The 72,089-nt window shown below is 40.5% G+C and overlaps 2 protein-coding genes across 2 annotated transcripts; both read left to right on the top strand.

Moving 5' to 3' along the window:
* Positions 1-4,513: 4,513 nt before the first annotated feature.
* On the top strand, positions 4,514-17,484 carry tfap2d (transcription factor AP-2 delta (activating enhancer binding protein 2 delta)). The gene is made up of 8 exons (XM_031728232.2): positions 4,514-4,552; positions 5,232-5,750; positions 8,685-8,745; positions 12,968-13,133; positions 14,635-14,753; positions 14,880-15,021; positions 15,862-15,975; positions 17,216-17,484. The coding sequence occupies exons 1-8, from the start codon at positions 4,514-4,516 to the stop codon at positions 17,430-17,432; spliced, it is 1,377 nt and encodes a 458-aa protein (XP_031584092.1). The 3' UTR covers positions 17,433-17,484.
* Positions 17,485-27,275: 9,791 nt separating this feature from the next.
* Positions 27,276-39,214, top strand: tfap2b (transcription factor AP-2 beta). Its single transcript, XM_031728251.2, has 7 exons — positions 27,276-27,333; positions 29,503-29,964; positions 31,420-31,474; positions 32,469-32,688; positions 33,008-33,126; positions 34,018-34,159; positions 38,205-39,214. The coding sequence occupies exons 1-7, from the start codon at positions 27,286-27,288 to the stop codon at positions 38,491-38,493; spliced, it is 1,335 nt and encodes a 444-aa protein (XP_031584111.1). The 5' UTR covers positions 27,276-27,285; the 3' UTR covers positions 38,494-39,214.
* Positions 39,215-72,089: the final 32,875 nt, after the last annotated feature.

Genomic DNA, 72,089 nt, shown 5'->3' on the forward strand with positions numbered 1-72,089 from the left:
ATTTGCTGCAGATCTCAAAAGCTTAAACAAGGCAGTGACGCCCCGGCCCCTCCCCTCCGCAAACCGACAAGTAAATCCCCACAATTAGCAGATCCATATTAGCATATTAACCTGTGCTTCCTTCCGAGACGCATCCTTTATGTAGGTCAGACACCATTTTCTTAATTGCTTTTGCTGCTGACAGAGGACAAACATCTTCTGGGCCGTTTGTTATTGTTGCGTTCATTATATTAGTGGTTATTTTAAGCTGGAAAGGTGCAAGCAGGCGCGCACACACACATATGTACACAGCTAAAGGGACCGAGTTAACGGACGCTCACAGCCAGATGAAGCCGGTGTCTGACCGGTGCTGATTAAAAACCAAACAGACTCACAAACAAGGCCAGCACATGTGCGCATAGACTGCAAGCAGACAGCATTGTGAATTTTGAAAGTCGGTCTTTTAATCAAGAGCAGACTGTTTACACGAGTTTGCAAGTGTCCTGTCATTACATGTTTAAATACTACTTCTTTTTTGTCACGCGTGGCTTGTAAAAAGTGGTACAAACATTAGCTTGTGTGGTCTGCAGGTTCTTTAAAACTCAGCATGGATCCCCATGAAATGCATCATCGCTTGCTGCAAGTGTTAGAATCTGACACAATATACTTAAAGTAGTGTTAAAGCCTATAAAGGGATTACTGCTTACACTGACAGCAATGGACTAAATGACTGCAGGCTATATAGTGATCTATTATGAATAAGTGTTGGCCCACTATTAACCCATTTAAACCAATCAGATCTGATACTAAATCAAAGAAGGACGAGGAAATAATGACATTTATATTTTAGGTTAAATACAATATGATAAATTTAGCTATTTGATTAGATTTTTTTGTTTAGTTTTAAATCTAAAAATGCACCGGAACAGTTAGTGACATAAAAATAGTCATGAGACTTTTGCTTTTAGAAAAATCTAAATTTCCACAGCGGCCCTGTGAGCTCAATCCTAATCTTCTGCCTCTCCATGCTGTCTTATATGGCAACATGGCCCTCTGCTCTCAGCGGTCCATCCAGGAACCTTGGGGCTGATCTAAATTCTCGCCTCTGGGCTGTACTGTGCGGGGTTTCGGGCCTTTCCCTGCCTCGTCAGGCGGCAGATGGACTGGCTCCTGTCCGGAGATCAGTGCGCATCTGGTGCAGCGCTCCCAGCCCCCGGTAAAGCGGGGCCACTCGTCGGCATTAAGTCCTATTAGGACCGTCTACCGTGCAACTGGTGCCTCGGGTTGGAGGCGACGGTGGCTGCACAACCTGCATACACATATATCTGTTCAGGCAACCGCGTTCACCATGACAGGAATAAAAAATAAACCAGATCCATGGGCTCAGTGATCTGTTAGGATACTGGTCAATGGAGTGTGGAGATTTAGGGGCAAGCCCTTCAGCTGATTCCCATTTGAATGTAAAGAATGTGTTTGGCCTTAAAGCCATTTCTAAAACAAATCAGGCCAGCTGACTGAAATTCACAGACCTACACCTTCAGGTGAATTTATGTCTTGTCATCCAAGTTTTTCTAACGATGTAAGAGGAAACAGGTTAAGTTGCTATTCTAGTAAAGGTCTATGTGTCAGCACGATTTCCTTCCCACAGTTTGATCAAGCTTGTCCCTCCACACTTTCTTTAAAAAAAAAAAGAAATCTAAAGTGTGTGCCCCTCGTGGGGGCATTTTGTCACTGAGTTCGGGTCAGTTTTTGTTGCTGTTTTCTGGCCGTAACAAGATAACGTCAGAAAATCCTGATCATATGATCAAATTTAGCATCGTTTAAGGTACTTTAATTGACACCACGGCTCTCTCTTGCTCCCTCCATCTCTTTTTGCCCGGTGGCCTTCCCATTCATCCCCCCTCTTCCCCCTCCTCCTCCTCCACTCCCACCCTCGGCCCCCCACCCCTTTCTCTCTCAGTCTCTTTCGTTTTTTAATACCTGGCGTGCGACAACCGGCCTTCACCGATCTCGTCGTGCAGAGGTTTCACGTCGAGCCTCGAGGCAAAACAATCGCTATCGGTTAATTAAAATATAAAAGGCCTTGAGAACTTTTTAAAGGAGCTATTTAAGGCGGCCCCTGCACCGCCCGTGTCTCCGCCCGGGCCGTTTGTGTTTCTTATGAGGACTTTTTCAGACTTGACTACAAGAGTATAAGCTAAATAGTCTTGATCAAGGAAAAAGGGAAGCTCTTGTAGAATATTTTAGTTTTTCTGTCAGTGGGTAGGTTTTCCTTTCTTACTTTACTTTCCTCTTTTTTTTTTTTTTAGCCATGTGACCATATATGATGACTCTATTTTCAATATGAGAAAAGACACAATTTGAAGAAAAATCTGTAAGAACTAATGTAAAATTATTATTATTATTATTATTATTATTATTATTATTGGTGTTGTTGTTGTTGCTGCTGCTGTTGTTACCGATTAGGACAGAGAAGGAGACGCATGTAGTAACAGATGGGAGGGAAAATAGTTGCTTAATTAAACTGCAGAGTCAATCTCGGCGTCCCAGCGTCTGCACGGTCACTGTCTGCACTTTAATAATATCAGGGAGTCGCTTTGGTTACAGTTACAGCTGAGTAGAAAAAAAAAACATCCAAAACAAGACTGATTAGGGCTTATCTCTGCTGTGGGTTGCAGCCCCCCTCTCCCTGTGTGTTGGCTGGTTTGTTTTGAATGGCAGGAAATCTGACAGACAGAATAATTCTCCTCTCCTTCTTTAGTTTTCCCCTCCTCTCTCCTTTATTTCCTTCTTTGCTCCTCTTCAGGCAGTGGCCACAAGCTTTGGCTTCTGCTCTCTCTCCCTCTCTCTCTCCTTTTTTTTTTTAAAGTCTTATACGTCTATTACTTCCCGGTTGGCCTAAGGGCAAGACAGCTATAGATTGCGTCTTTCTGTATATTTAAAGTCATTATAGCTTGGATTTTGATTCATGCGGCTCTGTACACCTGTTACTGTTTTATGCTTTGTTATCCTATAAAAGGTGCAACCTGCTTTAAAATTAGAGAAGGGAAAGAAGAGCTTTCACCTGATTACAGCGTCGATTTCCCCCCCCCCAATAAGCTTTTCATATAATTGTTAAAAAAAAAAAAAACATCTTCTGCCATCTTACTTTACAAAATCATCACGGCTCCGTGCAGCTGGGCAGGACCACCCCGAGGGCGCCTGCTCAGGTGAGTTACAGCACGAGGAGAAAGGCAGAAAGAGAGAGAGAGAGGGGGGAAAGGGGAGAGAGAGGGGTCACGAGGCTGACCGACTGACCGAAAAAGACATAATAATAACAATAATAACAACAATAATAATAATAATAATGATAATAATAATAATAATGTACATGCACGCACCAAACATTTATACAGTGCTAATATCAGATATGAAAAACGTTGGTTTGTTATCACAAAGCAGACCCCCCTCCCCCAAAAGAAAGAAAAGAAAAGATATGGAATGGGAATGAGACCCTTCAAAGGCAGTTTTTCATGCAAAAGCAAAAACAAAACAAAAAAATAAATAAATGTAAATAATGATAATCATAATAATAATAACTAGACCTCCTCCTTCGGTTTAATTCAGTCCTTAAGCACGTGAAAGTAAATAACTAAAGCGATAATTAGAAATAATGGAAAATAGTTTAAATTGGTATATACATTCATAAAGTCTGTGAGAGCTTATTTCTCTCTGTGTGCATGAAATAAATCTGCACTGAAACCCGCATTTAAAATGTGCAATAAAAACAGCATGACAGCAGCAAACATAGTAATTCATCTAAAAACATTTGATGCATGCAGAAAACGCCGAAAACCTGCCGTTTCATAATTAACCCCCCCTCTTAAAGCTCGATAAATTCATTACAAGTTTGCTGCAGGAACAGAAGAAAATCTCATATATTTTTTTTCTACGTCCATTCCGTTCTTAAATCAAAATTAGCTTTAAAATATGTCAAAGCAAACTTACATTTCTGTTGAAAAATCCGCACATTTTTGTTTGTAAAACGACTTAGCCGATGTGGATAAAAAAATGATAATATTAAAAATAATAACAATAATAATAACCCGACGAAACCGAGCAGAAGACCTCGTGAAAACACAAACGGGTCAAAAAGGAAAATGTCCACAAAAAGCGTAGAAAATGTTGAAAGAAGCACTTGGTTCCTTATTAAGGCGAAGATACAATATTTATTCCGTGTCTCCTGGGATGCTCCGCTCCGTCTATTGTCCTCCCATTCCTCAGTGCTGATGCTTAATTTTCAAAACTTCTATATTACCAAGGGACCTACGACATCAGCCGAGAAATACCCTGCAAGTACAAAATCCGTGAGCCAGCCCCGTCCGTGCAGAGGGGAGACGCTCGCGTTCCGCCAGCTTTCTACCGTTACCGAGAGCGCGCGAGGGGGGACTTTTCCATTTCTCTCGCTTTTTGGGGATTTTAAGGCATTTTTATTATTATTCGATCCGGCCAGAAAGGAGAGGGAAAAAATACGGGTTACTTTGGAGAAAGCACAATGTCAGCGACCTTCCCCGGACTTGTCCACGACGCAGAGGTAAGGCTCATTTATTTACTTTACAGATTTTAATTTGTGAAATTACAGCAGGTGTGTAGTGGAATAAGTACTGTTTAGTTTGAAGGGAGTTACAGAAGCATTTCGAGGTAGCGTCTGCTCGCAGGGAGTCTCTAAGTGGAATATAATTTATCGCAAGGATATTAAAGAGAAAAAAGTATGCATGGAAGGAGAAAGGAATCGGTGCAGCTCCCGGTAAAAACGAGGCTTTTTTATTATTAGTGTGTGGAAGCAAAGGGGGCTCGTGTGTGAGCCGGTAACGGTGTGATTAGGACATTTTAGGGCGGAACACTCCGCTGTGTCTCACTCTGCTTACCTCCCATCCACAATGAGCGAGAGAGCTGGGACAGTAAATTTGCCAGCAGCTCGGTAATAATAATAATATATAACAGCACGCCTTTTAAAACGCTGCGAGGAGAGTGACAGGCATGCCAAAGGGAGGAGGAAAAAAATACCGATGGCTCCTGTTGCCGCGCGTTCGTTCCCCTCCCGGGCGTGTGGAAATGACATCTCCTTCAGGTGGTTTAAAGTGGGGGGGAAAAAAGCGCTTTGAGTGTGTGAGTTGTGTTTTTGAGTGTGTTTGGGAGGCAGAGAGAGGAGACACCGGCTGATGCTAAATGACACGGCTCATATATTTCCCCGTCTCTTTATTATCTTGTAGATACGTCACGACGGATCAAACAGCTACCGGCTCATGCAGCTCGGCTGCCTGGAGTCCGTGGCCAACTCCTCGGTCGCCTACTCCTCCTCCTCCCCGCTCACCTACCCGGCACCGGCGGGGACGGAGTTCGCCTCACCCTATTTCTCGGCCAACCACCAGTACACGCCCCTCCACCACCAGTCTTTCCACTACGAGTTCCAGCATTCCCACCCGGCCGTGGCCCCGGAGGCCTACGGCCTGAACTCGCTGCACTCGGGCCAGTACTACCAGCAGATCCACCACGGAGAGCCCGCCGACTTCATCAACCTGCACAACGCGCGCTCGGCCCTCAAGTCCTCGTGCCTGGACGAGCAGCAGCGGCGCGAGCTGGGCTGCCTCGACGCTTACCGGCGCCATGACCTGTCGCTGATGACGTCACACGGCTCACAGGCCTACGGCGTCGGTATGCACCACCCGGACCAGAGGCTGCTGCCCGCCGCTGGCCTGGGCCTCCCTCCGCCCGCGGCGGACGACCTGCAGGTACCGGCGGCCTCCACACCTCTCTTTCTACACTCTCTTCTCCACACGGCTCGAACACGTTATTGTGCCCCTTTCCTTCGGCTTCTCTTCTCCGGTTTATTAAGTCTCCTCCATATAGGATAGCCGACAATAGGATACAGAAGGGCAACAGCCCCTCTTAGCTGTCACAAGACCCAGTGCCCCAGTATCCCTGCCCCACTGGCCTACTATTGAAAAACTTTACCCCCCTTTTGTAGCACAGCAATCCCAAAATATTGAACAGAAAGACAGCGCCAGATGTCTGTCTGTCTGCCTGTCTGCCTCATCTGTCTGTTGTCTATGACACTCACAAAGCTGCACTGGTCTGTAGTTATCCCCATCCAACGACTCTGTCCTACTTTTTTTTGTAAGTCATAATGGATATAATCTTGAGATAATTTTGGTGCCAAAGCAAACGTGACTATAACAGGCTAAGTAAATGTCAAGTCCACACGGCACAGTGCCTCTGAAAAGCAAGCCTGTTTCTAAAGGTTAATTGACTGGCAGTCTATACAATCCCATTGTGAAATCCGCCCTTTATTTTTCCACAAACACACGTGACCCATATTTTACATAATTCTTTTCGATGTAAAGAAATGGTCGAGATGAAAATGGATTCGCACGGTTCTTGAGCGTGTGTGTGTGTGTTTGTCTGTGCGTGTGTGTGTGTGAAAGAGAGAGAGAGGGCGAGTGTGTGTGTGTGTGTGTGTGTGTCCGGCTGTCTGTTGAGGCAAAGAAAAGCCGCTGGTTGCTCTATTCTCCGGTAAAGGGCGGATTAACGGATCGGGATTCAGAGCACAATGGCCTGCTCGAGCACCATAAAGCACCGTAGTTTATCCAATTACCGACTTAACGTCAATCAACTTTGTTACTTATGCAGCGACATCTGAGCTGCTTCAAACGCGGCTCTAGTTAAACACAATTTAACACAGTCGCACATAATTTCAGTCGCGTTAACTATTTACCACCTCTACTCGAGCTTTTATCGACGCATTTTCATTACGAGGTATATTTAGGCATACAGTGAACGCAACATTGTGCTTTTTTAGTGCTACAAAGGGCATCAATATTTATAAATCATATGATTTTAAGGAATAAAAATATATAATGTTATATATTTTTAATAAATTTATAGATATATAAATGTATATTTGTTAATAAATAATATGGGGTGTGGCAATATAACCCAGGGATTATTATAAGTCTTCAAATACATTTAGGAGCTTATAGATATAAATTTATAATGCAACCTGTTTTTAAAAAAAAAAAAAAAAATTCTAAATAAAGATTTCTGCATATGATTTAATACATTTTAATTTACTGATAATTGCAACATATTTTTGCGTAACATTTTTCATATTTTATTTTATTTTATTTTATTTTATGGACGCTCGTTAATGCAAATATTAGATTATTTCGAGATTTTTTTTTAAAGGCTTAACAGGTTTGACCCTTTTTTTACGCTAAGAAAGAAACGGCTCGTGAACCTGAGCTTGCACGAGGCGGATGTATGGACGGAACAGATGCGCCTATGGTCTCGTGCAGCCCGGTCGCATCTTTGAGCGGGTTAAAGAGATTTTCATGCTCAACAAAAGCAGCTGCCACACCTTTCTACCGTCACTAAGCTAATTCATGCAAGACCTCTGCGTTTTGTATATTGATTTTATAATCACTTTAGCTTCGGAATAGAAGAAAAGAAACAGAGCAGGAGCTGGTTAAGAAGGAGCAACAACAAGCTCTCTTTCCCAGTTAATTTTAATCGGGGGCTTCTGCGTGGGCCAGGCCTAGAGGCTCGCACGGGGGGATTAAGCATTTTCTGAATAAAAAGCGCGTGTTCTCCTTTCTTGATGACATTGTTGATAGCACGCGAGTCTGATCTGCGTCTTAAAAAATGGCGGAGGTAACAGGTTTTCGTGCACGTAGGGCCTACATATATGCTGAACCCTGGTTGCTTATGTGTACACAGACACTGATGCCCCAACAGGTTGGTGGTGGCTGCAGAAAATTCTGCACACCTTTTGCTCATTTTTGAGTCTGCGTGAGTTGTGCTGTCCTCGGTTATAGCCTGAAGCCTTTCAAATTAAGCTCGTTTCTGGGTGAGCCGTGAGCTGCATGCTTTATTTCGCTGTGCCCTCAATTTTACTCAAAGCCTGCTAAGTGATGTACACTTTCTAACAAAAAGGCTTCCAACACTAGAAAACTCCTCAAAGGGCGTGCAATAGGGGCCAGTGTTTGGACTCAGTAAGGTGCTTTTTTTCCCCTCCCAAGCTCTTTCTGCTGTGAACTTTGCGGTGCTTTGAAGGAGTTTTAATGGTATAGATGTGGTGGGTTTCAACCTGTGGGTCGCGGCATTCCAAAGAGGTCACAGGATAAATCTGCAGGGCCCTAATATGGAAGAATTAAACACACCTGGAAGCCTTCAAAATTCATTTAAAATGGGCGAGTCATTTAAAACTACAAGAATGCATCATTTTTATGCATTACAGGATCGAGGCACTGATCTATGTCTGCATGGGCACAGAGAAGCTTTATGGTGTTACTTTCAAACCTGACATTTCACTCAGATTTGTATTCTTTGTTTGCACTGTATATGGATCTTGAAAATACATAAAACCGAGCAACACATGCCAAGTGTTTGTTATCACCGTTTTATTTATTCTGATATACTCCTGTGTCTGCATGAGTTTGGGTTTTAGTGTGTGGCTGCAAGTGAAAAGAAGGGGAAAAAACGGGGATTCATGTCCTGGATGTCCTTAAAGAATGACTTCACCGCATACGGAGAAAAAAGAAACAAACCGCACTAATTGTTGCTGCATCTGAAGCCTGGCAGCTGGGAAGCTCCAGCGGTGTACAAAAAGAATCTGGTTAAAGTGATTTCACCTCCCCGCTCGTCCTAATGAGTGCGTGTCTCCGCAGGGCTCCGTGGAAGCGCAGTGTGGGCTCGTGCTGAACGGCCAAGGGGGCGTCATCCGGAGAGGTAAGGCCCCCGTTTATTCTCTGCTGCGGTTGTTGTTATTGTTGCTGCTGCTGCTGCTGTACCGGAGGCCGTGAACACTCACGGGCTCGACACGACAAGACAGCGAGCAGACAGACAAACAGGCGGAACACTCTCTCTTGTCTGCTGTCAACACGCTACAGCAGGAACGGCCCCGATTTGTCGCCTATTTAAACAGCAGCGCTGTACAGGCGCAGAGGCAGTGCTCCCCACTTCCAGCATGTCACTCAACACCCACGTTTTTTTTAAACACCAGTCATACCAAACCCTGGCTTTGAGTGTTGCCGACATGATTAAAATGCCACGAATTAATGTGATGACTTATATTTCTAGTGTACTGATACAGTTACCTATAGGCCTTGTACTTAAACGCGCATTTGACACACTAAAGTTATGCCAGAAGCTTTTATTTTGAAGTCAGACGTGTGGGTAATATTTTATAAGACTGACGGCTTGCGTTTGTTTTCATGTAATAATAATATTATATGCTATTAATTTAATATTCATGGTTGATTTATCATAAATTCAGTGTCGATTTAAAGAAGAAAAAGAAAAATGACGCAGAAGTCTATATGAAAGCAGATTTAAATAATCAATATTATTACAATAGAGAAATATTGTTACAATTGAGTAAGATTTGGGTTTAATTTAACAACACAAGTCTGTATTCTCTTAATGTTTATAAATGTGTACATTTATAGTAATTTAAAAATATTTTTGAAATGGCCAGAAAGTAACCGAGTATTTAATAATTACGCAGCTGCATTTGTGGACTTTTTTATTTTTATTTACAAGTTAATTTTTTGTGGGTTACAAAGAAGAGCAGTCAGGTTTGTGTGTCTGTAATGCAGCTGCTGTTTTTATGTGTTAGTACCTGTGTGTTTAATCTGGCACAGCAACCTAATATGTGGCGGCTAAGGTTAGCTTTTCCAAGGGGAAGCTGTGGATGTGTTCCCCGGCCTGCATCCACCCAAAGCAGGCCAGCCATGTTCCTCACGAGTGGGTTTGAACACGCTGTGGATTTTTTGCTCCATGAAAAGCATTGTTTTTATTTTATTTTACTTTAATTTTTTTTAGAGGGGACTGTGTGCAATTTTCCACACTGAGAGGAAAGGCTGTGTCTCGGGTTTAATTTTTCATCAGCTCTGCCTAGGTGTTGGGGCTTTTCTCTCGGATTGACGCGGGAATCCCTTCGCTATCACTTTCGGTTAATGGTGCGCCGTATTTGGCCCTGAGCTCAGCCGCTGCAACCATCACAACCAATAATCTTTGCTTTACCTCCCGCTCCCGTATCGATAGCTTCTCTCGCCTCGGGCGGACGCTTTGATATGCTAATGCCGAGCGGGGCCCCGGATTCAGCCGAGATCATATTAATGTTGTTCTTTCTGACTGCGGCTTTGGCGGCATGAATATTCACATAACCTTTTTCAAAAGAAAATCACTCAAGAAATGCGGATCCTACTTAGGAGGAGTCGTCTGTGTTTTTAATCACCCTGCTATCCCTTTTCCAGTTCAGTTCTAACAGCAGCTTCACAGATCAAGCCGATCTGTCAGACGCGCGCCCCCGCTACCACATCCCGTGCACGCACAACCCTCTCTTCTGTCAAGACATTGGCGGGCTTTTTTGGGGGGAGCTATAAACATTGTTGTTAAAATATGAGGAGAATGGCATTTGGCCCTTGTCTCTTTTTCTTTAATTTTCGTGGCAAACTCGTAAAAGGCGCTTGATTCCGCGTGTGATCCCGCCCGCCGCTCGCGCCGCAGCCCGAGGCTACTCTCCGTTGCTTAAATACCGTTATCGCCTCTGGGCCCGCGCGCTCCACTGACTGCACTACCGGCAATAGCTCTTTTCGATTGCCCTTGGCAACATAAAATACAAACTACTTTGAATCAAAACATTTTTAGGGGAATTAATATGATGTGAACCCGCGGCTTTCAGAGACGCGCGCCCCTGTCAGAGCGCGTGAGTCTGACAGACAGGTTTGCCCGGTTTGTGTCACTTATAGAGACACGGCCAAGCCGGACCGCGCACACGCGCATACAAACACACGCGCACGCACACACCGGGGCTCAGGCTTAACCAAAAGTATCAATCGATTCCCTCGACCTGCAACCGTCCATTTTTTGACAGCCTGAGTGAAACACAGGTCCCATACAGTCTTGTACAAAGTGGTGCCCGCTGGAGTACAACAGGCTTTTGTTTCCACACCATTATGATGTTACAGTTGTGCTGTGGGCATGAGTCGCTGTCCAGGTGCTGGAATGAAAGGTGCGAGCCGCTGTCCATGGTGCTCAGACCGGATGACATGTTTTTGAGGCTGCATGTCTAACCTCAACCCTTCCTGTGGCCAGAAAATGATGCGAATCTAGCACATTTCAGCAGATTGTGAATAATAGATTCTGAGAGCAGAAATATGGGTTACAGCTGGTCATATATGAGGCTTAGTTGGTGGCCAAATTGTGCCCTAAAAAAGAGAGAGAGAGAGATTGGCGTATGCAGCCAATCTTCGCCTGCAGCATTGTTCTCTTCGGCCTAAATGGCATCCTTTTTTCTCCATTTCATCATATCCAGCACGCCTTAATAACAACGTGACACACCCTGCTGTTAGATTTGATAATGAGGCAGATGAATAATAGAATATAGCCTACAGTACATCAGACAGAAACCTTGCGTTTCGGCTGCTTGGGACGTTAGTTCAAGTGAAAGTTTAATAACACTAGGCCCACTCAGAACAGTCGATAAATTCCAGGAGGATCCAGTAACACTGATTCAGACGCAATTAATAATGTGAAAGGGCCTTCACTACACAACCAAAATCATTTATTCACACTTTCAGGAGCCTCAAGTACACAATGAAATCAACATGGTAGCTGGTGGTGGATGATTTAAAGAAGGTTTTGTTTCCCCCCTCTTGCAGAAACACCAGATTATTGTTACATAGAGAGAACCGTTATGCTGAAGCAGACATATAAATATATGTACACAGTAATAAAAGCATTTAATATTTAACTAGTGAGGAGTGCTGAAAGACACATATTGATTGTGGAGAATGAAGATGCTTGATTATTATAGGGATTCATTTTTGATTTAATAATATTTACACATATATTGCATTTACATTTAAACATATAGGGAAGCTGTAGAAGATGGACATTTTTCTTGGATGATACACCTTCTTAATATAACGACTAAGCAAATTCAGCTAATTTATGGGAATAAATTTTTAAAAACTGTATGGACAAAATACGCTTAATCTTTAATGTATTTAATGGCTGACATGATGGGGAAAAAAACTGTCTCAAACAAAATGGTTTTATCATCATATGAAAGACCTTCCAAATCATTCACCCTGATGCAAACTGTTATTATTAACCAATAATTGGACAATAGAGTTCCTGTTTGATGTGTGCACAGTTCACCCAGTTGGTTTTTATTCTTTGTATCACATCTTGAAATGTGGGATTCTTTGAAATCAGAACCAAGGAGACCTCATGCAAAGTGTGTACACAGCTGAAGCCACCCTCTATGAACAAAGGTGCAAAATATTCTGCGCAGTTCTCCCTGAGGTAGCATTCAGCGAAAGCTTCATCCAGTGAAACTTTTCCACAGAAAAACACACATTTGCATGATTTCCGACCAAGCAGACATTTCAATCTGTCATTTGAGCAACGCTGATCCAAATACTCAGTGAATGCTTGCTGATTTATACTTTTGTGCACTCTTTTCTGTCACCAAAATGTTCATGTGTTTTCTGAAACAAGATTTTTTTTCCAAGGTCCAACTTCGTTTTTAATGAATGCATTTTTTAAGTATCTTGTTGCTTTTTGATGAAATATGACTTGATGCATTATTACTGTATAAACTAACATTTTTGTTGCAGAACTTAAAGAGCAAATCTTGTATTGATACTTGATGAAATTGATAAAATCTTGCAGTTCAGTGACAGACATTAGTGTAGCATTCAGATCTTGGATCAGTTTTTGGGGGGTATTTTGCTTGTTTTTTCTGTTTTGACAGAATAAAGCATTAAATGTGTATTATACAAAGCTGTTGCCTTCATTAGAACATTTTGTACAACCTTCTTACAACACGCTGAATAGCAAAAAGTAGCCTAAACTTGGCAAACTAGTCCTTTCAAACCTTTACAGTGATGCTGCCTTTTCTTGCACCTTATTGTAACAAGCTTCCTGTCTCTGCGTGCAGGGGGAACATGTGTGGTGAATCCTACAGATTTGTTCTGCTCGGTACCGGGTCGGCTTTCGCTGCTCAGTTCCACCTCAAAGTACAAAGTCACCATCGCTGAGGTGAAAAGAAGACTGTCCCCGCCAGAGTGCCTCAATGCTTCCCTACTGGGCGGCATACTGCGTAGGTCAGTATGATGCACATACAGGATATTAGTCTGACAATATGCCTAAGCTTCATCACAGCGTCTCTAAATATAACTACACTGATTAAAGAGAGTATATTGATGTATCAGTTTGAAGACAAATCAGACTTATCAACTGTTTTGAGAGTTCTCTTAGTGCGGCTGAAGTTTCTGTCTCATCTTACTGCAACATTATGGATCTATATGCTGTTATGACAGAGCTGCTTACAGCTCTAAAGAACTTCAAACTCATTAAGAGTCTAAGCCTAAAATATCCTCTCACAAATAAATTCTAAATCCACTGTGACCACTGGCCAGTGCCTTGATGAGTTTCAGGCATTCATCAGATTCTGATGTCTAGTTCTGAAGTATCACTTTACAGGTTAATCAGTATCATCTCCGGAGAGCCAGAAACCCAAATTTGAAAATGTGTTTAATCAGCAGCAGGGTTGTTAACGGTTTCATTTGGCAGATTAGAGCAATTTCTAAAAAAAACCCAAACATTTTGACGTACTTGTGGTGTAAAAACATCTGAAAAATCCCAATGTCTCTTTTGGTGCACACACTGTTAAATTCTAGCAGCATGTAATGATATTGGAGTAAGGAGGTGAGTGTGATGGATGGGGACTTTGAAAGTGAAAATATATTTTTTTTTAAGTGTAAATCTGGCTGGTGAGCATTGGAGAGCGCTGGCTGAATCTTTATAGCCCTCAGATGAAACAGAGGATATATAGCAGCGCCCACAAAGACTATTGTAGGCGAATGAGGGCCGGGGCTGCACGCGCCGCCATGCCCAGGGAGCCAGAGGGAGGCGAGACCAGGCCAAAGCATGCCAGGATCAGAGGAACCAGAGGAAAGCAAGAGTTGCCAGCGCTGTATTATTGATGAGGTGGAGAGAAAGGGAAGGGGGGAAGAGGAACGAGCAAGCACAGAGAATATGGCCGGTCCTACAAGATGAGGCATCAACAAAGTAAAATAAAATAAGATAAATGTGCAAATAGCTACTGTTGATCCTCGTGTGAAGAATATAAACTGCGAATCTCTAACAGATGAGTATCTGAAATGTGTTTAATTATGTTGTGTCATTTAATAATAATCACTTCACAAAGAACAACAGAAATGTGCAGAAAGTTGTCTCGAGTGGAACTGCAGCTTTAAAGTTTTATGGCAGAGGAAGGAAGCGCATATGCTTTAAAAAAAATAACATAAAAGACTGTGGGAGCTTTGTGCCTCTGCCTTAACCTTATGGCTTTGTCACATCAAAACAAATCCATATTCTTGCCTTGTTTCTTGTGAGACTTAATTAAGCACATCCTTTTCAGTAGAACAAGGAGTTCATATTAATTTGATTGTACTTTAGTTTTATGAAAAATGACCGGCTGATCGATGCTGCTTCTGCTCCTGCTGCTGTGCTCCATATATTCAGTCTTTTGGGGTCTTGTATAATTCAGTTGATTGACTTTGTAGGATATGTGATGCATAGTTCTTTACTATATGTTTCCAGAGCAAAGTCTAAGAATGGAGGCCGGTGTCTTCGTGAGAAATTAGACCGTTTAGGGCTCAACCTACCAGCAGGACGGAGGAAAGCCGCCAACGTAACGCTGCTCACCTCCCTGGTGGAAGGTAAGCAACTTTTCTGCACATTTTTTTTTTTTTGTCATTCTCAATTTGTATTGCAGCACATTAATTTCATAATACAGTTTAATTGTTGTCTCATCAGTCTTTTTTTCCTCTTTTGTTTTCTTTCAGGTGAGGCGCTCCACCTGGCGAGGGACTTTGGCTACACCTGTGAGACAGAGTTTCCCAGTAAGGCAGTGGGTGAACATTTGGCGAGGCAGCACAGTGAGCCGAAAGAAACCAGCGCGCGCAAGAAGATGGTCCTGGCTACAAAGTGAGCGAAACACATGAAGCGTACAGACACACACTGAAAGACGATGGCAAGAAACAAAAAACTTTTGCTACTGCGTGGTCACGCAGAATAGGTTTTATTTTGAAATTCTGGAAATGTGAATGTTTCTGAGTGATCAGGTTTCACTTAATGTTTGTCTGTTCTTTAAGGCATGGACAAATCTGTCCCTGTCAAATATCAGGGAGAGATATTCTTCTTAACGATGTGCCCTTAAATTTTACTTAACCACTTATATTCCTATTTACAGCCATTACAATCCTTTGATTTAAGAAAATCTTTCAGAAAAATGATTAACGAGCAAATATAATAACAGTAGGTAAGTTTTGGTGTGACTTCATGCTCAAACTGTTGTAAACTCCTTCACCTTACAGCAGTTTCCTGCATGTAACACCTACTGTATGTGGATTTTAAAATATCATGTTCCCACGTTTCAGGCGTTAGCGCTTATATTTATATAATTGTAAGAGCTTTATTTGTAGTTCCTTCTTACAGTATAAACTGTATTCTGAATGTGCTGAAGGGGAAATAAAACTCCCACTCTTTTCCAGATAAGTTGATTTTGTTCCAATAAAATCAGCCCAAGAGTTGCTATAATGCTAACTGAAATGCAAAAAGACAAGACCAGAAAATGCTGCGTGGTGCAGAATCTTTGGTATCATGTTAGGAAAGACAATGAACCAGTGGAAGTAACTTAAATCTGCATGTGGGTGGATCCAAAGTGATGAGGGTGGGTGCAGAAAAGGGAGAAAAAAAGCCTCTGAGATTGTGATGGTTTTGTTGGAGACAGATGGTAAACCCTCAGTCCCTCCTTCTGTCCGTCAGGCAAATCTGTAAGGAGTTCCAGGACTTATTGAGCCAAGATCGCTCTCCTCTGGGCTCCTCCAGACCAACACCAATCTTGGACCTGGACATCCAGAGACACCTCACACACTTCAGGTAACACGTGTGACACGCATAAGAAAATAATGGAGCTTTTCTCTTTTTTTTTCTTAAGGATGTTGCCAATCTTGAGTCACTCTCGGCACTAAATCTACTGAGCGAAGACAGTTTTCTTGCAGAGCCTCGCTCTGTGTTTTCCCACTGACCTCTCTGCCATTTTAGAAAGATGCAGCTGTGCAGTTTGATATTTGGCACAATTGACAGAGGAGGAGGAAACAGCGCCTTGTTAGCAGAAATGTCACATCTATGGCGTCATCATTTGCAGAATATACAACATCTTATCAGACCTCTGAAGGGAGCTGTAGTGTAGACTGCTGGGCACAGAACCAGGATGTGAGCTCAGTGGTAGAAAGAAAGTGACAGATTGAACAACAACATCCTTCTGCCAACTTAAGGGTCTGAGCTCAGGGACGAGCAGCTATTTAGCTCTGGACAAACCGGCATGGTGATCTGATAGGACAGAAGAAACGATATCAGGCTTAAAAGCTGATTCTTAAAAAGCGTCTCAATGCACATTTTGCCTTGTATCATAATCCTGCAATTTTGTAGCGCTTTTAAATTGGTGATGTCACGAATGTTCAGATTCGGATGACTGACTTTGAAAAGAGAGTTTATCTCAAATAAACTACAAAAACACTGTTGGCTAGGACTATCACTACACTACAAATACCACTATCAGTACAAAAACAGATATGGGGATATGATATGACTTTTAGCCAGTGTGTCTAACGCCACTAATGGTTTTTTTTTCAAACATTTTTTTTGTAGAAGTGTCTCTTTGAAAAGTGATAAAAGCCTAAAGTGAATTTTATTAAGACATCACCAGCAGTTCAACAGCCAAGATTAGAATCACGTTAGACAAGAACAACAACAACAATCTTATGTGAAATTTACTCATCGGTAAAGCTCTAATCTGTATTTCATAGTTTAAGCTGGACAGTGTTCAGACCTTTGCTAAAACAGATGCAGAAACTCTGTGTTTCCCAGTAAACTGCTGTGGAAACAGATCATCACAGAGCATCACAGAGAGGCTTTTCTGACAGACTAAAGAAACTTCTTTCAGAGGATTTGAAGCTCCATAATGCAGGAGGAAGGTTTCACCGCAGGTGTGAGAAAATCTGCGCCACTTCAGCTGTTACTGTCATACAAACCCCCCAACAGTTCCACTGATTCATTTAACCTTCACTTCTTTGGTTTGTCATCGCTCTAATAATCATTTCCCTCTCTTCCCTGGCAGTCTGATCACTCACGGGTTTGGCACGCCGGCGGTCTGTGCAGCTCTCAGCACCTTCCAGACAGTGCTGAGCGAGATGCTCAACTACCTGGACAAAACCTCGAGTGGGAAAACGAGCGGAGCCGGCGACCAACAGATCAACAACAGCTCAGAAAAGACGCAGCTCCGGAAAACAGCCGAGCCCCAGAGCAAAGACGGGAAAACAGAAAAGACTGAGTAGCCCCCACCCACCCGGTCCCCGTGCCTTGGAGCGCTGCATTTAGAAGTGTGCGTGTGTGAGTGTGTGTGAACGTGTGCACTCTGAAAGGGGATCTGTTATTTCCCATGCATTGCTGTATCTTCTTTGGGACAATTCCTATTTATTGTTATTTATTTATCTTATGTTGAAATGTAACACTAACTGAACTGTCCCAAGCAAGACATCCTGATGTGTGAGCGAAAACAACACATCCAGTGTAAATGTGTGTGCGCGTGCGTGGGTATGTGTGTGTGTCGTGACAGAGAGGAGCCTTGCCATGGAGATGGCTGTGACTCATCTAGTACTTTATTTCTTTATTTATTAATTCTCAAAACAGGAAGTAAACAACACAGTTTCCCAGGACAGGTTGGAGGGGTACATATTACACACACACACTCAGGGTTTGTGGGGATGTAATCTAAATCCAGTTAATTCAGGTGTGGATACTCTGCAAAAGTACTAAACCTGGAGCTGTTTTTTTCCCTCTGAAGAATCATTTAATGTGTTTTTATTTAAACAATAAGAGATATCAAACACACAAGTTACAGTTTTGCTTTTTGTGCAATTTCCATCTGACTGAAATAAAATAATTTAATCTCCCAGACATCCTTAACAACAGAAAACTGAATGCAGCTTTGACCCAAACCCTGATGCACACATACAGACAGTCTTTAACACTACACACACAGCCACACCCCCTTCACCTGTATGAGCACTTGAACAATGCCAAGCAGACATATTTTTTTCATTTTTACACCGTACAATCAGTGCCATAACAGCCTGTATGTTTACCATGCGGATGAAAGACTAAGAGAGTGTTTCTGGATGTGACACTGATGGAAGCCACCGCCTGGGGTAGGCTTCACTGTGATGTGTGTGAGTGTGAATGTGATAAAGAGAGTGAAAGCGAGAGAGAAGGATCCAACTCAGCCATTTTGTAAAAGGTGACTCTGCAGTTGCCAGCATTACTCTTCCCTGTGCATGTCTATCTTTGTACACTCCCCAGATCGCAAGTTTAGCCGACACGAGCTCTCTGACTCGCTCATGAACATTTGTAAAGATATATATAAATATTTAAATTACTTTTCTTGTAGGCTTTCAACAATATATATGTTAAATCCCTACCTTCTAAAATGCTGGTGTTCAATAAAGACAGTTGCTACGTGTTCTACAATTTACCTTTATATGTCCTGCACAAACACACGCACACACCGATACACACGCTCCACATATAAAACATACAGAAGGAGGCGACAGAGCAAGTACAGACTAAAGAGAGGCAGTCTGGATCAAAGCAGCCAGAGTGAATTATCCATACGAGTTCATAGTGTTAAATTTATTGAAAGCCAGGGTTCCTCTCTAATGTTGCGAGAAAAGGCTCTACCTACAGAAAAAGTTCAAAAGCCTCCTTTGTGTTCACGAGCATGTGTGCTTTCTTTGTTTGAGCGACTTCTGTCAGGTTTTCTGTTTATTTATATTTCAAAAAAAAATATCTAATGATAAAACAGAGAGGAGCAGCTGCCTGCTGGCGTCTCCATCCGGGCTCTGCAGGTTCTGTTTACTTTTTAATATTCCATTCATTTGAAAGGAGGTCACGTTCGCTGCATAACACAAAAATACATAATCAGACAGGATGCATTTACAGTGATGCCTGCACCGGTTTGTCACCCTGAATCAGTGCAAGCAAAGCCTCAGGTGGGAAAGTAATGGTGGCTAAGAGAGATGTAAAGGAAGGAAGTGACACGGGAGCAGAATATCAGTATATTCCCAGGATTACTGTTATTGTTCGGCCTGGTATTTGACAGATGGCGTTATCATCCAAATACAAAAGCATGCAGTCGGTGTTTTCCCTCAGGTACGCAAGTGTCTACAACCCCTGAGCTTTAAAGGTTAACTAAAATTGTTTCGAGTGTTTTTAAACCACTAAATGAAGATATACGCACAATACAAAAGCAGCGATAAGCAAGGTGGAATAACTACCAAAATATTTGAGCTGGAATTACAAAAACTTATATAATAAACCCAGTTCTAGATATTTTAGGGAACCGCATGACGTAACACGACTGAGTTAAATCCATAAACCATTTCTTTATTTCTGGGTTTCAGTGATCGTGTGCAGCGCGGTGGAGGTGGGGGTATGGTTAATGGTAACAAAAGACTAACCCAGTCCTTCGACAACTCAAAAGACAGCAGCAAGGCAAACTTTCATATCACTATCAAGCAATTCTTACAACATTTTATGTTGGAGCTGAACATCAATTACTTTGTTGTCAGCAGGCAGACAGTCAACTGTCAAAAATTCTGATTATCCTAAATGAAAGATGCAAAACTGCCTCCTTGTTTCCAGCCTCAAAGTTCTGCAGCTTTCGTACGATTTTCTATCAAAACTGGAGTGTTTTTTGCAACCTAGATTGGACAAAACAAGCATATTTAAAGATTTCATAAACAGAAACCCACACTGGTGGTAAATCCACTACAAAAGCTGAAGCCACATTTTCACTTTGTGTTTCTGTTGTTGCTTTAAAGGTTCTGTCACAAATAGCAGAAGAGCAGCTTTCATGGCGTTGATCTAAAATCCTCTTTTATAATCGGTTCTGAAATGCTTCATTATGTCAGACTGGAGAATGATGCCACGACACACTGGTACTTATGATAAAACTGCACATATTGTGAATAATCTTCTATCTTATATAACGTTAACTCATACGTTGGCTATTTATTTGTCAACAAAGGAGACAGAAGACAAATGACATGATAGCACTTTTAGTAGATATTGCAAGAAAATAAAAAGCAATATTATGGATTCTTTGGGCCACGATTATTATGTTGCAAAAATCTTTTATAGAGGTGGCTGATGGCACCTGCCAAACAGAAGATTGATTTGAAAGTTGATCTGATGAGAGAGCCCGAGTTTACCGCTGCTTTAAGAGTTAAATGAGTACATGAGGGTTCAAATTTGATTCAAGACATTTTTCCTGAGATTTAATAAGCTACAGACACATCACAGATCCTACTGTTTTGTTTTTGGAGTGACATGTTTCAGTTGTTTTCAATCTCAGCAACATCAGGAACATCAGTCACGTAAGCAGCTGATACAAAAGAATCAGTGTGATATAAAATCAGACTCATGGTACTCGGTTGCAGTGTGTACAAAGATGCAAAAGAGAAAAGTCTATGAAACAAAGCAGCTTTCTGAACTGGTTCTTTGATGGCTGCTGCAGCTCATTTGAGGGACAGAGGTATATACTATAAACACCTACACACGCAGACAGCTACACATATGCAAATATACACTCGGGCGTCACAACCTAATCTCACTTTTGTTTGTTATTGCGCTGCGTGATAAACATGTAATCCCTGAGAAAGACGTCCCCGCTGACCCCACATCAGAATAATGAACGGCTTGATCAAAATTAGCAGGAAAATGAAATCGATACGTTGCCTCTGCCAGAGTTTCTGTAAATTGAAAAACGGACTAGAATGAATCACAAGCTTGACAACAGCAATGCATAATGTGATGGGGCAGCTGATGCATAATTCACACAGGCTATTGATCGTGTTACAATGCAACACTCAGTTATCGCCACATAAGGAATTAGAGTATAGTGTCTGTTTTACTACTCTGTTCTTCAGCCTTCAGTGTGGCGTGTTGTTTATTTTGTGATTTATATACACTCTTTTTTTACTGTTAATCTCACTGCAATTCTGATCTTTTACATGCAGTAATGTTTAATATGCAGAACACACACTAAAAGTGTACATCTCCCAACCAGAAAAGCATGCAATGAATACAGCCATTCATATGGGCATGAATTAGACTGTCTGAGGTCTCAGTGGGACTATAACTCCTGCTGAGTGAGCCCCACAGTCACGAATACCAAACTGTGCTAACTTCTAAGCCCCATTTCTCCAGTCTCTGAAGCTATAAACCTCCTCCTCCACCTCCTCATCTTCCCCAGATTCGCTGCTAAAACCTCTTCCTCCTCTGTCCTGATCCTGTTCAGTCCCAGGCCTTTTCTGCTCTGCTACCGTCCTGCTTACTGTCCCCATCACTGCCTGTCAGCTGCACAGTACACACACCTCATGAGCTACTGCAATTCATTTAGGACTGTAAGACACCAGACAGAGCACCCTGTTTTCCATGAAATGATGATCAACTGTTTCTGCTTCCATTTGTCAGATCCTGGGAGGCATAAAGGACTGGTGGATATGTTTGAGGGAATGCAAACTTGTGTCTTTTGATGAAAGATGCGCGGGGGGGTTAATGTCTCCTGTCTCTTTAAACATGCAACAATTCCTGCTTAATTATTACTTAAATCGTTTCTCATGTCTGGACATTGTTATGATTTGTTTGACATTTTTCTGGACTAAACCATGTTGCCAGCAGTGAGTATCCCAAAAGAGAAGCAAACCTACTGACTGAATAATGGTGTTTTCTTATGTTACTTTGGAGGAAACCTTGAGCCTGTTGTGTCTTGTTGTTCAGTTGAAAGTGTATTTTTTAAAGTGTAAATCTGATGATAATTGGTCATTAAAAAATATGCTTTCTTTCTTCAGAACCTTTACCTGAGTCCACACTGTCAGTCTTTGTTCTGATGGTTTATCAGTCAAATCGGAATCCAGCTATTTATGTTGCTTTATAGTTCCCCATCACCTGCTTTCTGTGGTGTTCTAGTGCGACCTAGTGGTCACTAGATGAACTGCAACTCCAAATCTGATTTTTTTTTTCTTAACCCTTGTGACGACACCTTCAGCGTTGAATTAGTTTTACAAATAAATTCTCTATAATATTCTACAATGCTACCAAAGGCTTGAGCCACCTCCTGTTTCAAAATAATGTACACCCAGAGAGGCAGACATTTTCAAAGGGCTCTTTAAAAGTAGTTCTCTGGGCTTTCTGGAGGTCTTTTAAAGTTTTCTCTGGACAACGGCTGCTTTTTCACTCATTTTCAATCCAGTCCTTGTACTTGACCATTTTTGTTATCGCTTGACCTGTGAATTCAAGCATAAAAAGGTACCCAACTCAAGGGGTGAATACTTTGTGTCTTTACATAACAGACAATTTAGCAAATAACCAGTTTTAAATTGTATCTTTAGGCACTTTGTTACTAGAAGGTTGTCACAAAAAAGTGTGTTCCAATGTATTTCAATGAATCTTTGAAAAATGCCAAAGACAACATAGTTTGACGGGCATAAACTGTATTTGTGCACAAACAAGGTGATTCCAATAGAGACCTATTAGCAAAATCCTGAAAATATACCTCAGCATGGTGTTCAGTGTGTCCTTAAAAAATCTGAGGAAACAGGACAAGTGGAGGACAAAAAGAAGTGGAAAAACAGCAAAATTTTTAGATGCATCTAGCCCTTTGGTTGATATATCTAATGTTCACCGAAGCCTCATTAGATGCTCTCAGTGGATCGGAGACTGCCAAGAAGCCATAAGGAAGGAAAACAGGAAGAAAAGTATGCCCAAGTATGCCAAAAATTGGAATAAAAATCAGTGGCAGCAACTCTTATGGAGTGATGAACCCATATTTGAACTATTTGGTTCAAATCACCATCAATGTGTACAGAGGCAGTCAGGGCAAAGGTACAACAGTGAGTGTCTACAGCCATCTGTAACATACAGCGTAGGATCTGTCATGGTTCTGTGCTGTGGTGTTGGAGATCTTGACAAAATCTGATGGAACACATAAAAGTACCATCAGATTTTGATGCACCATGCAATACCATCAACATGACAGTGATCCCAATCACACTGCCAATGCAATAAAAGTATACCTGGATAGAAATACACAGAGTGAAGCAGCATCAGTCATGGACTGACCTACATGGAGTCCAGAGAGCAACAATAATGAAGCAGTGTGGGATCACCTTGACAGAGAGCAGAACAAAAGGCAGCCAACATCTAAAGAAGTCCTTTAAGAAGTTTGGGAGAACTATTTAAGGACTATTCCTAAATCACAAGAAAGCTTACCTAAGAGAGTTCAGGCTGAGTTGAAGAATAAAGGTGGTCATACCAAGTATTGACTTCCAGCTCGTTAGAATTTTACAAACTCTGTTTTGCCTTATTGTATGTTTGCACATGTTTCAATAAATCGCTGCACCTAGTTCCCATTTTACTAACAAAATATAAAGACATGAAGGTGACTCAAGACTTTTGCACAGTACCGTATCTCCAAGAAAATAGCACTGTATAATACAACTATAAGTACACAACATTTCTAATTTAATATTATGGTAATCCAAGTTAATACTAATTAAAAAATCTATAATTTTTTCCAAGTGTAGTCATCTTATAGGTTCATTATTTATTTTATCATAATTGCATTAATTAATTTCTGCATCATTCCTTTTTAAATATAAAGAGACGATTATTAACATCTCTGTGGAGTATTTCTCTAACCTCATTCACTGTTTGTGGCCAGAAAACAACTAAATATGAGAAGTTTAATTGCTCGCACTTTTAAGCATCATACTCAGTTATTCATCATATTTATTATGCCAATTTTCCCCAAGCAACAATAGCCTAATGTAATTATGTAAATGCACAAGTGTTTATATGATTTGGTACTATGGCACAAAGCGTGCAGAGTGTCCTATAAAATGATTCCAATGATTCCAAAGGCTGAAAGAAAAATCTTCACAGACGTGCAAACTTGCAGCACAGCTAAACAACAGGCCGGACAGGTGGACGCAAACAAACCATCCTCCTGTCTGAAAGCTCAGAGGAAGTCAAAATTAAACAAACGCCACTGATTTTTAGTTGCCTGTAAAAGTGGGGAGCACATAAAGCAGTATTAGTGTGGCATTTGTGTAATGTATGCTGATACATCGTGTGTCAAAGCCCTGCAGGATAACAACCACAACCATGCCTCCAGACTTCCAGACTGTCAGGACATCTGTTACTGCTGACAGTCATATGTCCTGCCATGTGTGTGTTTGTATACACATGTAAGTGTGTGTGTGTGCGTGAGAGAGAAAGAGAGAAAGAGAGAGAGGGGAGGAGGAAAAAAAGACGGGTAGATCTTTGGCAGCAGGGCCTTGCAGAGAAAACAGGAACAGCCGCACTCCTTAAACATTCATGTCTGGTATCCCCAGTGTCATTTTTTTCCCTTAATATTATTTTTTATTTATTTATCTATTGCATTAAGCATCGAAGGAGCTCAAATGTGGCAACAATGTCAGAAAAAACACACATATATGTACCAGGACAGTACACTGACATATATATAGACAACTTCATGAGCTCATCATTTGAACTGGATTTAAGAACTGAAGCTAAACCAAAGTCATATTTTACAACAGCTATCAACACATATTGTATGCATATTACAACACAATACTGTATAAAAGCCTTGAGTTGACATTAGCCAAATTAACTCAGTCTTTTCATCTTTAAAATAATTCTCCTTTGCAGTCATAACCTGTTATCTTAGGAAGAAATCCAGCATTAAATGAAAGGTCTTTTGAATTAGAAAAAGTGCATATGGTGTAACAGCACTAGGGGGAGCAATTTACACACACTTGGGCAAATTCTCTTGGGTTACAGCATGGGACTGCTATGATTGAATTTGGCTTCAAAGATTATTTTTGTTTATTATGGATTTAATAAGGAATTTTGTGCAAATTTTACAAAAAGCAGTGTGCCGTTCAGCTGGTGGATTTCACACTGAATGGTTCAGACTGAAGACAAATGGAAGGGTAAAAAACAGAGAAAGACAAATGGTATCAAATTCAATCTATCAAGCCAGGGAATTATGAACCATAGCAAATCACCAAAGTGCATTAAGAAGGCTCAAGAATCACCTGTATTGTGCTGTCCACACTCTGCAAGTGTTTGCTTTGACAGAAAATGTGAATAATTTTCTGTCCTACCCTTTTTGCTTTCATCACATCACATGATGCTGTGCAAGAGGATGACAAAATAACTCATAATCACCGTTTACCATCATGCCCCATATTCATTTAGTGCCACAGAGAAACTGCCTCTCACAACTCAAATCAACAAGTTTTCCAGTGTGAGATCTTTAATAGTGACACATAAACACCATAAAACAGATTTGTTGGGATGATGATGTGATTCACAATGTGCTAGTTAATGTCAGTCATGATGATAATATGATTTTGAATGGAAAATTGTATCCATACTGAGCATGCCTTATATTAAAGCTGATCTGTCCCTTTTACTATGCAGCATCTGATCTTGTTACAGGCAGCAATGTGCCCAGATTGGGTCGATATAAAGCACACCTGTAACTACACATCACACAGGCTGAGCAGGAGCTTAATGTTATATTTCTATCCTAATCGTGGATGTGTAATTATTCCAATGCATTTTTTCCTTTGTTTTTTCCTCACTGTATGTCAGAACCCATCTTTTTCCATAAAAGTCAAATTAAAATAGCAGTGCAATAAATGACCACACCTGAACATTTTTGAGGTGTTGTTTAAACCCTGCTCTGTTGCCCTGTGGGTGACGTGGTGGTGTAGTCATTAGCACTCACAACAAACAGGTTTCTGGTTCATATCGGTGCAAAGTTTGCATGTTCTCCCAGTCACTGAGTGGATTTCCCACAGTCCAAAGACTTGCATGTTAATTGGCTAATTGGTGATTCGAAGCAGTTAAAGTGCACAGAACAAGAATCTGTATTAATGTAATAGTAAATATGGCTTGTAGTTTAAAATTCTTAAAGCAGTTAGTAAAACTAAAACATGGCAGCCCATTTCTGTGAGAAGGTGTAAAAATCCCTCTTGTTTTAGTGCAGATTTTAGCCTTATGCTGTAGTCATGTTGCTGGGTCTGTTTATTTGTGACCTGCAAATACAACTTTCTATAGCACAGTATAATCACTCCAGTGCAAGCAACTGTACAGAGGGAACAGCTCAAATGGATGAGTGAAGGAAACCAAATGCATGGCACAAGAGCTCACTGATCAACCAGTTTTATGTTGGTGAAAATGATATAAATCTTTCATATTCAACAACAAAAACATATCAACCCATCAACTCACTGGGGATTTTTTTTTCTGAGGAAACATCATCATATTTTGGGAAGGATGGTGTTCATGCCTCTGGTGGGGCTCAGAAGAAAACATTGGAAAATGTATGCCTAGAGCCATGAAACTCCTCAGGAAGACTGCTGGGTTTTTATTGTTTGTTTGTTTAGTATAGCATCATAATGTAAATGCTAAAAAAAAACACTGTAAAAGACATAATTATATGGATTTTATGGGTATGTTTTATATAAAGAAATATTACAAAATAGATGCAAAAGAAATGTTGAGAAAAAAAATTAAACTTTATGACATTGTCACCTGTGTATGTAGAAATCTACTAAGTATCCCATTAGTGTTCCATTAGATAACGACCTAATTAATCATTTTTATTTAATTAATTTAGTTGTTTTTTTAACCACACGTGATTAGAAAAATTTACAGTGAAAGAGATGAAAGTCAAGTTACACAAAATATCTGACAATGCATAAGAGTTGCATAAGTGTCCAACAAGTAAACAATCTATGTGTGGTTGAGTGGTGTGTACTAAGATACACACCACACTTGTGTATTAAAGTTACTTGCTGCTTTTAACCCGCCCTATTATTATTATTATTATTATTATTATTATTATTATTATTATTATCATTATTATTATATAATGTTACAGCAGTGGAGTCCTTACAGGGGTTCCCCATTCACAAAGCCTGTCTGAAGGTACGGAGGGCGGTGGGAGGGAGGGAGAGAGAGAGAGCGAGAGAGGGAGAGAGAGAGAGAGAGAGTTGAGGCATTCCTTCTTCACTTGGCTGCATTCGGTTTACCGACACCGGAGAAGCGACCATGCTGTGGAAACTAGTTGAGAATGTCAAGTATGAAGATATTTATGAGGTAACGTTACCGTCCAGCTGTTTGTGACTCGGGGGAAATAGACTAAATGAAGTTATTAGACATGCTTTTGGAGTTCATTTGTTGGATGCTGTTGAGTGAAGTGTTTTCCACGAGGCTTTAAGGCCTCGTATTTATGTTGCGGTGACTGGGAATATGAATTGGAGAACCATTTGGCACATGACAGATTTATTCAGGCATAAAACGGATTAATTTGTGCTGAAATGTTTTCAAGTGCTCACATTATTTTAAGCTGTGCTTGTCGCTGTGGTGCAGTGTTCGGTTTGGGGTACATAAAATATGTGACACTGCGTACATGAGGGTTGTAATAAGTCACGTTTTACTTTGGGCTTTGGGGTAAATTAATATTTAAAGCAATCTAAATATCTTTTTTTAACACTTAAAAAAATAATAAGGTGCAAGGACTATAAGTTCATTCCCAGGACCTCAACGTGACCCAGTAACTAATGAAAAGCTCATTTTGACATTTTTAAATTACAGCGAAAGACAAATAAGGTGGAGAACCGCTGTGTCAGAGCAGGGTGATGATGTGTAGCCTATGGAGTATGTAAATGACTTGGCTTTGATCCCAGAACAATCATTTAAAAAAAAAAACGGTGAGGGGAAAGGAGAAAGAAAAAAGTGAGAAATACGACGCGCGCGGGGGCGCAAACGATGCCCCGGCTCGCGCTGAATGGGCTCGAGCACAAAGCAGACGAAGAAAGGGTATAGCTCGCGAGGCCCCTCGGCTGAGCCCGGTGGGAAGCCCTTGTCTCGTGCCACACATGGTTTTTCTCCCACGGCGCGAGGGAGGGGAGGCTATAATGTTGTTAAACAAGTCACCCAAGAGGGCAAAGAGGCAGAGAGGCTGAACGGTCCACAATGCAAAGTTTAATCGCTGCTTCTGAGTTCACACGAGCCCCTCACGCGTCCTGCCTTGTCTCGGGTGTGCGTTTGTTTTCGGTTGGCAGCTGCAACATGACTTGAGCTGCCTTAAAATTTTAAGAGTGTTAGTGTGGTGGGGTGAAATTGGGGTGAAAAGTCAGAGTAAAATCTGAAAGTGGCTAATGCGCTCTTTTTGCGGTTTCTGTGGGTTTGTGCGTCAGCTTAAAGTTCTTTTTTTTTTTTTTTTTTTTTGGCTTTAGTGGATGCATTTCCGCTTTGTTTGGCGTTGGCTCAGAGGCTGAGAGAACCCGGCTGGAAGAGAAGTTGAAACCCTGGTGTTAATAGTCTCACAGTCGACCCAACAAGGCCTGTTTTTATTGCCATATTGACTTCTATTGGTTTCTGTAACGTAAAAAGTCTGGTTGCACAGAAATTATTTGCGCAAAAGTGTCTCCACTGGCAAGAAAGTGCGCTTTATTGCGTCAGCATTTACACATAAAGGGGCCCCAGAGCGGTATTTTATGTGACAGAGGATTCCTCACGGGTCTGGATACCCTGTTCGTTTTCTCCTGCGAGAGAGAGTCCTCTTTCAATCTCCTGCTGTTCGCGCGTCGTTTCGGCTCTCCACGGAATTTCAACGTCACTCACGGTTGCGCGAAAGGCTTCACGCTCCATGTGTCGCCAGTCCCCTGCCTCGCGCACATTAATATTCCTGTAAGTCTCAGTCATGAATAACAATTACACCGTATACCGGGGGTAGAGGAGGGAGCTCGGTGCTCACACTCAGAGCGGCGGCAGCTCCGGGCGGAGGAAGGTTCTGTATGGAGTTGTAGATCGGGCCGTGCCTGCAGATACTCTTCATTCTTACCTGGAATGATTTTGGCTGTATCGGCCCTACACGCTCCGTCCTACACTGCTATTCTACCGTGAGCCCGTTTGTGATACACCGGCAGAAGGTTTACAGATGTTAGTTCATTCCTACTCCACCGCGGTGAGTTTTCTTCAGAGTATTTCAGAATTCGTTTGCGCAAACGGTGAATCCTGTAGATATGGCTGGCAGGTTTTTAGTTGTGAGACAGTTTAATTTAGGCTGTGACATTTTTTTCCTCCAGGCTCTTATGTGTTTTTGTTCAGGAGTTTCGGTGCCAGTTAGGCTTCTTTGGCTACATCACCAGAGGCAATTTGCAAAACGATCTTGGGCCTCCATGTGGGTTCGTTTCTTTAAATTGTACTTCCAGTCCTACAACTAGTTCAATTTTTTCTGTTCTTTTCTGCATCCTGTTCAAGGACCGGCATGACGGTGTCTCGAGCCACAGCTCGCGGCTGTCCCAGCTGGGTTCAGTGTCGCATGCGGGACCCTACTCCAGCGCGCCGCCGCTGTCACACGCGCCTTCCTCGGACTTCCAGCCGCCGTACTTTCCTCCGCCGTACCAGCCGCTCGCTCACTACCAGAGCCAGGATCCGTACTCCCACGTCAGCGACCCATACTCCCTGAACTCCCTGCACCAGAGTCAGCAGGGAGCATGGGGAGCCCGTCAGCGGCAAGACCCCACGGGGGACCGGATGGAAAGCTCCGCTCTGCTGGCGCAGCCTCGGGCCTCGCTGCCCCAGCTATCCGGGTTGGACCCACGGCGGGACTACGGAGGTGTAAGACGGCCTGATGTGCTTCTTCACTCCGCTCACCCCGGACTGGAGCCTGGTATGGGAGACGGACTGCTGCACGGGCTGCACGGTATGGAGGATATTCCGGTAAGTTAAAGGCACAGCTGAGATTTGCAGAGATTGAAGTGCACATATAACATAATTTCAGATTTTCCTGCTCCCATTATGTCATATCATTTTTAAAAATCATGTTTAAGAACAGGCAGACAATGGCAAATCCGCAGACTTGAACCATCGAGGAGAAAATTCGCCCTACTTTTACACGACAATTCATTGAATAGTTCATAGTTTTTAGATATAAACAACGTACATTATAACGATGAATTTACCCATTTCCCCTGACAACAAAAACACTTCAATTTGAACTAAAACAGACATATTTACAACAACCAAAAATAAGCAATAAATAAAATGGAAACTAATTTTCACTGGAAGAAAAGAAAGGATATATGCTGACAGTTGTCTTGTTCATTGTCTACGCATGACTCTCGTGCCTTTAGAGTTAAGGTCAGTGAACTTGGGGCAGCTCCCTCAGGGCTGGGCGCTCACAGCAGCTGTAGCCAAACGGAAATGGCTCAAAGCTAAAAAAAAAAAAAAAAAAAAAAAAAAAAAAAAAAAGACTGGAGATACCCAAGTACCCAAGACAGCCTTTTTTAAAAATCAAAAAAGAAACACGTTTGCAAATAAAGCATCATAAATCTGGCTTTACGCAATAAATTACATGTTCCTCGCTGTTTATATAAAATTTCATTTTAACATAGTTTAACACGTTAGACATAGTTTTCGATGAAGATAACAGATTACACCGATTAAATGACATTCAATTATAACAAAGTAAAGAAAGTTTTTAATTTCGTTTTTAAGGTAATATTTATTATTATTATTATTATTACTATTATTATTATTATTATTATTATTACTTGCTGTTTATTTTCCTTCTTAGAGTCTTGCTTGGCTGCTAAAACACTATAAATTCACAGAGCGAGATACTAAAGACTTAGTGAAATAGGTTTATTGTAAAGCTGTGTAGGATTTTCATTTTCTACTCGTTTCTCCCCTCAGGGCACAGCCATCACGAATTGTTTGCCATTTAACCTCCACAATAGATTCTCATTTCGGGCTTTCCGAGTTTGTGTTTTGCATTTATTAACCCCCATATAAATTTGTTTTTGTATATTTGTTTCTTTGTTTTTGGCTGTGACGCATTCGTGACAACACCCGGTCTATTTAACAATTTATTTGGCAAGATGATGAATGACACTGATGAATGATGGGGGTTTAAATGTGTGGGAATAACTGCTTCTAACCACGTCGTGATGAATGAAAGCACTGCATTATGAGCTAGATTGGACCGATGTCTGGAAACAAATAGCTCAAACGTGTATTCCGCCCCCTCCTTTTGAAACCTAACATGAATCTTTTTTCTTTTTTCTTTTTTTTTTGCTGGACTGTGTGATTGAGGCTTGTCGGGTAAATCACTGGTTAACTTTGTGTACAGCAGGCTTGAATGTTTTGCATTTATCTCCTCTCTTTTTTAAACAGACCGCTGATGACACCAACGGGACGAACATCCTGGATCAATCAGTGATAAAGAAAGGTAGAAACACACATTCTCTCTTTAATACAAAGACACACATCTCTGTTCTCTGGGCAATGTGGCCCTACTTAAAACAAAAGAATATATAGTAATAATTGAAGAATATCACAGGTGGAAAGAGGAAATACGCGCGCTCTATTCTCAAGACAATTTATTTGGGTTTCTTCACTCCTGGGATGTTTTGATAGGTTCTTATGAATTATAATGATTTATTGTATGGATATGTGTGTAACCTCCGGCCCAGTCCCTCGGGAAATGTCATGATCAGTATGGTTGTGACCTTAACTGGAAAAAGCGTTCTCGCCGAGTCTATTCATGGAGTTTCCCGTATTTTGGGGGCCGGGATGAGGAGTCTGAAGCCGAGGTAACGACCCTGGTATATTGACTAGCAGGCAGTGTGTCGCTGACAGGCTGCCACGCTGCCGCTCTGATGATGTGCGGTGATTTAGTTACGGGATGTTGAGTGACTGAGCTCCCCGCGGGGCATTTAAGCCGCTGATGTAATAAATGGCATCGCTCACGGAGATCTCGTGAGCTCGTTTAGAGCTAATCTGCGGTATTATCCCCCGTGGAGCCATCAAAACCCCCTCGCACTGGCCCTTATACGCGCGCATCCACGAGGCAGGCTGGCTGGCGGTTTCCCCTTTACTTCACGACATTAACACGAGCATTAGCGCGCGGGATGAAGAAGCATCCAGTGCTGCTGGTGGGTGTTAAACCGGCCGTGGAGAAAAGACAGGGAGGTGGTTAATGCGATTTGAGAACGCGAGCCAATCAACAATCGATAACGCTGTAATGAGAATGTCGCGCGACATTAAATAACAGCAAATGCCCGGCACGTGGGCGCTTCATTAGGCCAGGGCCGCCCCCTGAGCGCGCGTGGTCTCACTGAGCAAAGTTTGGCACAGAGGAGTGATGTAAAGATTTCAAACTTGTGTCCCCTGAATGTTAAAGCATGTTATGTAAGAAATCCACTCTAACCTTCCTCTTTCAGTCCCCATGCCACCCAAGAACGTGGGCTCCCTGATGCTCGGTAAGGACGGGTTGATCGGAGGAGTGACTGTGAACATAAACGAGGTGTTCTGCTCGGTACCAGGCCGCCTGTCGCTGCTCAGCTCCACTTCAAAGTATAAAGTGACCGTAGGTGAAGTGCAGAGGAGACTGTCCCCGCCCGAGTGCCTCAACGCCTCCTTGTTGGGGGGGGTGTTGAGAAGGTATGAATGTAGCCTTAAAGCATGTTGACGCACAACGTGGAGTTCAGGAATAACCTTTAGAAACTATGAGGAAAACACTTGTGTGCATTTAATTTGCAGGAGCAGTTATTAATGAAACTACGAGAAGCATGAAAAGCTATGCCATATAGATTTTTTAACATTAACTGGGAGACGAGATCAAGCTAAATAAATGTTGTCCAGAGCACACATTATTATATTGTTTGTTCATTTGGAGCGATTTATGACATTTCGCAAACATGTGTGCACCATAACTTTTACTTTAAATACAGTTCATATGCTTTCCTCCTTTTTTCTGCAGAGCAAAGTCTAAAAACGGTGGGAAATGCCTGAGAGAAAAGCTGGAGAAGATTGGACTGAATCTACCTGCTGGGAGACGCAAAGCTGCCAATGTCACACTACTAACATCTCTCGTGGAAGGTGACTGAGTCATTTTTTGGTGATAAAAGCCAAATCTTTATTTTAATTTTATTTTTTATTATTGTTTTCAAGAGTTTCAGGATTCCCCTTCTGCTTCCCCCTTACACCGCCACAGCTCCCTGTAACTGGATTTCTGGCTATGAGCACAACTCAATATAGTGTCATTTATCAAAACATAGATAAGAAAAAAAAAACTTTACAAAAAAAAAAGTGTCTATGATGTGAAAGCTGGAGAAAAAAAATATGAATTGCAAAAATCTGGGATTATAAGAGTCATGCTTGAAAATGCGCCTTTATTCCTAAAATGTCTGTTAAAATGTAGCCAGGGAAATATTCATTGCCGATAGATGTGTTTAAGGCTGCTAAATTAACGGATTAAAGACTGGAGGTTGGGCCCACCCCTTTGGCTACACCAGCATATAGACCGAGTGTCTGTGTCTTACTAAAAACAGGTAACGTGAATTTACTTTTTAAAGAAAGTATTTCTTTTGAGTGATGACGACTTACTTTTAAATGTATAAACTGGACGACTGTTTTATTCGTGCCTGTACAGTATAACCCAAAATAAAGTGGATCATTTTGAATATTAATTAGCAAGTAAAAGGTACTAATGTTTAATCTACATGATAAAAAATTTAAAAAATCTTAAAACACTTTAAGTGTTTTTGAGTCAGCTGAGAGGACAACTGTGGGAGGGTTCTGCCTAAAAACGGCTTTTTGTCAGTGACGTTAGTGAGTTAAAAAAAAAAAATGATAATAAGAATAATTAAATGACACCTGACAATACTCATACTTTTCTGAAGCCAGTATCTCGTGAACCGAAATATCGTGTTAGTTTGTATTTATATTTACAGTTGCAATATATAATACATCTAATACCTTCCCCCACAGGTGAAGCGGTCCACCTGGCTCGGGATTTCGGTTACATCTGCGAGACGGAGTTTCCCACCAAAGCCGTGAGCGAGTACCTCAACCGGCAGCACGCGGACCCCAACGAGCTGCACACGCGGAAAAACATGCTGCTGGCGACAAAGTGAGTTTGATGGAGCGTTTGATTAGATTCTGTTCTCTCATAGCCTTTATGGGTGTTTTCTCTCATACAGGATATAGACTGTCTGCACTGCATCATATGGAAGTGGATGGAGGATGATGATGGGATTGAAGTGCGAGAACGTAATGCTGAATTATAATTCAAATGAGTTTTTTAGGCATTAGGATACAGACACAACAGGACATTGTTGAAAATAAGGTGTCAGAAAGGCTGGTCCCTAAACCACCTTGCAATACTTAAAGTCAGCAAAGAAACAAGGAGTAAAAATCCAACAAACAACAAAAGAGCAACAAGAGAAATGTAGTTAAATGTTTGGGTTTTTTAAAAGTCCAATATGTCTCAGGTGCTTCTAATTCAGACTTGTTGTTGCAATTTAAATGTTTCAGATTTTCCCCATTAGACAAGGTTTATACATCATTATTGCCTTTTTTCCTCGTGTTTTGTTGTCCATTGAAATTGCATAACATTTACACATAAATTCTGAATAGCACAGGGTAATCACTTTCTGCAAATAGGTACATTTAGGGAGAATTAAATTATTATGAAATTAAGGCCAGTCTCATTTTCCTGGGGCCTTTATGGTCCATTTTAAGAAACCCAGAGGGTGTGAACCCCTGCTATACTCTGTGCCTTATCCTATAGTCCAGCCTGCCTTAGTGACATTTGGAGAGGAAATTGTGATATTTTTTTAATGAAACCCACTGAACTATATCTAACTTGTATTTAAATGGCTGACTGGAAAAAAACTGCAATGCAGAAAAAACAGGGCAGTTAAAGTCAGGTCAAGTATTTAAGAAATGAGCTAAAATAAAGCCAAGAATCTTAAACAAAATTAACAAGACATCAGTTTTCCTTTTTTTATCGGGACAAATTGTGCACACATTAGCTTCCTTACAAGCAGCTTTTTCACAGCATAATCTTGAGGTGAGGTGGGGCACTATTAACACAGCCTATAAACACAAACCCTGATGTTTCTATATCTGACCTCAGTTTCTGGTCTTAGAGATAATCTGTTTTATTTGCACTTTTGTAAAGTTACTTGTACTGATATATTTTTTATTAATAATCAGGAGATCCTGGAATTTAATTAAGGCTCTTCTGAGTGCACATAGGCAAGATAGGGTTTTTTTTTTCTAAATAAGTGTTGAAGATTTGAAATTAATTTATAAATGTGGACTTAGTGGAATTAGAGTTTTTCCAAGTCCTCCACTCAGGAAGCTTATATTTTTAGCTTGCATAAATGTTGTTGTCTGCTGGCCTGCATAAACCATCTGCCCGTCTATGTGTGTGTGAGTGTGTGTTTGTGTGGTGCTCAGTATGTACAATGTGTTTGGTGGTGGATGTCTGATGCTCAGATTGAAACCTGTTCCAATACTGTGCATCAGTGCTGCCTGTTAGAAATTCATTATTTAGCAGTGGAGTGTTTCAAGTCGTCAGAAAACAACAGCGAGAGCCTTGAGTGTAGCCCGGGGTGGCGGCTTCTCCTCTCTACTCCCCTAACCCCAGCTGGGCTCGGCCTGCACAGCCTGTCACTCATTTGCTGGAGCTCTGCCCTTAGGCCGCTTACAGGGTGTGTGTGCACGGGCTGTGCAAGTATGAATCTGTGAAAGGGGGGAGGAAGAGGGAGAAGGAGGTCTCCTGAATTTAAAATGTGGGCCTAAAACCAGGGGATGATTTAACAAGGAGAACTAGGTGAATAGGTTATTTTCTTTTACAGTTGTATTTGAAATCCAATGAAACATTAAGATCCATGTCACTAACCACACATGCTTATATTTAAATGTTAGTTATTCATTTAGAAAACTCAAAATTGGATCATGTTTGCATCATTTTCACTGAAGGGGTATGCATTTTCTCCATTATGGAAATATGTAATATTTGAAATTACCCTTGTTTCTCTGGGTTCTGCCGTATCACTGTATTTCTCATTCTCATAGATCAGAATGATTGATCTTTGAGAATGATTGAATTACATACAATTCAATTGTACTGAATTGTATGTAATTCACTACAGGTTTTAAGTGTCAAAAGTAGTTAGGAAGAAAATGTTTATCTTATCTACAAAAATAGGGAAATGGGAATGGTAAAATGCTTATAATATACATAAAAACACAAACGTCCATGCTAGAACTGAACTCGTGCTCTCCCTGTGTCCAGGTGCAGGTGTTAATCACAGACTGCTTTTATGTTCGTGCTGTGTTCATGAGAGTTAAACAGAGTTAAACAAGGCAAAACTAAAAGAAAATATGTAAGGGTTCAAGCAGGGAGCATTGGGAATTTCATTCAAAAGAGTTAAAAAATAAAGGTATAAGCACGATTTTTTTCCCTTGGGATAAGTCATAATACGGTTAATTTTTGTTCTGTTAAGTTTATTCATTGAACACAATCAAAAGGGAGTCATCAGAGTGGTGGGTTTTTCTCTGTGAGGTCTTTAATATATAACATTACTCTGTGAGGTTTAGGTCATTCTGAGTGATGATAAGTAACCTTAGCCTTCATCCTCATACTATGGAAATGTGTGAAGTCTAAACATTTAGTGACAAAAAAACAAAACAAAACAAAAACTGTAAAATTTCGATTTAGAGATATGATTACGCAACACTAATGATGGCTACTATCAGTTTGTTCTAAATAAATAATACTGAATGGAATTTTACACACACACAATCCTCTTCCTCTTCCAATGTGTTACATCTTAAAATAAGCTTAAATTTTTTCAAATTATAAAATGAGCTGTTTTATGTATTCTTTCCTTTCTGGAAAGGTGGGTAGAGCTGTGCCGTCTTTAGGAACTGCTAATGAATTTCATTAGTCTGGCTTTTGGAACTCTTTTGAATAATTTTGGGGGTCTTTTCCAAGTTCGCATCTATAAAGTTTGCTTTGCATTATTTCAGCCGTCTGAAAACTTAATGCAGCTTACTCGGTGCACAGCGCTCTATTGTGCAAGCAGTTTTAGTTTGAGTGGTATTGCTTTCATTTGAGGGAAGTCTTGTGGTAAACAACTGTAAGTTCTAAAACTAACATTGCAGTTTAGCATTCATGCCTCCAACATTACTGTCTTCGAGTTGTGTTTCAACAGGGAAGTGGTTCTCCCACTTTTTTCTCGTGTGCCCCTTTCAAAAGCTGGGGGGATCACACCCTACACCCCACACTTTTCAAAATAAAAAATGATCCAACTTGAATTTTAGTTTGATAAAACACTGCACAATTGTGTCAGCAAACTCAACAATGAAATTGGTTTCATACCATTTTTCCCCCCCTGGTCTTCCTCGCCCCACCTGCTGTGGTTTTATGACCCACAGTTTGAGAACCACTGCCACAGGGCATGATTTTCCAAAAATGTGAAAGTCAAACCAGCATGGAGATTTGAGTCAATTTGTTTCTTTTTACAAACACTGAACTGTGAAATAGCAACATGTGATTCCAGCATATGAACTGATTGTATTCACCGCGGTTTCCAGAAGAGCTGGAGGAAAGTCTGCAATCAATGCAACAAAATTCCCTCACTGTCACTGAGGAAGCTCTCAGTCTGCTCTTGGGGGACATTTAGTTACATTTTGTAATTAGGCATGCCTACACAATTTACATCTGGAATGGGACTCAGAAAGTCTTAAGTACTGTAGGATCAGGTAAAGTGTTAGATCTACTTTATAAAGCTCTAGTGTTAAAAATCCCTACAAAGAATTTCAATAATCAAAATTCAAATCTAATTATGTGCAGCTAACGTTTTGGGGCCCCAAGGAAGTCTTGGGCTCTGAGGGATGTTCTTTATTGTGCCTGTGTGGTAATTTTCGAATATTGGCTTTTAGAGATTTTTAATATGATGTTTTCTGCTCTGCATTTGGTGTCAGCTTTGTCATTAATAACATTCTTGAGGAAATGCTGAATAAATCATCAGTGTTTTGTTTTAATGACAGCAAACTGGCAGTTATTTGTCATATATCAGCTTTCCAAAAACCCTTTTGGGGAAAGCCTAAGATGATGCAGAGCTCCCTCCTGACAACTTGTTGTGTCTTCTCTCCTGCAGACAGCTGTGTAAGGAGTTCACAGACCTGCTGGCCCAGGACAGGACTCCCCTGGGCAACTCAAGGCCCACCCCCATCCTGGAGCCTGGCATCCAGAGCTGCCTCTCCCACTTCTCCTTAATCACGCATGGTTTTGGTTCGCCCGCCATCTGCGCTGCACTCACCGCCCTGCAGAACTACCTCACCGAGGCTCTCAAAGGACTCGACAAGATGTTTCTCAACAACCCTCCCAACAACCGGCACGGGGATGCTGGCAAGACCGGCGACAAAGAGGAGAAGCAGCGGAAATGAAGCAGGAGAAGGAGGGGAGTGATGATCGAGAGCTGAGAAGGAGGCAGACACACAGACAGAGGCGTTACACCGTTACTTCTAGCTTTACACCCCTGCGACTGACCTGCCACGCACGGGGCTGAGGTGGAGGAGGAAGGGGAAGGCTCGGCAGAGAGAAAAAGGCAGAGGAAGACACCCGTGGGCCAGTGTCAGAGAGCACAGAGGGATTTTTCATCTGTGTTACGTTCTTTTCATTCCCCTGAGGACATGGTGGTTACTGTGTTACATTCATTTCGCTCCCCCTGCCTGCATCCTGTGAGACTGAGATGCTGTGAGCAGCCAACAAACAACATTGTGTCTGTGTGCCTGAGAGAGTGTGTGCGTGTCTGTGTGTGTGTGTGTGTGTGTGTGTGTGTGTGTGTGTGTGTGTGTGTGTGTGTGTGTGTGTGTGTGTGTGTGTGTGTGTGTGTGTGTGTGTTTGTCTTCACACAGAAAAAGCATTGTGAGATTGGGTGATGAGCAATCTATATGTGAAACAGGGTTGTCTGGTTATTTAACACAAGAGGAGGGAGAGGAGGGGAGGTGTTAATTTATGTGTGTAAATATTTATTTATATTAATTTAAATGGATGGTTGTGTAAATAGGTGCGCCAGCTATTTTGGAGTAGGCCTATTAATCTGTGATTTGACCTTTGTGAGCCGTTTGGGGGACAGGACTCATCCAGTGTTTTTCTGTTCTTATAGAGCTGTTGTCATGGTGCTGATGATGGGTAGACATGCTTCTAATTGTCCAGTGATTTCATTTCTATCATATTGATAATAAACCATGTGTTTTATTATGCGAGGTGTGCAGCCTGCGCCTTTTCTCCAGGGAAATTCCAAAGCAGAGTCTCAGTAAAGGCTGGGGTTCAACTTGTATTCATTTGTGTTATGAAATATTGAAGAAGAGCAGCTTTCTGGAAGAAAATTCAACTTTCTGAATGACCGGAAGTGGATTGATGCCAGGATTTTAACACTGTTGTTCACTGTGTGATAAGTCAGATTCACAGGTCAGGCATCTTTGGGTGTAGGGGGAACAAAAAGACTGATATCTGCTAAATGGGCCAATGAAAACACTGAACCACACATATAAATGACTGGCTACACTGAGAAATTGTATTCCAAATTTTAGAGATACATTAGCAACAAGCTTCTCCATCTTCTTCCCTTCAGCTTTGTGTTTAGTGTTTTGTTCACTCTAAACAGATAACACAACAAAACTCACTACCTTAGAGATTGTCAATGGGTACTGATTTAGCTATGGGAAGTTTCGGACCTTATCTATAACAAGAGATACGCATGTCAATCATACTGAATACATTCCTTAAAAACAGTTGAATGGCACATGACTCTGATGACATCCATAGAAATCTAGGCCAACAAAAGAGACAAAGGAACTTTACAATGGAATTCCCTCAAAAATTGGACACAAATCAATTCACAGCTTTCCCCGTCTTCAGAGGAGAAATAAACACAACTTTTTGCAAGAGCAAAACGCCAAAAGACCAGCATTATTGTTGCAGTTTTGAGGTAATTTAAGAGCTTATAGTAGATTCCAGAACAGAAAAGCCCTTACTCTAGAGCCAAGATAAGCAGTTAAGGTTAAGGTGTGTTAGGCCCTAAAGGTCCCCTGACCACATTTCTGGTAAACTATATTTTCTCCCATCTAAATATTACGGACTTAAATTGCAAAGGGGTATGATACTACATGTATTTCTCTTAGTGTCTTTATCTTTCTGCCAGGAATAAAACGAGAAAAGTGTTGGACTTGCGGATATTTAAAGGCGCAACTTTTGCAACTGCAAATAAAAAAAGTCAGCACATAAACTCAAAAAGAGGGATGGAGCCACTTTAATCCTAATTAACCAGGCATTAAATCGGCCTGTGAGTGCATAACTGCAAGTTAATTGTTTGCTGTTTGGTTACACCATCTGGAGTTGTAATGCTAATTGAGGAGGGCAGGCTTTATTTCTTTAATGAACTACATATACTCCCAGAAACTGCTGATTATTGATTGTTTTGTGGTCATGAATATTATATATCCTTAAAGTATCATTCTTATTATTATTCATGCTGTTATTGCTGTTTTATTATTCTATAAGTAATAGCCATGCGAGGTTTAAAATGTCCATATATTGCAAGGTCTGAAAACACGTCCGCGCGCACGCACATGCACGCACCATGATGGATACTGTCTTATTCCAGGGAGATAATTGGCTGTATTTTCCAGCCAGTGAGGCCCTTTTTTCAGAGAGAGGCTTCTCTCTCACACGCGCACATGGGGAACAGAATCGTGCCTCGCGGGCTCGCTTCTCTTCTGCGGTGGGGATCTACCGCCGGTGTGCTAATGATGAGTGAGCGCGAGACGCGCAGCGAAAAGCAGAGAGGGCCACAGAAAGAAAGCTAATGAGAAAAAGAGACAGTGGAAGGAAGAAAATAAGGCAAGAGAGAGGGAGAGAGGGAGCCCGCGGGCTCACTGTGACCCGTAGAGTGGAACGCTGCGTGACGCAGGTGCAGAGTTCAGCACCCGCATGTCCGCGAGCGATTCCCGTTCAACAAAGGCAGGAAGCTGCTGAGCATCAGTGGCCACAAGAACTACAGGTCCGCTGGAAAAACAAACAAACAAGCCAAACACAACAAAACAACAAACGCGAGGAGAAACGCGGCTTTTAAACAAATTAGCTCAGACCGCACGATAAGTGTGACAGCGTCGATTTAAATAATAATTAAAGGCACTCGATATAAAATAGTTTAATTGAAATTTTAATGTCACCCTACATTCATCCGTTAATCAAAAAAGATAGACTGTGTTTCGAATGATTCGCAGCAGATGGTTCACTGTATGTCCTACAGTTTTAAGGACCTATATCTGAAAACAAACAGTATCGCAGAATTAATTTATAAGAAACAGGATTAAACACGATTGCACTGGACAAAGGTGTGCAGTAGGTGTGACAAGTGCAGCACTTGTGCTGAAAAAAATAATCTAAACAGCATAAAGACATGGCAGTAAAGTAAAATGATATACAGAAGAAGACTGTGCATGAAATGTGACTGTTTTATAGTGATAATTGACCCTGGATTTCTCTCCTTAAAACATTACTTCAGGGTTTTGTTTTTCCATTGCCTGAAAAGTTGGTTCTCTTGCTTTAGTTCAGGCTCTTCCTGTGGAGTTACTTTGTGTTTTCATTTTGTCATATTTTCTAAGGAGTTTTCCTGCACACAAATCAAAGATTGGCTTTTAAAATTATTTTACAAAAGGCATAAAGAAACAGATAAAATGTGTAGAATACGCAAAGAGAACTGAGAAACCGCCATTAATTAGAAATGTTTATAAGATTAATAGAACTTGAGGTTAAGATTTATGTCTTGATATAACTGTGAGGATATAATTTTCAAAAAGTATTGGTATAGGATCAGTGCACTCTAAAAGTCTCAGAAAATAACAGTCATGTTTAAGCTGACACATAGCTGTACATGTGTCTAACTGCCATTTCTTAGAGATTTTTAATTCTTTCCCAACATTGTTTTTAATGTTGTTTCTTTTTAATTAGTTATCATAGATGTCAAACAGTTTAAAGACGTACTAAAAATCATCACCAGAAAGATTTTGTAGTAGTTTATGAGGTTTGTGTAGTGTTTTGTTTATCTTTAAAATGTTACATATGAAATCTGACCAACCTGGAGACTAAGTGTGTAATGATGTCAAAAAAATAAGTGCAAGCTATAACATCAGATGTGTGTTTCAGTCACATCTGTTACTGCTTACAAATATTAGAACAGTCTGTATGTTCCCCTCACATAATTCTGCAGACATCCATTTTAAAATACATTATGAATCCACGTGTAACATGATTAATATATGATTAACCTGAAAATGTATTTTTAAAAAAGGTCCAGGTTTACAGAGGAGTCAGAATAACGCATCCCAGCCAGCCTCCCATATTCAAATAACAAAGCACTAATCAATTCAATTTTCTCAATATTTTCACATAAGACATAATTTCAGCTTCTACAATAACTAAACACCAGCATTATTGAAGTGTTTACAATATTGTTGTGATATTGTAGAACAAATTTAGGTGTTAACCTAAGATCCAAGACAGAAAAGTTGGACGGGACAAACAGTTAAGACTGAGGTCCCCTAGCCACATTTCCATTAACACTCATTAAATTCATTAAATATCATAGGTGTAATTTGCAAAGTGCATTTCTTTGTTTGTTTCTTTTTTGTGCAGTTCTGCACAATTCTGTGGTCACTTCTCAGTGCATGGAGGGTTCTCGAGCTGCTGAGCGTTTAAAACTGCAAATAACCATCCAGGAGCTTGATACAATATAAATCACTTGTGTCTGATGAATTGGTGATAATGATAAGCAAAATTTATTTTTATGAAAGTGTCAGAGGTAGTTACACGACTAGGGGGAGGTAATCCAGTTATGAACAGGGACTGAGATTATGAAGACAATGAGAACATTTGATAGATGCAAGTATGAGAGCAGCGCTGACAGTCCTTTCTATGCAGTTATGTCTGCATCTGGCTGCATCTGCCTGTCTGTCATTTTGCCAGGAAGTGAGCGAGCAGGCCCCCATCAGCAAAGCCCCTCGGCGTTCTGTCACGCAATGGGCTGTAAAAATGCTTATCCAACACACACACACACACACACACACACACACACGCACGCTCAGGTTATCCAGCATGCAGACAGCCGAGTGCCGGTCGGGAGTAATTCCTGCTCGGGGCGCTGTGCTCCAGGCAAGGCAGGCGCGTGCTGGATATTTCATTATTCATTAATTTACTGTTTAACAAATCCTGTCATTACTGAGTCCGAGCTGAGTTCACACACACACACACACACACACACACATACACAAAACACACACTTGCAGCAGCAGGGGTGTCAGGCGTGGCAAATCTGCCTGTTTGATCCCGGCCTTCTCAACAAACGGGGAGAGAGCCATGAATAATAAGAAACGCGAAGCCTCGCCGGAACGAGGGAGCGTGACACTGTCTCACAAAAAGCCCTTTAGCATGGAGCAAAGCTCCGCCGGGGCCTCACCCAGGGCTCAGGGTTCATCATATGAAAAGACAAAACAAACAGTTGGCACAGCCATGATCGATATGAAAGGCAAAGCTCCCACACACACAAAGGGCAAAAGTGAATTAGTCATGTTTGACAAAAGATGCTGCACTGTTTCCTTTCTGCACATGGAGGAGTCTAGCATGGCTGCTGTTTACTGTTTTCAACACTCACTCCACTAACGGGATAAGGATTAAAGCAGTGAATGTGTTTTTGGCTGAAATCCCTACGAAAACAAAGAGGTATCTTCTCGAGCTTCCCGTGAAACAGTTGAACACAGGCAGAATGATGAACTCATGCGCTAGAATAATGACTTTTACTTTCCCTTTTCAGTCTAGTTCACTTAATTAATTAACGGAGGAAACCTCCAGGCTACAAATATTCATTATTTCACAGGAAGAAAAACATGTATCATAAATATTCTAATGATATATTTGTGTTGCAGAATTAAATTTTAGTCTAAATAACTCAGTAACTAAACTCATCGCGTCAGATAGTATGCTCTGCGGCTGGAGAAGGTGGAGAAAGGTGACAGACTCTTGGCAGTGAGTGCCACAGCGAAAGGATCAGACTGATGTTCGAAGGAGAAAAGATTGTATTTCTCAATCTGCTGCCCTCAAGTACGCTGCCGTCTGTGGGTGGCCATAGACTTGATGTCATTAACATGTGACATATGTAGAGCTGACTGGGAGTGGCTGGAGGCCAGTGTTTGTCTCCACCGCTGTTGTATCTGCAGGGCCAAGCAAGCAGAGTCTGGGCTTTGTCAGCACTCAAGCAGCCAGCCATCCAGGCCACTGTCTGCTGCTGTTGATAGTGAACACATTTATCAGTATGCATGACGGACAGCGGGCATGAATGTGTGTTTGCTGGTAGCTCAGGGCAGAAGTGGAGGGTAAGAGGGGGGAGGTCTGGCTGGTTGTTCCATCGGGGTGGGGGGGTGGGGAGGTCCTGGTTGGGCAGGGACACGGGCAGTCCGGGTCCCTTAAGGTTGGACTGAAGATGCTGAGTTGAAGTGACACAGCTGCTGCTGCTGCTGCTGAGGCAAGGCTGCCTCTCCAGACGGGTCAAGGTTACTCAGAGGAGAATACACTTCTGCAATATAGCTTGATGCACACACTAACACAGAAACACCCACATACTAACACAAGAATATGAAGCAACGCGCCCTCTAAGCTAATATTTCATGGGCAGGTGCATCTAGTTACTTGTGTGTATTTATATAGTAAACTTTCATATCATTTTTCACTGTAAATTTGCTAAGAAGCTAGTCAGAAATAACTGCAGCTTTTTGGCTAGTCCCAGCCTCGAACAATGGATGTAGTCTCCAAGTGTGAGAAGAAAAGCCAACAAAGAAGGGCCTTAAACTGGCACTCTTTTTAATTTCCCAGCAGGAGGTGGCTCCTCTGCTTGCAAAAAGAGTTGTGGTTCTGGGAAAACAGCCCTCAGCTTTATCCTGTGATACGAGAGCACACTTCACAATGACTTTATGGACTTGACGGCTAATTTCCAGTCATATTCAACGATACGTGAAGATATTTTTGTAAAATACGGTATATTAGAGTCAAAAGGGAGGATTATCTGGGGCTGTTGGCAATCACAACTCGTTTAACAATGATACACGCCCTCTCTCATCACGTCCAGCAAGATGAAGAAAATGCTTGCAGAACTTGTTTTACGTTTTATCTTCCTTTTTTTTTATTTTGACCATCTTTTATATTGTGGTTCCTCCGTCTAAATAAAGTGCCAGTCCTGCTGTTGTCATGTCTTCCCTTGTGGCTGAAGATGTGGCAGTATTGAGATATACCAGAATAAATGGACTCCATTACAGCACCATTTTGATTCCAGGAATACATTGAGTAGCAGGTTGTCTTGTGAGGGTGGCAGGAAGAGAGAGGACCCAAAATGCAGACAGGCTTAACTCAACTCAAACAGCTTTATTGCTGGAACTCAGGAGCAAAATACCAAACAACGAGAAGTGTTGGCTAAACTGAAAACTAGAACTTACTGCTTACATAACTGAGCAAACAAAGCACGCACTAACACAAGGAGGGAATGATGATGACGAAGAACAGAGGAAACGGAGGACTTAAACACACATTAGGGATATCATGGAAACAGACACAACTGGGGAAAAGAAGGAGCAGGTGAACAGGATCAATTAACCAGCAAGAAGGAAGCAAATCTGAACACAACACACACTGGACACGAGGATATCAAAATAAAAGAGGAAACTAACACTGAGACTAAGACACATGAACTTGACAGGCCAAAGTAAACAAAGATAAAACTGACTAAACAGGGGAGATATCACAGAAACACAGATTAGGTATGGGGAACAGGAAAGACTTAACTAACCAGAACAGAATGAAAACATAATTTACGCAAAGGTAATATCCAACCTGAAAACTAAAACATCAAACTGAAGACTTGGTACAAAACCTGGGATCTTGACACAGGTTTACACCTTTACCACTACTAGTTGCTTCATACAGACATTTGTTGTTTAATATAGCCCTACTTTCCAAACCATAACTAGATGCTGAAAAATGTGTGTGCTAGCATTTTGTTAGCAAAACTGTCTTATTAAGATAAAATAAACCTGGTGTGGATGGGATTTAATGTGCACTGTTTCTATGGCCTGTGTTCATCATGGTTGTCACATTTCTAGCTGATAGACTGAAAACTGATAAGTCTGCAGCATGCAAGTCCGAAAAGTCTACAAAAAAGGATCATTTTGCACTTATTTTGCTTACTAATCTTGCATGTGGCTACTGGCTTCAATACAAAATACTAAGTTCAGTTGCAGTAACAGTGTAATGCTTTTAAAGGCTTAAAAGCCAAACACTGTGTAAAATAATCAGATAATTATTTTGTCTTCTGTCATGAAAATATTAGATGAAGCAGAGAATTACAGCATTCATTTTACAAAGTAATCTACCATTAATATGCGTATGCATGTATTTGTTTGGCAAATGGAGCATCTGATTGGATATCAATCACCATCCTGTGAACGCTGAACTTTCTTCATTTCTTGGGATTTTAGAATTTAAAAAATATTTAAATTCAGCACTGAAGACAGACTCATCTCCAGTCTCAGCAGCTAATATTAGTTTGTTTTTGCCATGAGGGCAATGACCTTTTTCTGACCCTAACTGAACAGTGTTCGGTGCCTTGATGTAACAACCCTGTTACCATCACTGCTTGTCATGGACATAATCTTTCTCAGTCAAACACTTGTTCGTTTCAACTATTCTTCTTATTATGTCATTATTCTACTAACAGGTAGTACTGCAAATTTTGGTGTTGATCGGTACCAAGTAAATACAGGACCAGTACTGCCGATACCAGTAATGATACGGATCTGTTTAACTTATAAAGGCAGCTTATGTAGGAGACAGCAGTGTGTCATGATTTATGAGGTGAATCATCATCAATTTGCAAATTCTGAACACATTTTAATGATCACTAAATCACTGTGATTTTCACCTTCCACAATAATTAGTTAACACAGTAAAACACAGCTTTTCAAGTATTTTAAAAGTGCATTTTTTGTAAATGTACCTGTCTCTAAAGTACTCTGGGTCAGTTTCTGTTGTTTAAATGTATTATAAGGTTATGAAAAAATAGACATTTTCAGATATTTTTCATTGTGCATTTATATTTTTTTCATTTCCACAAAAAACAAATCCTTGAATTCAATACAATAAAAAAGTTTAACAAATTTCAGAGGGCTACATACTGAATGTAGAGGATAGTTGAAGGATAGCAGTCATCTTACCACAGGCTATGATAACATCATATTCACTGAAGTTGAAGTTGTTGAAGTTATTAACTGGAAAAAATGTCTGTAAAATCTACAAATGGTAGATGGAGGTGTCTTAATCTAAAACAATTAAGGCATCGCAGGAATATGGAAAGAATATGCAATTTAGAAAAATCAATGGCATCACAGTGGATGCGTCGGAGTTGAGGATTACTGTAGTAGATGTATATCACCTCGACATAACTTGAACTTGAGTGTGCATTATTATTTACCCTCCCCCACAAAAAGACACACAGTCCCCTGGTAGCCAGTTATTAGTTATTAGCTGTTGGAGGTATGCTGGGGTCATACCACTTACAGAAATTTCAACAGGAAGGCAGGACCTCAGTTTCAAAAGGAGAAAATAGGAGAAAAGACATGAGACAAGATATTGATCACAGGCACAGATTTCAGTGAAGAGGAAGGAAATTAATACTTCGAAACCTGTCAGTTCATTTGTCTTCTTAACTGCTGAACTGCCAATCTGGGGACATGTGGGGGTTGTTCTGAATTCTTCCAATGTAAAACTTGATGGTATGCACTGTTTGGGTACTAACCACTGGTTCTGCACTAGGCATTGTCATGGATACCTGACCCTGATCTAAACCTGTCTATACTTTTTTAATGCGACCATATTTCTGTTTAAATTTAGACAGAATTCACATATAAATGAAAGCAAAAAGCTTCCAGGTTGTTTTTTTATTTTTACAAGCTTTGGACTTTGTGGAGTGACCATCTTCGTGACACTTTCTGTTTTAAACTCGTGAATTTGGATTCTGCTAGGCTTAAAGTTAGGGCTGCAACCATTTTGATTGACAGCTGTCCTGACACAAGCAGATGTAGCTGATAGCTGTGTGACCTTACCTCTGAATTACTGCGCTGGAACTGTTTGTGCTGTTGCTGCCTTTTGGCCCATTATCTGACAAATATGACGAAGAAGTTCGTGCTCCAATTTTGGTGACTCTTCTATTAGTCTGTTCCTCGCCACCAGTTAACATGTATTTGTGTCTGTGTGCTGCACCCGTACAGTTTCAGGATATTAGCAGATAATTTAGTACTTTAGTTCTGGCACCAAAAAAAAATATGTTACATCGTGTGGAAACAAAACAAAATGTTGTAACTAAACATACAAAACACTATAAGCTTTATCACCATGTTTTTCTCATGTTAAACCCATTTGGAGATATGAAATCAACCGCTTATTATGCTTATTTCTATATCCACCCTATGTTTCCATCCTTTTATCTGGTGTGCTAATCTCTGCTTATAGACAGGAACTTAAACCTGGCAAAAACAGTTACAACCACTAAACCTCAGGAGGACCCCTGGCTCTCAATTTAATTTTTTTCCTGGGGTTTTCCAAGAACACTGATTTAATCTGCTCTGTATTGAATAATCTCTAGACTTTTTTCTACAAATTACAGCAATTTAGTTTAGATGTCTCACCTTTGAGAACATTATGGTATATTCCTGAGTATCACAGTAGAGATGGTCTGGGGTCCAAAAGGTTAGCCCACTTCATCTCTCGACTATGGGAGATCCTGGAAATGCATTTTTCCACAATGATCTATAAATGTCCATCTCAGACTCCAGATCCAGATCCAATCAGCCATGGTATCCCACTTTTGACAAGCTTGTTGTGGAAATCTGAAATAAATTAAGGTACACACCACCAGGTTAGCTTAATGAGCTTAATTTACATTTACAAAGGGGTTAAACAAAAGTACAGACAACATGGCAGCAGTCTGTATGATATGTTTTTAAGTCAGAGGGATTGCAACCCTAGAATATTTCTATTATCTATCTGCCACGGAATACATTGTGTGCAAAAGAGAACTTGTCCACCAACACGTGATATATCTGACAGATTACACGGAGACAGAATAGAGAAACTTTTATTCAGTAAGGTCAAGGGAAAAAATTTTCATTAGGGGTTGAAAATGCTGACAATGCAGGAACCAATGAGAAATGTCACCGTGGAAGCATCCATCTTTCATATACAGTCTGTAGGAATAACCTTTAGGTAGATTTGCTTTTATGCTGTAGTCACATCTGGTCATCAAACATGTGTTTCATTCACCTGCATTTATTATGTATATTTAGAGTGAAAAAATAAAGATTATGATCAACTTTTTTAAAAAAAATATCAAAATGTAGAAAAAGATTAAAAAGGAGGGTGATGCTCTGTAATAGAGGAGGATATAATAAGGATGGAAAAAAGTAATTTTTTTTATTAGGTACAAACATAATAAGAATTCTTTGGCTCACAAAGTGTGTGAGACAGTCAGAGAGAGATCTGGCCTCAGGGCAATCGAGGGCTCTGTTCAGTGTCTGGACAAAATGCCTAGTCTGATCGAGTGAGCAAGGCCATGAACTAACCATCAACCCCTATAGCGTCGAGCCCACCATCACAACACTTTTACCAGTGTGTGTGTGTGTGTGTGTGTGTGTGTGTGTGTGTGTACAGCCAAGTTTGTGAGTTAAGGGAGGACATAATCAGTTCTCTGACATTTAATCTCTGATGAGACGTATATAATTCAGTTTGTTTGGATGCATATTTAATGTAGAACACCCACCATATGTTGGGTTTAATGTGATAATGAATATAAATGGATAGGGATTATTTTCAGGGGAGGGCAAAGTTATTCCTACTTTGAATTCAATTAAACTTGGGTGAAAATTGAATAAATAAAATTACCAAACTTCTTCTAAAAGGTAAACAATTTTTACAGGAATTTGGTAGAAAACAGCAGCATATCTGCTTTTATTCCTCATATTTATCTTCATTTTTTTGTATGAAAATAATGTCTTAAGCTAGCTGTGATAATCAATGTTCTCTCCCAGCAAACAAACACAACACAGATTCTTGGAAACTTAAATTGCAGTTGAAATTTGATTTAGTGAAAAAGATCCACTCTGGGCAAGATCTATCAGCTGTTTCGGTCCCCAAAAGACAACGTGGGCTTTTTAAGACCCATATCAACTGAACTCAGTGTGTATCTGAGGTAGAGTGTATGACACAGGGACAAGGAGACAAAGGGGACACTGGTGTGGCCGATGGGCTGTTTGTGTTAGTTTGGATGGCAGCAGCAGGGCTTTTCTTGATGCTGAAGCAAGAGGACAGGAGAAGGCCCAGCAATGACGCTCATCACATCTGAAGCCCCCATCTGTACTGGTGTCTCCCCACCAGTCAACTAGCCAACACATACACACAAACACACATGCCGCTAATCTCTTCTGACAGTGCTCACATTCAGTTAGGCCCCACAGTGCTTGTGCATGTCACTGACCATAAACAAAACATACACTACTCTGCAGGAGACACACCACAGGACACTGGGCGTGGATACCCGAGAAATACCACAAGACAGGGGTGTGGGGTGTGTGTGTCTTAAAAGTGTGTGCGATGTTTATGATGTGTGTTTGTCCGACGCTTCCAGGGAAGGAGAACAGATGCCTGCAGGTCATGTCATACCTCTGACATTAGGGCAAAGTCGATGGCAGCCGAGCCAATGGAAACAAAGAGACGCAAGTTAGCAAGCAGCCAGCCCCTGGGTGCAGCATGAGGTCACAGTGTCGCATTATCATGTATATCTGGTTTCTTTTCAGTATTTGGTGAGGATTTGTGTTTCCAGTACAAAAAGAACTTCACAGATACACATCTCGGACATCTTGAACCCTGAGTTTCTAGAATCAGCTTTAACCTCAGGCTCAGAAAGAATGACAATGCAAATATGAAACACGAAATATGTATTCCTTTCACTACCTGGGGCCAGATGTATAAATAATGTGGTTGCACAAAAACCTTTCCCGCACATTATTTATTTATAGAGGAACAATATGCGCTGTGTACCTCACACATACTTCAGATTACATGTACACGTTTTTTTAGAGCCGAGTCAGTGAAATGAAGGTGACACAGAAATCAAAAAACAAGACAGACAAGTTCACAGAGCTTGAACCCATAAAATGTGTAGTTAACCATTCACAGTTTTTGTATTGTTGTTTTTAATTGTTTTAATTTCACTGTGTGCTAAAATATTATTTTCATTATTATTTATGCTGTAATTATTAATATTATCAGTGGCATTTCCTGAACTCAGCAGATCCTGTTCTGTTTGTTATTCCACAAGAAATTTAAAAACTTAAACAATTTCTTTTCTCTGCTTTGCCAATGAGTGACTCAGGCAATGAGTTTTGCACCTGGTGAGATTCATCACTTCTTCATCGCTGTTATTTTCATTTCCATGTATGAGAATTTGTGGTGCAAGCAGTGTTTTTATGCACAAATAATGGACAGTCTATATCAATTCACAGCTAAGGATTAAAGTGGATATCAGGTTCTTGCACATGTATAATTGTATTTTAGGCCTTACAAATCAGACTTAAAGAATATCTCGCTACTTTTCTGCCTATGTGCCTACACAGAGTGTAAACTATAAATCTACACAGAACTTTATGCATCCATTGCATCCATATTTTGCTTAGAGTTTCTTTTTTCTTTTCTTTCCAAAATGAAGTTCTGTATATAGCTTACATGCTCAATGAACACAAATAAACAAATTGCATATAATTTGGTTATACATATATACGTGAAAACCAAACTGTATATGGATGGTTCACAAAATTCTTTATAATTAAAGATAATAATTAAGTCAGATTTAGCGTTATACTCTGGTTTATTCCTCATATGAACAATTCTATGCTTCTATGACTCCTGATTTATGTGTCTTGCATTGTTTGAGCCAAAGCATCAAGCAGCATGTTTTATATTTACATACAGTAAATGCATGTAAAGCAGGGGTGTCCAACACCAGGCCTCAAAGGCCGGTGTCCCTGCAGGTTTTAGATGTGTCCTTGATCCATCACAGCTGATTTAAATGGCTAAATTACCTTCTCAACATGTCTTGAAGTTCTCCAGAGGCCTGGTAATGAACTAATCATTTGATTCCGGTGTGTTAACCCAGGGTGATATCTAAAATCTGCAGGACACCGGCCCTGGAGGCCTGGAGTTGGGCACCCCTGATGTAAAGCAAAGAATAACAAGATTCTAAGGCCAGGATCTGACTTATTACCAGCCCACACACACTTCAATATCCTCCAGAAGATATAATGCTGGTCCAGTGATAAAAACGTTACTCGTTTCTCAACCTGAGGTTCTCCAATTCCCCCTCTTAAAGATGGGAACCACCACCCATGTTCAGATCTCGAAGCAATGTAACAGAGACAGAGCTGTGCCAACCACAATACCCCTTCAACATCCAGGGTCTTAAGAAACTCAGGAAAATCTCATCCACTGTAGGATTCTGCCACCAAAGTGTTGTTTAACTAACTCACTGACCCTGGACAAGTCAACCCTCCCTTGTCCCCAGAATCTTATTCCTCTACGGAAGGCATGTGAGTGAGCTATAGATCTTCCAAGTATTCCTATAACCCCCTGACTACATCCCCCCTGAAGTCAACAGCTCCCTACATACAGTTAAGCCCATAATTATTCATACCCCTGGCAAATTTTGACTTAAAGTTACTTTTATTCAACTAGCAAGTTATTTTTTGACTGGAAATGACACAGGCATCTCACAAAAGATAATAAGATGATGTACAAGACGCATCATTGTGGAAAAAAAATATTTCTCAGCTTTTATTTACATTTGAGCAAAAAGTATCATGTCCAGAATTATTCATACCCTTTACAAACTGTCACAGTCTCTGGGAAAATCCAAAGTTCCATACCATTCCAAATAGTCAAAGTTGTTCTAAAGCATCCTAATTACCCTGATTAATTGGAAATAGCTGTTTTGATCAACTCAACAGGTGAAAAACAGCAGCTCTCTGCAGGTGGTCTGTGGACATTCATGGCTAAGACAAAGGAACTCAGTGAGGACCTGCAGCTGTGCATTGTGGCTGCTCACAAGTGAGGAATGGGCTACAAGGCCATATCCAAATGTTTTCAAGTTCCAGTGGCTACAGTGCAAAGTATTATTAAAAATACAAGATGTTCCGCACTGTGGAAAATCTCAGAGGACGTTGTCGGAAGCCAAAAGTGAAACCTGTGCTGGCCAGGAGAATAGTGAGAGAGGTGAAAAAAGAATCCAAGGATCACCACCAAGGCCATTCTGGTGAATCTGGGCTCTGCTGGTGGCAATGTCTCAAGGCAGACAGTCCAACGGACACTGTTGGGTTCCACAGATGCAGACCAAGGAAAACGCCACTTCTCCAGGCACTTCTAAGGCATGCAAAAGCTCATTTGGCCTTTGCAAATGCTCATCTGGACAAAGAAGAAGGTTTCTGGTCTTCAGTGTTATGGTCAGATGAAACAAAATTGAATTATTTGGTCACAATGATGTTGCCTTCATTTGGCATAAAAATGGAGAAGCCTTCAACCCAAAGAACACCATCCCCACTGTCAAACATGGTGGTGGGAACCTAATGCTTTGGGGGTGTTTTTAGCCAATGGACCAGGGAACCTAATCACAGTAAACAGCACCATGAAAAAGAGCAATACATGAAGATTCTCAACAACAACATCAGGCAGTCTGCAGAAAAACTTGGCCTTGGGAACCAGTGGACATTTTAGCACGACAATGACCCAAAACATACAGCAAACGTGGTGAAGAAATGGTTAGCAGACAACACCAGTAACGTTTTGCAGTGGCCTAGCCAGAGTCCTGACTTGAATCCAATTGAGAATCTGTGGAGGGAGCTAAAGATCAGGGTGATGGCAAGAAGACCCTCCAACCTGAAAGATTTGGAGCTCATTGCTAAAGATGAATGGGCAAAAATGCCTGTGGAGACATGCAAAAAGCTGGTCTGCAATTATAGGAAGCGTTTGATTGCTGTAATAGCCATAAAGGCTTTTTTCTATTGATTATTGAGAAGGGTATGAATAATTCTGGACATGATACTTTTTGCTAAAATATAAATAAAACCTGAGAAATATTTTTTTCCACAATGATGCCTCTTGTACATCGTCTTATTATCTTTGGGGAGACACCTGTGTCATTTCTGCTCAAAAAAGAACTTGCATATTGAACAAAAGTAACTTTAAGTCAATATTTGGCAGGGGTATGAATAATTATGGGCTTAACTGTATGTGGTCAACACATGTGCAAGTAATCACTGTTATATACAGGGGTGCACATAAGTGGTCCGCAGGTGCGCAATCGCTTTCAAAATAAAAGACGCGCACCAGATAAGAAGTTGCAACGGGCGTTTGCATACATAAGATTTTCTGGAGGAGGACAGACATTTATTTAGAACTCTTAAAGATGTCGAAGAAGCAAGCTCCTTTAAGCAATTACTTTGGTGTTCCTCCACCTCCAAAGAAACGTCAGAAGGAACCGCAAAAGAAGCGCGTATTCTCGGAAAAGTGGTTGCAGGTGAGCTGGCTTCAAACAAATGATGAACGCACAGAGATGTGGTGCAGAATATGCCGTGAAAATCCCACTCTAGCAGACAAAAACAGAGCGTTTTATATGTATGCAAACGCGCGTTGCAACTTCTTATCTCGTGCGCGTCTTTTATTTTGACAGCGAATGCGCACCTGCGGACCACTTGCACCCCTGGATATATATATATGTGTATATATTTAAAAGCTAAGGATACATACTTCTCCAAACATTCAGCTTCAGAGAATTTTTTTTACTTTTTTACTTACTTTTTTTGGATGTCATTTGTGGTCATTTCAAGCACACAATTTGTTTGTGAACCCAGATGCCCCACTGACCTGCTGTTAAAACCCTATATTTGTGGGATGTAGCCAATCAGATGAAAGTTGGCCTAAAGGGAAGATGGTGTTAAAGGAAGAGAAGCTAAAACAGCTCATTTCAGATAGAAGATGAAACAAGACCACAAATAAGGATTATTTTGAACTGTAAACCATTCAAAGTCACTCTAGTCCAAAAATAAAAGTACCAACATAAATACAAAAAGGCATTTTTGACACCAACAGCTGAAAGCCATAGACGAGGGAATCTTCCCATTTCAACTGTCAATCCCAATTGAAGTAAAAGGAATGTTCTCTGATATTTGTCTCACTGGGAGTGCTGCAGATTGACAGTAAATGTTTAGTTGAAGTGCTGGGGGCTTCCATGGAAGCAAAAAACATAAATCCAAACACATATTTCCTTGTTGCTGGGCCAAAATGTAAGCTTTATCAGTATACCACAGTCTCTTGTTGGTATGAATACATAAATAAACCTCTTGTTTACTTCACATACCAATTCAAGGTCCTAACCTGATTGCTAGCAATTTCACCACTGTTTGTTTGCTGCACAATGTACATGTCCATAATTTCTCATTCATATTATGCCTCCACTTTTATCCAAAAGTTAAGAAAATGACATTTTTAAAACAAAGGAAAACGAGATCATTTTTATCCTGTTTCGAAAAAATATTGACACGCATAACCCCCTGAGGTTGTTTCTCATATTTTTAGCGACTGTCAAAAATGATTACTTTAAATTTTTGGTGTTGGGTTTTGTGTCGATGAGCTTCCAGTGTGAGTCCCTGGAGAAACAGTTTGAATCCCACCGCGCCAGCTCTTTGGCTGCTGGCTGCTTAGTGAATGGAAACACAGGCGACGTTCCCACCAGAGAAACTGTGCTGTTTACAGACTGTTTTAAAGCAATTGTAGTCTAAGTGAGACACAGCTGAGTGCAACGGAGAAAAGATGGGAGAAAGGCGAAGATGACATAAACAATAGAAACAAGCTGGATGTAAATGGTATGTGCTTTTAGATCAGTTCTCAGTCTAAAAATCTTCATACCTAAACAACAAAGCAGCTCATTTGTCTGTGCGTTCAAAAACAAAACAACCCCTAAAATTATGATGAAGTTTATGCACCCAAAACTACTTGTATGGTTTGGATAAGATTACCTTCGCAGTTACCAGAAATAAACAGTGACTGCTAGCAGGAGTTTAGATTTAATTAAAGGTTTCTAGAGTGAAAAATAGCACCGTGCTTAAGAAAACACACATGACTTTGCTGTTTTTGAAGTGTGCCTTCAGGTACAAGTGAGATGAACTGTGATAATGTGACAGTAAATCTATATGTTTTACTTTTGTTGAAGAGACTATCCTCCCTGCCAAAAAACATCCTTGATGGAAGGGTGTGAGTCACTTTTCCATGATCAAGGAAACTGAGCAGTGTTCACTCCATGTATCCCATAAACATGTGTTTATATTGTAAGGAGGCCTATTTTTACTCATATGGTGATCTTTTCTAATATAGCCTAACTTGTGCTTTAACTTAACCACGTTCTGGTGCTCTACCTCATAGGAAGTGATGAAAATTCTGGGCAGCTGTGGCCCAGGTGGTAGAATGGATTGGCGCTAACTGCCAGGTTGGTGGTTTGCCCACCCTCTCTACCTGCTGGAGTGTCCTTGGGAGAGATAGTGAATCCAGGAAGGCATGTGGTAGCTCCACCTCTACCACATGCTTCCGTTTATGAATGAGACCTATACAGTAACATACGGTACGTTAAGAAACACTAACGTAGAAAACAGCTAAATAAGCATTTAATGGTTAGAAACTTTTCTACTTGCTACTCACTAAAACTGCCTTATGTTCTTTTTATAAGTCAGTGAACACAACAGTTTGGCAGTTGATTGACAGCTCTGACCTGAATGTGCACTGACTCTTTACCCTAAAGCTACAAGCATGCATGTACACACAGACACAATGATACACATACATTTTCCATGTTTACATTCATATGCCCAATGACAAAGCCATTTTCTACTCCATCTGCACATCAATGCCTTTGCATATGACTGTATTTATCTGTGCATAGATGTTTGTAGTGCTTGTATGTTTTGTCTTTCTGAATCTAGCTACCGACTGCTACAATAATAAAGAACGTCTGTTTAATAATTTAATATTTTTTCCTGTAATTGCTCTTTAGGACTTTCAACCTTTTATTTCTGTAAATAAGTGTAAAATTCTGTAACTAAGAAAACTGCAAAAGCAAATTTCTATGGATCACCTGACTTCACCTGGGAATTCATACAGATTTGGCATGCTTGTGAGCATTAGAGAATTAACCCAATTATTCCTGACCAAGACAACTTTTTTAGGTAGCTTCTAATCAGTTTTGGAAAGGTAAAGAAAACCCCCAAATTATTTAATAATAAAATAAAATACTTAAAAATGTTTAAATAAAACTTATTGTCATGTATAGTCATCAATCACCAGTGTGTCACGTATTAAGGATGAGGATGTGGAAAGTGGACCCAAACATAGACTTTAAGACAGAGTGGCAAAATCTAAAACTAACCTTTATTTGGTTAAGATGTAATCCAACAACAAGAAAAAACAAAAGTCCAAAGAAAGGTGCAGCCAAAACACACAGGCTTACAGACACAGAACAAACAGTGTAACACAACAACAGCAGCAACCCAAACCAAACTGAGGGCTTAAGTACACAGATGAAGTAATTAGAGAGAGAGCACAGCTTGGGAAAACAAGACACAGGTGAACAGAATCAAACCAACGAGACAGAGAGTTCAGCAAAACTAAACACAACGCACACAAAACAAGAGACTAGCAAAATAAAACAGGAAGTAACAAAACTAGGAAACATCTAACACTGTTACAGAGACTTAACAACAATATCTAAAGATTTAAATGAAACAAGAAAAGGACTCAAACATCAAACAAACAACAGAGTATATTTAAACCCAAAAGGAAACTGAGAAAACTGAGAAAATTTCTAGAGGTTTCTATCAACAGGACAAAATGTAGTGGTCTGGAAAAGGGGCCAATTTTTGTCACAGCAAAAGCACCGGTTACAAAGAAGAGGAATACATTACAATCGAACAAAAAATACAAGCATTTACAGAAAAGACGGTAAAACAGAAGTAAAACAGTTTCCAGAAATAGTTTCCATTTGGTTAAGTCTGATTTATTTGCTATGTTTTTAAAGGACAGTGAAGTGTGAAAAATGCCAAGGGCTTGAAATTTGTGTAGCTTGCAACCATACAGAGGGCCAGGTGGTTTCAAAACCATCAGGTAAGTAGTATTTGATGTCAGAATGACATATTACTCTGCTCTGGAAAAAAAAAAAAGCACTCTTACTCAAATATTTTTACAGTTGCAAAAGTTTGCTAGGCATTCGAATCAATTCAGTCTGGGATTTTAACTTTTGGGATGTTTTGATGAGACAAACTGAAAATCACAAGGATTATTTATTCAGATTTGTATATACATTCAATACTAAGTCAGGATTGGAGCTCACTGTGCAGTCGGAGCTTTGTTTTCTCTGAGTTCCTCCTTAAAATGAGCCACGGGCAAGTCGAAGTGAGTGTTAACAAGAGGAATACCAGTCACTTCCAGCAGCGAGCATCAACTCGCCCGCTGGAGCCAACAGTGGGCGAATATTCATCCCTGCTCACGTAATCATTTTGACTTCAGTGTGGTAGATCTGAGGGGTTGTACTTCTGACCTGCAGGGCCTCGGGGTAACTGCAGTACAGTGGCTTGTTTGGATCATGTGAGCCGGAATGATGAGGAAGTGTACATGTTTTAAAATATCTGTCATGTCCAGTGCTTTCTCAATTATTTCTGACTTTGTTTAAAGTTACGTTTTAATTTCTTAAAAGAAAATTGCAATATTATTCCTAAATTAGCATTTTTATTATCATGGATGTTTAGGGGATTTGAAGGGGAACGGATGCAAATGTTCACTCTGTGTATCCCAGTTTTTCAAGGCAAAAACTGAGAAAATTACTCCCTCATTATCCTGAAATCACTTTTTAATTTGAATGAATTGACTTAGGCAGAAAAAAATATTACATACTATGTAGAGACTGTGTCATGCAAAGTAGCGATAAAGTGTAATAAAGCAGATGTGCCCTATTTCTAACTTTTTAAAAACAGTGTAGCATGGCAGGCACGCACACACACACACAAACGCCACACAAACACACTCCGATAGCAAAGGCGGAGCAAAGAGTAGCAAAGCAGAAAGCGAGAGGAGGGTTCACCATCTTCTCCGTTAAGCCTGGCTGACTAATTCTTGCTGCTAATTTGCGTTTGGTTAATTAACTAATTACTGAGGATGTCTGAGGGCGAGGCTGTCTGTCAGCCTGTATCAGTAATTATTTTCATCGTTTTAATTAGACTCACACACTCCTAGACTCAATTTCTCTCTTCCCACAGAACACACACACACATACAACCACACACACTGAAGCATGCTGTTCTTGGTAAACACTTTGAAAACGCTATAGAGATCATATAACTTCCATATGGTGATAAGATAAAGGTCCAAGATAATCTGCCTTCAGCATTATTCTTTATAGCCAAACAGGAGGGTTTATTTCTGATTAATTATTATGTCATGGAAATAATACAGGGACGTGTAATTAGGAAGGGATGATTTATCCCCAAAATGGTGCAGAGTGTGTTTGGCTTCAAAGGATTGCTTTGACATCGGTGATCTCAGCTAAGAAGAAAACTTAATAATATGATTAATACCAATGCAATCTGTCCAATTAATAAGAACCTGGCTCCATGGGCCGGTTATCATTAACTTATCATTAAGTCTGGAAACAGAATACGGAAAAAATGTATTTGTTAGAAAGTTAATTCAATGGTAAAACCCTAATCGAGCCTCGGACAAAGTTTCACAACTCAAGAAGAAAAACCACATCAGAGTTTTTTTTATCTGCTAGAATTTTACACTCAAATAAACGATTGACCCTCATAAACATGACTGAGAAGTTCTGAGTTTATTTATTCAAATAATTCATTGAAATAAACTTTAAGGAAAAATAAACTTGGTATAAAGTGAATGCATAAAAATCAAGTGAAGTTTATTTGACCAGGTTTCTTCAAATGAAATGTTTTAAACTGTACTTATGTAACAAAATTACATGAAAGAATTTAGTCAGTATTTTGGGTGTAAATATTTTTTTCAGTGCATAGTGCTTTCAGCTACTCCCTCACTTACAAGGGGTCATCACAGTGGGCATTTGAAGGTTCGATTTTAAAGATTTGTGCACTGGATATTCTTCCTGATGCAGCCCACAAGGAATTTGTGTCTCCTCCCAGGACTGAACAAAGGATCATTTGCTTCTTTGGTGAATGCATAAACTACTGCACTATGGAGCCTAGAATTGTATGCTTGCACAAAGCTAACTAACAAAAGTGCTGCTAAATAGTTTCTGCTACAGCTTAGGTTGTAGTTCACAGGCCATACAAATGCAGAATTCCAAACCACTGCTCACTTAATCCATGACATCAGCAAACTCAATGATGGTCCCATTTAGACCAAAACCTCTAATAAAGCAGGGTGGCATTATAGGGCCTGGCTAACTAGTGATCAACTAGTCGCTTCTGTATGAATATCTTAAGTTTCTTACTTCTTACCTCAGTAATTATATGTACTGTATGGCGAGAGTCAAAATGCCAAACAGGTTTCTTTGTTATGTTGTTAATCCACAGTCTTATTTACTGGAGCTTCCAGCAGGATCCATGCTTTCCCAGTCAGTGGCCTTAACAAGATCCATGATGACGCTGCACAGAATGTCCCATATGTCAATTAAAAAAAATAATATTCGAAAGCTTTTAATCTACTGCCATTAGATGAATAAGGATCAGCCATGGCTGATCGTTGATACTCTAGGGAGAGGAGATGAAAAGTGAAACTGATGCCACTGAAATGCCTTTGTATGCACACCCATCTTTTGGAAATACTTTCTTTAAAAATAAAAAAAAAAAAAAAAGATAATGTTGTGGTGGTATAACACAAGAGGCAGGAAAAACAAGCCACTGCAGAAATATTAAAAATCGCAGTTCCTCAAGTGGCCACTTGGCTTGCTTTAAACCAAATCAGTGCCCACAAGCTCCCATGTTACAATGCACAATTTTACAGCAAAAATGAGCATGTTTACAGGCTAGCAATGTTAGGAACGTGGCTGCTTTGAGACTATTATGGTCCTGTTTGTGTCCAAAATACCGTGATCGTGACAGGCTTAATTCTGCCAATGGGTGGCTTTTTCCATATTTTATAAACAATCATTGGTATCAAGTCACACTAGTTTTGTCTTTTCCACACATGACAGTGGGGTGCTTGTCACAACAATGTGAACAACATTAACAATCTTTCAGTGAAGTCATTTTTCTGGCTCTGTTTTAAGAATCGTGTCACAGACATTCGTGTCCATAAATACGGAAAAAACAGGTCACTTTAGTTCAAACAACGATAAACAACGTGGTTTGAAAAGTGATCGCAGGTCAATGATTCCCAGCCACACATCATGGAATAATGTAACTGGAGCCTGAAATCTTGAGAAAAAAAAAAGGAAAATCCCATCTCCTTATTTTCCTGTAAAGCTCTAAATTTCTGCCTTGCTTTGGTGTTGAAATCATTGTTTGTTGGCTTATTGTTGTTGTTTAGATGTTGCATGCCCAGAACAAAATGCCTCATCAGCTTTCTGTCGGGTCAGATCCTGGCAGGGAGAGCGAGCTGTAAATAGTGAGCAGATCTCTGGCAGAGCGGCCGCGCAGCAGATTTCATCCCAAGAAGCCAACTTTAGTAAACAGGCAGAACTAATGAGGACACTGAATACACACACACATAGACAGGCAGACATCCACACCCACATGCACACACACACACAAACACGCACAAATACAACACACAGTGTCTGAGCATTTGGAGGCCCCCGGGGCCCTGGGGCCAGAGCAGCCCAGATACCTGATGGGAGCAGGGACATCAAAGCTGCAGGATTAGAGAGAGGAGAGAGGAGAGAGTGCCGCAGGGAGGAAATGCTAACTTATTATCCGCTTCCCAGCTAATCCTGTTATCTACAGAATATAGCTGTGTTTAACCCCCCTACACACCTCCCTCCAACAACACACACATACGGTGTACACACACAGCATTCAGCATTCAGAGCTTCAGTAGTCTCCCTGAGTTCCCCCTGTTTCCACCCTGGACCCCCAAAAACCATCTGCGTGTGCATCTGAGTTTTAGATCATGTAGATGTAGTTGAACCTTCACCGTTTGTCCGAGTCCTGTTCTTTGATCTAGATCCTTCTCAGGCAGCCTAGTTAGGTTAATAACATGTTACCAAACTGGTCTTGAGTTCCACGTCCATTTTTGTAGGCTTTCAGGTGATGTAACACGCCCTCTGGCAGACATACTGGGGGTTTACAGATCAGGGTCGCCTCCGGCTGAGTGAGGCACCAAAGCTGAATATGATTTAGTTCCCCCCAATCTATTATCATTCACGTGTCTACATTCACAAACAAGATCCACTATAGAATAATGCTTTAAAAGATATATAAAAAACAAATAGATTGTAAGCCACAATTAACTAAATTGCTTTTGAAAAAATGGTGCAAAACCAGCATGGACAACACTTTAAACCTTTCCTGTTTTTAACTGAGAAACATTTGGATTTGATCACAGATATGTGCCCCAAAGCAGCAAGAAAGGTCTAAAGCAACAATAAGATGTTGTATTGCACTCTGCTCATTCACTAACAGTGTGCAAACATATATAACTGGACTCCCCTCAGAAAGACTCGGTTGTCTTGGTGGTTTGCCATGATTGCTTTTATCTAATTCTTTTACCATTTCCAGTCTGAAAGCAGTATTAGGATGAGGCTGCATGCAAAAAGTTGTTAAGTGTGGAACATTTAACAGAGTACTACTATGAAAACAAATGATCATTAGTTGTGCTTCATTTCTGATTGCTAGTAAACGTCATTATAGTTAATTAAGACTAAACTAAAAATTAAACCAGATATCAAAAACATTCATTGTGACTACTTAGTTTTCATTTTTATTCAGTTAATACATTTTTTTTAAAAAATAACTAAAATGATATTGCATACCTATAAAAACAAACAAAAAGATCATTTACAAATTACAGCAAATGGAAATTTCACTTTGGTCTTTCTCAACTGTAAAAAGCATAATGTGGTTTTGGGAGATATGTGTGAGTCAGGGAGTCTGCATGACTCAATTCCATCAACTCCACTCACCAAGTGCCTTATTTGTATTATAATACTTACAATGAACTTCTTAAATGCTCTTAACATCCATTCATCCAGGCCTGTGTCACGGGGCAGCAGTCTAAGCATTAGTAGAAGTAACGTCTTCACTGTGTCCTAGGTCTGCTCTAGGGTCTCCTAAAGTTGGGCATACCCAAAACACCTCACCTAGGTGTCCATTCTAGTTACATATCCACACCACCTCAATTGGTTGCTTTTGTTGTGGAGAAGTAGTCACTCTCAAATGACCCTATCTCTAAGAAAGAGCCCACTCCTCTTGACCCACCTGCAGCATGAGCTGTAGGGGTCTGGTGCAGTGTGGACTGGGTAGCAGTCAAATGCACAACACCTTTGGTCCCCAGTTGCTGTGCTTGACAGCATATCATCAAAAGACTAAAAGTAAAATCAGACTTAACACTTTCAAAAAACAAACATTTTAATGGAATATTTTACAGAAGCTGTTATTAGGTTCCCAATTTACAGTTCTTGTAGCTTTTTTCCAAGACTTTCACGTTCTCAGGTTGTCATATCCTGTGATTTTCCAAACACCATTAGTTTCTCAGGTGTCCTTTAGTGTTGCTCCTCTGATGACAGTGATGCAAAGCATGTGTGAAGCCTTATTTTTGTAGTTTAGTCCATTTTAGCTGTAATTTAAAAAATAAAAACAGCTTTTTAACACTAAAATAGTGTCCAGGTTGTTGGGGTTGGATAAATAAAAGAAAATCAGATATATTCAACAAACTCTTATTTTGTTTCCTTAAAAAAATCATACCCACTAAATGTAGTTTTACTTCAGATATTTCACCTTGCTCTCTGCGCTCCATCTGCTGCTCAACTGTTTGAGGCACGTGAGGCATCTATAGCTGTGTCTGTCTGTAGGAACCAAATAAAGAAGACTGAAATGTGATTGTTAAATATCTTTATGTGTCTGACACTTTCAAAAATTTGCTGAGTCATTCATACAGACACATATTGAGACAGTGTATTTCTGTATATGCTCTTCACAATCACTTTGCAGGTCTGCAAATATATCTCCAACGTGTTATGTAAACGCCAAATCCACTATTAATTCAGACACCTTGATCTGCAATATAACATGTTGTGACCTCTGTTTGGCTGAAAAATAAACTTTTGATTATTAATGTTTATATTTGGAGCTTCATGTAAATAATTTCAAGGTAATTACACACCAAAACAACATCAAGTTATTTTAATTCCACCGTATACAGGCAAAGCTAATGGTTCTGCACGTTAATTTATAGCAGGTACGAGAGTTTACTTCTGGCCATAATTAGCTCATTGTCCTTTCTGACCATAACACCTGTAAAATAAAAAAGAGGGAAAAGGGAAGAGAGAGGGGAGAAGATGAAAGAGAAAATTCCTTGCAGATAATGTTTATGTGAACAGAAGCAGTAAAAGAATATGGTGTGCTAATACATGTAGATGAAGTGAAATTGTCATTAGACTAATCAGCACTAAACTAATTGGGAGTCATGGACCCTCCTATCTGCTAATTCTAACCCTAAACCCCAGCTCATATCTGCAAGCAAATGGAGGAAGAGTGAGAGAGAGGAAGAAAAGTGCAGGGAAAGAGCTGAAAATGAGAGTGAGGTAAAGAGAGGAAGAGAGAGATGAAGCCTAATTAAGAGTGCTGGGATTTATGCAAATGAGACAGTGCTGATATGGTAATCAGAGCCTGCAGGGCCGTAACAGGCTGTGTGCTCTATGCTGTGTGTGTGTGTGTGTGCATGCATGTGTGTGTGTCTGTATCTAAGAGGCTGACAGCTGGCTGTGAGGAAGGTCAGAGCCAATCAGGCTCTTACTCTAATGCACACTGCCCTCTGGCCACTCTACCGTCTCTCTTCCTCGTGCGCTCGCGCTCTCTCCTTCGCGGTGTCTCTCTGCCCCTCACTGTTATCCTAACCCACTCCACACTTTCTCTCGCTCTCTCTCTCTCTTTCTCTCCCTTTTTCTTTGCATTTCACTGGTTGTCTGCCATGATGCATCTTGACACAGCACACAAACTCAAACCTACACACAACTGTTTTCACACATTTACTGACAACTGGACTTGAATTCACATTTTGCAACCTTTTATAGATGATTCGGTGAGGTTCATGCTATTTAATGCAGTTCCCACACGTAAACATGCACATTAAAATCGGTTGCCTTAATCATTCCTCAATGTAAATAGCCACCATGGGCACTTTGTGGAAAAATGTGCACTGAAGTTCAGCTTTCTGGCTTAGACGTATCAGCAATCGGTAACTTTTTTTTTTAGTGCACGTATATCAATAAAACAATTTACATAATCATTACACATGAGTAATTTACCATATCTATTCTCCGCCATCCCTCATCTGTACAATCATCCTACAGCATCAAGATAGTCTTCCCACTGAAAACAACAAAAGAGGTGATATGTGTAGGCTGTAGGCCTACTGTTTTTAAGGTTCAGCAGCCTCTAACAGTCTCGTGAAGAAGTGCAATTATAATGAGTGTTATGTGCTGGTTTGCCAGCTTTAAAGAGAGCTATATTTGGTACCCTTGAAGCACATGCAACAGAGCTATGTCACACATAAAAGAGTGCAATGTGACCAAAACCTAGCCATGAATACATAGTTTTGGTGCATAAACCCAACAAATCAGGTAATCAAGTAAACAGCAACTGAAAGCAAAATTTAAATCCCTTTGTTTTAAGTCAAATGTGGCCACAATCTAGTAAAAAAGTAAACATTTGGAGAAATTGAGCAAGGGCTATTTCAAAGAGGGATTTAAATTGACTCTTACTGACCCTGGCAAATACAAGCCTACAGAGAACAACAGAGAGTTACAGAGCTGAAAGATCCTCATGTATAAACTACAGTTAGTAATTTTGCCTCCGTTCACCACCACAGTGAATTTTAAATCAAAAAAGTAATATATGATGTAAGTGAAGACTTAAAGCTTTAAGAAAACAAACAAAAGTATTTTAACAGTTTGCTTAACTTTTAATTTGATATATTTCATTTTAATTTTATATTTTTCAGAGACTCAGAAATAACAAGAAAAAATAACAGGAGTCTAAATATAAAGATTTTTTTGCTGCTTGGATGAAAATTCTTTGCGGTCTAAAGCCTAAAGTGTAGAACTAATGGACGTCACCAAATACTTCAGATGCTCTTCTAGTCCTTTACTGCATCCACTTTTAGCTGCTGTTTGGTTTGGGGCCTCTCTGCCTTCAGATTTGTGTTAAATACCTGACAAGCATGCTCTGTTGGGCTGAAATCGCATGACTGACTTGCTCATTTAAGTACTGCATTTCTTTACCTTGGAAAACTCTTGTGTTGCTTTTGCAGTACGCATTGGGTCAGTATCCATTTGTACTGTGAAGTGTTTTCTGATCAGTTCTGCAGTGTTTCTCTGAATCTTAGCAGAGAGTATAGCCCCGTACACTTCACAGTTCAGTCTGCCACTTCTATCAGCAGCCACAATGTCAATAAACATAAATGACCCGTTTCCACTGGCAGCCATACATGCCCATGCCATAATATTACCTCCACTGTGTTTGAGAGATGGTGCTATATGCATCGGATCATGAGCTGCTTTTCTCCTTCTTCACACTTTTCACATCATTCTGATACAAATCTTGGTTTCATCTGTCCAAATATATTTTTTTCACAAGTGTTCAGGCTCTTTTAGATGATTTACAGTAAAGTCTAATCCGCCCCTCTTGAGTGTGGATGGATGGATGGATGGATGGATGGATGGATGGATGGATGGATGGATGGATGGATGGATGGATGGATGGATGGATGGATGGATGGATGGATGGATGGATGGATGGATGGATGGATGGATGGATCATTTCAGGGAAGAGCTACAAAATACAACCCTAACAACTTGATTTCAACTCCAGATGTTTTATTTAAGTTGTCATAACATGATCCGGGATTGCAGTTACTGAGCTGAGCTCCTGAAACCCGAATACACACTTCACAGTAGTATATTCTTCTTCTAGCTATCTTCTATGCCCCTGGTATAGGGTGATTTTATCAGATTACATATGTTGTGCAGTATGAGTCAATATGAAACTTATGAAAGCAACAGATGTGAATTTCAGCATTATTGGCCACCAGGATAAATGTCTTCTTTTTTAGAAAATAAAGGAGAAGGCTGGAGGTTTGGACTTTTGTTCTTTCTTTCACAATTGTTGCACTAGCTGTTTGATTTAGTTTAAACTCACTTTTTAGTTTCATATTCACATGCCAGTTCAGTTCAGGCACTAAAAACTTGTAGTTTGGGCTAAAACACGCCCCTTCAGACCAATATTCTTTCACATTAAAAAATGACGAGTCGAGAGAGATAGCCCTGTGTTCCTAAAGCATAACTGAGACACCCCAGCAGCTTTTACAAAACTGCATTATTTTATGCCCAGATGATGGCCTGGAAAAAGATGCCTGTGGTAATTTTGAAATGATGTCACTGTCCGATGCCCTGAGCACTGCCCACATAGCAGAGCAGAGTAACAACTGAACACACAGGTGTTTGGTGTCGTGTGCTACATAATCTGTGGGAATACACTGACAAAAAAGTTATAAACAATGAGCCGATCATACCCTAGATACATTAAAATATCTATATCATAATCGTGATAGGGGTTTCCTAAAAGCCCACAATTGTATCGACCCTCAAAATGTAGTCAGACTCTAGTGTTTTAGTTAATTGCTCCTTTAAGCTCCCTTTGATAGTCCATCACAAAAAGAAATGGGATAACATTAACACGTCGGGTTAAATGAATGAAGTAAAACAAATGGCAATTTGTTGTGATTATCAGGCTACTTGGAATACACGAATGACTTTGAATGAATGTCTCATCACTTAACTGGTAAGTCAATTTACAGAACAGCCTCTTAAGCACAGCTACTTTAAAGCTCCCTCCCTCATCAGTCAGAGGCTCTTTATATGTCATTGTACGCTTTCTGGACCTCACAAGTGGAATGAAACACAGAGCTTTTTGATAATTGTTTAATGCATGCATATCGGCATGTGCATCAACACACACACACACACGCTCAGAGAACCCAGGGCCATGTGGTCATATCAACACATCGGAGTGTAATCCAGTTAACAGAGTATCCCAAATGACTAAATTAATCAGAGAAATACTATCGGGCTCATCTCTCTGTACTGCTTTGATGTGTGCACACAACCAAAAACACACACATGCGCGCGCACACAGATGCACATATAGAGGAGGAATTAGTGTGGAACATTGGTCTGACTGAGAAATTACTTTACCTGCGCTGATAATAAGGCCTCAAACCCATGGAGGGGCCTGTGAGATATTATCATTATACAGACACCCCTGGGGGCAAGGAAACACACACAAACACACGCACACATACACATACATACACACGCACACACATCTGCTGTATACATGGGAGTGAGAAAGATCAAAAAGATGCATTGATTCACAACTCCAGATAGAGCACAATAGCAAGGGAGGCGAAAAAACAACCATAATTGTGTTTCTGTTACATTTATAAGCACAAGTCTTCACCAGTGACATTATTCTTAATTGATGATGATTTTTCTTTGTGGATGTTATTGTACTGTCAACAGAGCTCTGGCTTCCTTATCCTCTTCCCTTTCAGACGTTACAGCTGCCAAGAGCACAACAAAGGTGTCTCGGCTCTGTTGTGTAGTTTTTTGATGCTATGAAAACTGAAATATTATGCTACAAAATGTGACATTTCAGACACTCAATCAATACTTGTTTACAACTTGACATTTCACCACAAATATACTGTAGTCTGTATAACAAAACACAGCGAATGATAAAGGAGGAAAGGATGCAATTTGAAGAAAGTTTAATATTAAAGAAATTGGGAAACTAAAAGTTTTGGGTCTTCAAATTATGTTAACATCAAATATTAAATTAACGTCAGTTTAAGCTTTATGATTAAGGGATTTCAGTGATTATTAAGGCACCAGCTTGGAAATAGACAATATTCAGTGCGTAAGAGTCCTACAATATCTATACATAGCTGCTGGTTTTGTCAAAGGACTGGCAAAGGACAGAGTAATGGCACACATTAGGTTTTCGATGCTTTGACTTTAGCTTCACTGCCTAAGCTATTGTTTTGGCCCAGAGGTGACAATATTTGGAATAAAGAAGTTGAGTGATACATTACGCACTTATAGCAAGCTTGACAAGAGAGAATCAGCCATAGACCGTATGGGTCCATCTCATAGAAACAGACATCCAGTCACATTAGAGAAAACAATAGCTGGAGAATCCAGCACCAAACTTGCAATCTTGTTGCCTTTGAACAGGTTGCTTTGAAGACAAGGACTGATCGTAGTTAACATCCAGCTTCAAAGCAACTTTGGTGCATGGGGATAGTAATAAAATGCCAATAAGACTGAATCAGTCTGCGATAAGGTCAAATGTGCAATTACATGCAATCTATTTGTGATAAAAATCATAGGTTATATATTATCTTTGGCAGAGTTTTTTAGTTAGTTTGTTCTATTTTGTTTTGTTTGAAAAAACAGTAATATACAGAAAAAAACTGTTGGCAACTAATTGAGTTGAGTGCCCTATTGCAAAGAGAATGTTTTCTGAGAGTAATTATAGCCAGTCCAAATCAGACCACGGTTTTTGGGACCTGTGCAGTTAGCTTGCAATTGAAAGTCGTCATGCAGAGGTTGAGGGTGTTGTACGCTGAACCACTGGATGAACAGCTGTTTGCCGCAACTACTTACAATTGGTCATCGAATGTGGTAAAAAGTCAGTCATGGGGCAACCACTAATTTCTCCTGCTTGCAAGGAGGATGCTGTCCTGTTTTTACTCTAGTGCGTAACAGAGTAAAAATAGGACAGAATAACAGTCAAAATTTCCAAAGATGAATCTAGCAGACAGCTACAACCTTTGTCTGTCAATCCACATAGCAGACAGGTCTGGCCCGGATCTGGTGTCAAGCCGGCACTGCTGGCTGACTTCTGGCATGGTAAGTGGTATGTCAACCAGTTTGAGGGCCATTCTGGCAATGATGGCACTATTTATGTTCCTATTTTCTTATTTTAGTTAGAAGACCCAAATGCCATGTTGCAATACTATACTGAGTAATCTGGGAGAGTAGAAAAGCGCTGTATACGAATCAGGCCATTCACTGTCTGAACAGAGTTTTGTCCTGTTACTTTTGCACTATTATGTTCCGGCACATGTTGTTATTACATGGCTTGATTAAGGTACACATTAGGCTCACATCTGGGGCCAGAGTTGAAACTGTTCTGGGCCACCACAGGGCCAGCAGTGTTACCTCAACTGGCCCATGGCTGCACACAACTTACACATGGCCCACGTACCACAAAGAATAACGGCCCATTGGTGGCCCAGATCAGATTTGCCAGAGGTAATCCACACATGGGTCACCACAGGACCACCAGTGTGTCTGCAAACCAGATCTAGGCCACCAAAGGGCCGTTATTCTTTGCAGTATGTGGGCCATGTGTAAGCACATTGTGTGGGCTAGAGCTGGACCATACCAATTTTGCTATGTGGGAAAACTCTAAGACTGACCCTGTAAATGCATAACACAAAGCCTCAGTGGGAGGGTTACAGATGCTATAAAGAGGCACAGTATCCACAGAAACGAGGAACATATTCTTCTCTGCTCTAAATTTGGATATTTTAAAATAGAGATTGACTCATATTAAGAATCAGCCTCCTGTGGCCACTCAAGGAACTGCAGTTTGTTGATACATGGTTTTCTGATGTTATCTTTGCATTAAAACATGCAACATTTTTAATGACAGTGATGTTTGATGTCAAATTTCTTCTCCAATACCAGCTGTTTCTAAAATGTAAAATCTCTCCTGAACAATGCTGAGTCACTTTGTAAAGTTAGTGTTGAAGGTTATACGTGCAAGGATTGGGTCTGTTTGAAAATTAAAGCAAGGATTTCTTTCATTATTACCTAAAACTTAAGCAGCCAGTGTTTTACCAACAAAAAGGTACAGTAGATGAGACTTAAATCAAACTTTTAATTATATTAAACAGTTTCAATACGATTTCCTCTTCAGAGGTGTTTCCTTCCCAACAGTAATAACTTTTGATTGGTCCACTGATGCGCCAGCTGACCAACATTATGACAGTCCTGCTATATTAGCATGTGATTCAACATCTCTGGACCATGTGGGGTTTTCTGCATTGATTAAAAACAAGGATGTTAGCAGAACCAGGTGGCTTTGAGCTAAACCAGCACTCACAAGCAGAAACCTCCATTAAAATAATGAAAGCAATAAAAGCAACAACAACAACAACAATAATAAAACCTTTGGAAAACATTTCATAAACCATCAGCAGCCAATTAGAGGAGCCTGCACAGGCTGTGCTGTGCTGTGCTTTGTGTGGTGTGTATGTGCGTGTGTGTGTGTTGGGTATTAGAGCGTTACAGCGCCCAGCCCGGCTGTGCCCTGCAGGCCCGACCTTCTAATCATTATCTGTCTGTCTTATTACGCTCCAAACCGGGCCACTCTTAAATAAAATATGCAAAGGTTTCTTAAATGATGACCCGAGGCTGCGCGCGCCGCCGCTGCTCTACATGCTGTTAATCTGAGAAATGCAAATTCCCTTCATCTCGCACTCGCCTTTATTAACTTTTTTGAATTTAAAATTCCACGAACAATGAGTTCTGTCAGCT

The sequence above is a fragment of the Oreochromis aureus genome, linkage group 15 (assembly GCF_013358895.1).
Source record: "Oreochromis aureus strain Israel breed Guangdong linkage group 15, ZZ_aureus, whole genome shotgun sequence".
In the NCBI taxonomy this organism is placed as follows: domain Eukaryota; kingdom Metazoa; phylum Chordata; class Actinopteri; order Cichliformes; family Cichlidae; genus Oreochromis; species Oreochromis aureus.

Coding starts and splice junctions, on each gene's coding strand:
- tfap2d (XM_031728232.2), top strand. CDS start 4,514: ATGTCAGCGACCTTCCCCGGACTTGTCCACGACGCAGAG. Junction 4,553..5,231: donor GACTTGTCCACGACGCAGAG/GTAAGGCTCATT, acceptor ATTATCTTGTAG/ATACGTCACGACGGATCAAA. Junction 13,134..14,634: donor CTGGGCGGCATACTGCGTAG/GTCAGTATGATG, acceptor ATATGTTTCCAG/AGCAAAGTCTAAGAATGGAG.
- tfap2b (XM_031728251.2), top strand. CDS start 27,286: ATGCTGTGGAAACTAGTTGAGAATGTCAAGTATGAAGATATTTATGAG. Junction 29,965..31,419: donor ACGGTATGGAGGATATTCCG/GTAAGTTAAAGG, acceptor TTTTTTAAACAG/ACCGCTGATGACACCAACGG. Junction 34,160..38,204: donor AACATGCTGCTGGCGACAAA/GTGAGTTTGATG, acceptor TCTCTCCTGCAG/ACAGCTGTGTAAGGAGTTCA.